Genomic DNA, 69,524 nt, shown 5'->3' with positions numbered 1-69,524 from the left:
TCGTTTCGTCTTCGGTCTTCGGAAGCTTCGTGAGAAAATAGGCCTCCGGGCTTTTATTTCGTCCAATTCCGAGAATATTTCTTTACTAGGATTTCTGAAACCAAAAACAGCGAGAAAACAACAACCGGCACTTCGGCATCTTGTTAATAGGTTAGTTCCGAAAAATGCACGAATATGACATAAAGTGTGCATAAAACATGTAGATAACATCAATAATGTGGCATGGAACACAAGAAATTATCGATACGTCGGAGACGTATCAGCATCCCCAAGCTTAGTTCTGCTCGTCCCGAGCGAGTAAAACGATAACACGGATAATTTCTGGAGTGACATGCCATCATAATCTTGATCATACTATTTGTAAAGCATATGTAGTGAATGCAGCGATCAAAACAATGTGTATGACATGAGTAAACAAGTGAATCATAAAGCAAAGACTTTTCATGAATAGCACAATAGTTGATGGCGTCTCCAGAAAACATGGTTATCGCACAACAAGCACCTTAATAAGAAATAAAGTGCATAAGTACATATTCAATACCACAATAGTTTTTAAGCTATTTGTCCCATGAGCTATATATTGCAAAGGTGAATGATGGAATTTTAAAGGTAGCACTCAAGCAATTTACTTTGGAATGGCGGATAAATACCATGTAGTAGGTAGGTATGGTGGACACAAATGGCATAGTGGTTGGCTCAAGGATTTTGGATGCATGAGAAGTATTCCCTCCGGATACAAGGTTTAGGCTAGCAAGGTTATTTGAAACAAACACAAGGATGAACGGTGCAGCAAAAACTCACATAAAAGACATATTGTAAACATTATAAGACTCTACACCGTCTTCCTTGTTGATCAAAACTCAATACTAGATATTATCTAGACTCTAGAGAAACCAAATATGCAAACCAAATTAGCAAGCTCTAAGTGTTTCTTCATTAATGGGTGCAAAGTATATGATACAAGAGCTTAAACATGAGCACAACAATTGCCAAGTATCAAATTATCCAAGACATTTTAGAATTACTACATGTAGCATTTTCCAATTCCAACCATATAACAATTTAACGAAGAAGAAACTTCGCCATGAATATTATGAGTAGAGCCTAAGGACATACTTGTCCATATGCTACAGCGGAGCGTGTCTCTCTCCCACAAAGTGAATGCTAGGATCCATTTTATTCAAACAAAACAAAAACAAAAACAAACCGACGCTCCAAGCAAAGTGCATAAGATGTGACGGAATAAAAATATAGTTTCGGGGAGGAACCCGATAATGTTATCGATGAAGAAGGGGATGCCTTGGGCATCCCCAAGCTTAGACGCTTGAGTCTTCTTAGAATATGCAGGGGTGAACCACCGGGGCATCCCCAAGCTTAGAGCTTTCACTCTCCTTGATCATATCGTATCATACTCCTCTCTTGATCCTTGAAAACTTCCTCCACACCAAACTCGAAACAACTCATTAGAGGGTTAGTGCACAATAAAAATTAACATGTTCAGAGGTGACACAATCATTCTTAACACTTCTGGACATTGCATAAAGCTACTGGACATTAATGGATCAAAGAAATTCATCCAACATAGCAAAAGAGGCAATGCGAAATAAAAGGCAGAATCTGTCAAAACAGAACAGTCCGTAAAGATGGATTTTATTAGGGCACCAGACTTGCTCAAATGAAAATTCCCAAATTTAATGAAAGTTGCGTACATATCTGAGGATCACTCACATAAATTGGCTTAATTTTCTGAGTTTCCTACAGAGAATTAGACCCAGATTTCGTGACAGCAAAGAAATCTGTTTCTGCGCAGTAATCCAAATCTAGTATTTACTTTACTATCAAAGACTTTACTTGGCACAACAAAACATGAAACTAAGATAAGGAGAGGTTGCTACAGTAGTAAACAACTTCCAAGACTCAAATATAAAACAAAAATACTGTAGTAAAAACATGGGTTGTCTGCCATAAGCGCTTTTCTTTAACGCCTTTCAGCTAGGCACACAAAGTGTATATAAAGTATTATCAAAGGGTGGTGCATCTACAGCGGGGTTTGGAGTTTTCTCAACCATGCATAGTATATTGGATACATAAGTTTCAGCGTCTCCCTTTTCATTAGTCTTGGGCTTGCTACTCTCATCGAACAAATTTTCAGGAACAAGCCAAGCATTGTTATTTTCTAGTGCATCATTCATAGCTAGGAGTTTACATGGTATTGGTGCTTTGATCTCCCCACCATCATTAGCATTATCAGTATATTTTATTCTGTACATATCCATTTTTTCAAGTGTTCTTTTAAAGTCGGTATAAAAGCCAAGCCTCTTATGCTTAATAAAAACTTTTCTAGCTTCTATAGCTATATCTTCAAATTCTCGCACTAAGACTTTTAGAAAAAAATCTCTCTTCTCTCCCCGCTCCATATCAGAAAGTGTAAGAAACATGTGTTGTATCATGGGGTTGAGACTAATAAATCTAGCTTCCATCATGCGTACCAAACAAACAGAGGCATCTTCATAAGTAGGGACAGCTTTTGCAAGTGGTATATCTTTAAGATCTTCATGCATACTAACATGGGTGAAAAATTCTTCTGTATTATCTCTTCCAATTATAGACCCTTGTCCCACAGGTATATCTTTTACAGTAAAATTAAGAGGAAACATGTTGAAATAAGTAAAGCAAATGCAAGTAATTAAATTTTTTGTGTTTTTGATATAGCAAACAAGATAGTAAATAAAGTAAAGCTAGCAACTAATTTTTTTGTGTTTTGATATAATGCAGCAAACAAAGTAGTAAATAAAATAAAGCAAGACAAAAACAAAGTAAAGAGATTGGGAAGTGGAGACTCCCCTTGCAGCGTGTCTTGATCTCCCCGGCAACGGCGCCGGAAATTTGCTTGATGCGTGTAATTGACACGTCCGTTGGGAACCCCAAGAGGAAGGTGTGATGCGCACAGCGGCAAGTTTCCCTCGGCTAGAAACCAAGGTTTAATCGAACCAGTAGGAGTCAAGAAGCACGTTGAAGGTTGATGGCGGCGGGATGTAGTGCGGCGCAACACCGGAGATTCCGGCGCCAACGTGGAACCTGCACAACACAACCAAAGTACTTTGCCCCAACGAAACAGCTGAGGTTGTCAATCTCACCGGCTTGTCTGTAACAAAGGGTTAACCGTATTGTGTGGAAGATGATTGTTAGCAAGAAAACAAGTAAAGAACAAGTATTGCAGCAGATTTGTATTTCAAGTATAAAAGAATGGACCGGGGTCCACAGCTCACTAGAGGTGTCTCTCCCATAAGATAAAAGCATGTTGGGTGAACAAATTACAGTCGGGCAATTGACAAATAGAGAGAGCATAACAATGCACATACATGTCATGATAAGTATAGTGAGATTTAATTGGGCATTACGACAAAGTACATAGACCGCCATCCAACTGCATCTATGCCTAAAAAGTCCACCTTCAGGTTATCATCCGAACCCCTTCCGGTATTAAGTTGTAAAACAACAGACAATTGCATTAAGTATGGTGCGTAATGTAATCAACAACTACATCCTTAGACATAGCATCAATGTTTTATCCCTAGTGGCAACAAGCAATCCACAACCTTAGAACTTTCCGTCACTCGTCCCGGATATCAATGGAGGCATGAACCCACTATCGAGCATAAATACTCCATCTTGGAGTTAAGAGCAAAAACTTGGCCGCAGCCTCTACTAATAACGGAGAGCATGCAAGATCATAAACAACACATAGGTAATAACTTGATAATTAACATAACATGGTATTCTCTATCCATCGGATCCCGACAAACACAACATATAGTATTACGGATAGATGATCTTGATCATGTTAGGCAGCTCACAAGATCCAACAATGAAGCACAATGAGGAGAAGACAACCATCTAGCTACTGCTATGGACCCATAGTCCAGGGGTGAACTACTCACTCATCACTCCGGAGGCGACCATGGCGGTGAAGAGTCCTCCGGGAGATGAATCCCCTCTCCGGCAGGGTGCCGGAGGAAATCTCCAGAATCCCCCGAGATGGGATTGGCGGCGGCGTCTCTGGAAGGTTTTCCATATCGTGGTTCTCGGTACTGGGGGTTTCGCGACGGAGGCTTTAAGTAGGCGGAAGGGCAACGTGGGGGCCACACGAGGGCCCCACACCATAGGTCGGCGCGGCCAGGGCCTAGGCCGCGCCGCCCTATGGTGGCGGCCCCTCGTGGCCCCACTTCGACTCCTCTTCGGTCTTCCGGAAGCTTCGTGGCAAAATAGGACCCTGGGCGTTGATTTCGTCCAATTCCGAGAATATTTCGTTACTAGGATTTCTGAAACCAAAAACAGCAGAAAACAGACAATCGGCTCTTCGGCATCTTGTTAATAGGTTAGTTCCAGAAAATGCACGAATATGACATAAAGTGTGCATAAAACATGTAGATATCATCAATAATGTGGCATGGAACATAAGAAATTATCGATACGTCGGAGACGTATCACCAGCATATTCCTTCGTGTACATCTTTCAGGATGATCCGTCCTTCTTCGGGTGTGACACATCTCTGTAGCACGCCCGAGATACTTCGCTTATACAATTCCCCTTTTACCACAGTAAAAGCTTTAGATCGCCTAATGATTCGCCTTGCTTCGACTGGATCGTCGGGTATTGTTTTCCTTAGGATGTATGATATGTATGCCTGCATCCATGGAATTTGTACCATCATGACTAGCTCCTGTTCCTCTTCTTCTTCTTCCAGTGATTTTTTGGTGACATCCGAAGGTTTCTCTTCCTTTTCCTTCTTCTTTGTTTTTATTGGCTTTGTTGATCTCTCACTTATTTCTTCCCAAAACACGCCTGAAGGGATCGCGAGACATTGTGACCCGATGTTTGCAAGGACATCGGCTTCATCATTGCTCAATCTGCTGATATGGTTGACCTCGCATCCATCAAACAATTTTTCCAGCTCATTATACATCTCCTTGTATGCTATCATACTCTCGTTGACTGCATCACATTGGTTCATAACTTGCTGTGCTACCAACTGTGAGTCGCTGAAAATTTTCAGTCGGGTTGCACCGCAAGCCTTTGCCATCTTCATCCTGTGTATGAGAGCTTCATATTCTGCTTCATTGTTAGACGCGTTTGGGAACGTCATCCGCAAGACATACTTCAGCTTGTCGCCTTCGTGTGATACCAATATCACGCCTGCTCCAGCGCCTTCTAGCCTTTTGGACCCGTCGAAGTTCATAGTCCAGGTTCTCGATAAATCTGGAGGTCCCGTGTTTTGTAGCTCCATCCACTCTGCGATAAAATCCGGTAGGACCTGCGATTTTATTGCCTTTCTTTTTTCATATGTGATGTCCCGAGGGGAAAGTTCTATTCCCCAAAGGGAGACACGACCCGTAGCTTCTGGGTTGTTCAATATATTTGACAGAAGAGCTTCATTGACCACTATTATCGGGTGCACCGAAAAATAGTGTCGCAATTTTCTTGCTGTCGTAAATACTCCATACGCCAGTTTCTGGTACTGAGGGTACCGCTGTTTTGAAGGCGACAGTACTTCACTGATGAAATATACTGGCCTCTGAACTCCATGGAGTTTTCCTTCTTCCTCTCTCTCGACTACCAAAATCGTGCTGACCACTTGGGGTGTGGCTGCGATGTACAGTAGGAGAGGTTCTTTCTCTTTAGGCGCTACCAAAATTGGTGGTGTCGAAATTGTGCGCTTGAGGTTCTCGAAGGCCCTATCTGCTTCCTCGTTCCATTGAAATTTCTCCCCTTGTTTGATCAATGCGTAGAATGGCAGGCGCCTTTTCTCCTAGCTCCGGCGACGAATCTGCTTAAAGCTGCGACTCGCCCCGTCAGCTGTTGTATTTCTTTCAACTTTGTTGGCTTCCTCATAGTTACGATGGCCTGTATTTTTTCGGGATTAGCTTCGATCCCTCTTGCAGATACTAAGAATCCAAGAAGTTCTCCCGCAGGAACGCCAAAGGAGCACTTTGTCGGGTTCAACTTGAGGCAAAACTTGTCAAGGTTGTCGAAGGTTTCCTTCAAATCTTCGATCAGTGTTGACCCCTTCTTTGATGTTATCACGACATCGTCGATGTAGACTTGTACATTTTTCCCAATCTGTGTTGCAAGGCACTTCTGCATCATCCGCTGATATGTTGCTCCCGCGTTTTTCAAACCAAAGGGCATTGTTTTGTAACAGAACACGCCGTAAGGTGTTATGAACGCTGTTTTGGCCTCACCATCTTCTTTTAGTCTGATCTGGTTATAACCAGAGTATGCGTCCAAGAAGGAAAGACGTTCACATCCTGCCGTGGAGTCGATGATTTGATCGATCCTTGGGAGGGGAAAGTGATCCTTAGGACAATGTTTATTGAGACACGTAAAGTCGACACACATGCGAAGGACTTTCGTGTGTTTCTTTGGCACCATCACTGGGTTAGCTACCCATGTGGCTTCTGTAGATATCTCTTTGATAAAACCAGCATCCTTAAGTCGATCTATTTCTGATAGCATAGCTTTGCGGTTTGGTTCCGAAAAACGCCGCAAGGGTTGTTTGATTGGTCTCGCGAGAGGATCCAAGTTGAGGTGGTGCTCGGCAAGTTCCCCGGGTACTCCTGGCATGTCAGCTGGACACCATGCGAAGATTTTCCAGAGTGCTCACGGAGGAACTTGACGAGCGCGCTTTCCTATGCGAGGTCCATATTTGTTGCAATGGACGTCGTTTTCTTCGGGTCCGTCGGGTGGATTTGCACTTCTTTTGAGTCCTTCGCTGTGTTAAAGGTTGGTTCCCTGAGCGGCCTCCCTGTGTCTGGCAAAACATCATAATCAGTTTGCCTTGGCGCCATATATTCTGCTTGCATCCCGAAGGTTTCTGACAGTTGATGAAAATCTCTGTCGCATTTGTCAGCTAACGCAAAGCTTCCTTTGACTGTGATTGGTCCTTTGGGTCCAGGCAACCTCCACAGTAAATACGTATAATGAGGTACCGCCATAAACCTAGCATACGCTGGTCGTCCCAACAAAGCATGATATTGCGACGGGAAATCCACAACTTCAAACTCCAATTTCTCTATCCTGTAATTTTCTCGGGTCCCAAACTGAACGTCGAGATTAATCTTGCCCAACGGATAACTTGGTTTTTCTGGCGTGATCCCATGAAAACGTGTGTCAGTTGGTGCTAGATTTGCTAGGGATATGTTCATCTTCCTTAGTGTATCTGCGTACATAAGGTTTAAGCTGCTGCCGCCATCTATGAAAACTCTCGACACGTCGAAGCCAGCAATTACTGCGGGTAAAATAAGTGCGGATTGCCCAGGTCGAGGAACCTGCTGCGGATGATCTGCAATTGTGAAGCCGATATCCTGTCCCGACCAATTTAGGTACTCGACTGTTGGTGGAGGCATCTTTTCTGCCATGAATACTTGCCGTGAAATTACTTTCTGCGCCCTGTTGGATGGCCTTGCTTTCTGGATCATCAAGACTGCGCCATTAGAATTAGGATCAACATACGGAGGTTGTTGTGGTGCTGCCGCTATTCTGAGCTGGTGCCTATTCTCGTCTGTAATCGCGGGAGGCGGTGGGAGATGTATCTCGCTCCTTGGTCCCTGGTGATTTCTATTCATTGCTTGGGCATTTGCAATTCCTGCGGCTCGCTGATACGTCTCCGACGTATCGATAATTTCTTATGTTCTATGCCATATTATTGATGATACCTACATGTTTTATGCACACTTTATGTCATATTCGTGCATTTTTCTGGAACTAACCTATTAACAAGATGCCGAAGTGCCAGTTCCTGTTTTCTGCTGTTTTTGGTTTCAGAAATCCTAGTAACGAAATATTCTCGGAATTGGACGAAACAAAGACCCGGGGGCCTATTTTGCCACGAACCTTCCAGAAGACCGAAGAGCATACGAAGTGGGGCCACGAGGTGGCGACACCACATGGCGGCGCGGCCAAGGGGGGCCCGCGCCGCCCGTGGTGTGGGCCCCTCGTTAGCCCCCCGACTCGCCCTTCCGCCTACTTAAAGCCTCCGTGCGAAACCCCCGAGGCGAAAAACCACGATACGGAAAACCTTGCCGAGACGCCGCCGCCGCCGATCCCATCTCGGGGGATTCGGGAGATCTCCTCCGGCACCCTGCCGGAGAGGGGATTCATCTCCCGGAGGACTCTACACCGCCATGGTCGCCTCCGGAGTGATGAGTGAGTAGTTCACCCCTGGACTATGGGTCCATAGCAGTAGCTAGATGGTTGTCTTCTCCTCATTGTGCTTCATTGTTGGATCTTGTGAGATGCCTAACATGATCAAGATCATCTATCTGTTATACTCTATGTTGTGTTTGTCGGGATCCGATGGATAGAGAATACCATGTTATGTTAATTATCAAGTTATTACATATGTGTTGTTTATGATCTTGCATGCTCTCCGTTACTAGTAGAGGCTCTGGCCAAGTTTTTGCTTTTAACTCCAAGAGGGAGTATTTATGCTCGATAGTGGGTTCATGCCTGCATTGACACACGGGACGATGACAGAAAGTTCTAAGGTTGTGTTGTGCTTGTTGCCACTAGGGATAAAACATTGGCGCTATGTCCGAGGATGTAGTTGTTGATTACATTACGCACCATACTTAATGCAATTGTCTCGTTGCTTTGCAACTTAATACTGGAAGGGGTTCGGACGATAACTCTGAAGGTGGACTTTTTAGGCATAGATGCGGTTGGATGGCGGTCTATGTACTTTGTCGTAATGCCCAATTAAATCTCACTATACTTATCATGCCATGTATGTGCATTGTTATGCCCTCTCTATTTGTCAATTGCCCGACTGTAATTTGTTCACCCAACATGCTTTTATCTTATGGGAGAGACACCTCTAGTGAACTCGTGGACCCCGGTCCATTCTTTTATACTCGAAATACAAATCTGTTGCAATACTTGTTCTTTACTTGTTTTCTTGCAAACAATCATCTTCCACACAATACGGTTAACCCTTTGTTACAGCAAGCCGGTGAGATTGACAACCTCACTCGTTTCGTTGGGGCAAAGTACTTTGGTTGTGTTGTGCAGGTTCCACGTTGGCGCCGGAATCTCCGGTGTTGCGCCGCACTACATCCCGCCGCCATCAACCTTCAACGTGCTTCTTGACTCCTCATCGGTTCGATTAAACCTTGGTTTCTAACTGAGGGAAACTTGCCGCTGTGCGCATCACACCTTCCTCTTGGGGTTCCCAACGGACGTGTCAATTACACGCATCACTCGCAACATTGCCTGAAAGTTGCGGCAGTCTTTTTGGAGATGTCCTGACTGTCTCTTTCCGTTGCTATCGAGAAAAAAGTGCATCTGACACGGTCCGTTCATCATCTCCTCGGGGGACACATAGGGTCTTTGAAACCTTGGTCCACTATTTTGCCTGAGACCGCGAGAATCACTTCTATTGTCGCCTTGTTGTTCATTACTTCTTTGGTAGTTATCTCGACTATTTCCTCCAGGATTTCCTCGGAAGCCAGCTGATATGTGGCCGGGAGCGTCGTTGTTGTAGAACTGGCGGGAAAATCGCCTTCTATTTTGAAAATTTCGACCGCGGTCCTCTTCTGGCGACCTGTGTCGCTTGTTATATATTGCGTCTTCTCCATCTGCCCACTTGTTGGCTATCTCCATCAGTGCTGATATTGTCTTGGGGTTGGTTCTCCCTAAGTCCTCGACGAAATCTCCCCGTCGGATTCCTGCCACGAACGCGTCTATTGCTCTCTCGTCAGATATATCTTCTGCCGAGTTTTTAATAATGTTCCACCTCTGTATATATTTTCTCATCGACTCGTCGTGTTTCTGTCGGCACGCCCTCAACTCTTCCAATGACGCAGGTTTCTTGCAGGTGGATCGGAAGTTTCTCACGAAATATCTTCAAAACTATCCCAGCTGTCGATGGAACCTGGGGGAAGTTTCTTTATCCAAGATCTTGCGGCACCACTCAGGTGGACTTGGATACTTTGCATGGCTGTTGCTCTGGTTCCTCCTACCAGCTTCACCATCTCGAGATAATCAACGAGCCAATCCTCGGGATCCTGCAGACCGTCGAATTTTTTGAAATTCTCGGGTAACTTAAACCCTTTTGGTACTCGGGTTTTTCGGACTCGTCTCGTAAAGCACGGAAGCCCGCACGAGTCTTCATCGGCAACTTCTGGTGAATGCCGATGTTCTCTTCTTTCTTGCCGCGCTCTGTCTACCCTTGCTTGAGCCGCCGTATCTCTTGCCCCACTTGTTCTTGGTGGATCTTGAACTGCAGCAGTAGGTCTTGGACTATTTTGCCTTGCAGTTCCTTCGGGAGGTGTAGCTGTGAATGCTGTTCCCATGACTCCAACTCCAGCCATTGCCATATTGAACAATGCTTCTCTCGGGTCTCCGGGGGGTGGTCTGGACGCGAGGATGTAAGCTTGCGTTGCCATGTATCCTGCTTCTGGCGTTTTCGGGATGATATTTCCCCTTGTATCAATCGACATGAAAGACATGTCGAGATTTTGAATTATGTTGCCTCTCTCTGCTTCAGGTATATTTTGCAGCCGAGATATTGCCCTCCTCCGAGCTTCTCTGTGACTATCTCCCGAAGTTCCTGATTGTTGACTGAGCTCTGCTCGACGCCTGCTTGACGCGGATGCTGCCTCTTTCCTTCTATTCAAGGATGCTGTTTCTTTTTCCAACTCCCTACTCACACGAGCAAGTCTATATTGATAGGCTTGTAATTCCTGGGCGATAGCGGTTGTGGTCATTGGTTCTGAACCGTCTATGGCTCTTGCAGCCCTATCCCACGCTGCTTGCGGGAGTTGGACTCTTTCGCGAGGTGAGGTCCCGACATATTTGGTGCCTAAGCCTCTTCTGAGATCAGCGGGATCGATGTATGGGTTTCCCAAATCATCGAAAGCCTCTGACGTCTCTGGTTCTGCTCGGCTTGCCTCTTCAATTGCGTACACTTGATGATATTTTGAGTATTGATTTTTGTCGGGATTGGTGACACCATCATAAAGATTGGTGAAGACCTTTCCGATGGCAGCAGATTTGTCGATGAAGTTGAAGCTGTTGATGCTGTCGGAATCGCTGCTTATAACGGAGTCCGCAGACGACTCGAAAGATGTGTTGCTGATGATCTTGGTGAGCTTTCCGCTTGCCTTGGTGTCGATGAAGCGTGTCGATGAAAACTCCTCGTTACTCGACGAAAAGTCAGAATCGTCCGCTGAAAATTCCGACGAGATCGGAACTTAGAGACGGTAGGATCCTTCCTTATTGACGCCAAATTGGAATTCTCCAAACATCATGACGATGGGCTCCTCCAGATAGGCACATGCATCCATACGGGAGGGCGGGTGAGGAATAAAATCGACTAGATCAGTTTTTTCCTGTTTACCTCGATCCATCGTATTGCTAGCCACCGACGAAGTCGACGATTCTGGGACGTGCCATCGAGATCAGCTCCTTGCAACCTCTAGATCCCACAGACGGCGCCAATTGACAAGGGATTAACTTGTCAATGCCTACGGATTGTAGACTAGGGTTTTGTTAGATGTAGAGGGCAAGTAGATCTCGAAGGTTTCAGCCGAAAAGTACTCGACGATGTAAAAACTAGGGTTTGAGAGACAATGATTCGATCCTTTCCGCGTCCCTCGACTCCCCCTTATATAGGAGGCGGAGCCAAGGGTTTCGTATTGTACAAGTTACAGAGTCCGGGCAAGTTTCTAAATCTTCCCGCAAGATTACAAATAATGTTTCCTATTACAACTCTAGCTTTCCTTAACAATATCTTGGGCTTCCGAACCTTCTTATTCTTCGGGTAGTGGGCCTTCAGTAAACCCCGGGTACCATCGTCGGCAGGCCCATTGGGGATGCCTATGTCACCTACCAGCCGGTGGCAGCCGGGCCTCTAGGGAATCTACTGGAAATTAAGGTGCTCCTTTTAATAGAGCGCCGGAGCAAAGCATTAACACTCCGTGAACACATGTGATCCTCATATCACTGCCTTCCCCTTCGGTTGTCCCAATTTCTGTCACTTTGGGGCCTCGGGTTCCGGACAACAATACGTGTATACAACTTGCGGGTAAGATCATAAAGCAATGAATATCATCATGAATTGATAACATGTTCAGATCTGAGATCATGGCACTCGGGCCCTAGTGACAAGCATTAAGCATAACAAGTTGCAACAATATCATAAAAGTACCAATTACGGACACTAGGTACTATGCCCTAACAATCTTACGCTATTACATGACCAATCTCATCCAATCCCTACCATCCCCTTCAGCCTACAGCGGGGGAATTACTCACACATGGATGGGGGAAACATGGCTGGTCGATGGAGAGGCGTCGGTGGTGATGATGGCGATGATCTCCTCCAATTCCCCGTCCCGGCGGAGTGCCAGAACGGAGTTTCTGGTCCCGAGACGAAGTTTCGCGACGGTGGCGGCGTACTGGATGGTATCTGGCGATTTCTTCTTACTCCCCGTGCATTTTAAGGTCGAAGGCGTTAAGTAGTCCAGAGGAGGGCGTCGGAGGCCGGCCGAGGGGGCCACACGCTAGGGTCACGCGCCCCCTCCTGGGCCGCGCCGGCCTAGTGTGTGGGGCCCTCGGGCCTCCACCTGGCTTGCCCTTCTGGCTCCGTCAATCTTCTGGAAAAATAAGACCCTTCGCATAAATTCCGAGGATTTTCCTGAAAGTTGGATTTCTGCACAAAAACGAGACACCAGAACAGTTCTGCTGAAAACAGCGTTAGTCCGTGTTAGTTGTATCCAAAATACACAAATTAGAGGCAAAACAATAGAAAAAGTGTTCGGGAAAGTAGATACATTTTGGACGTATCACAGGTCACGATTCATTACACTCTGCAGAGGTGTGTTGCTTTACCCATAAGAGATCTTAACCTTGGTGCCAACCGGGCAGCTTTCTCGTCCACACTTCCTTTGGCGTGAGGCCCGGTATAAGGTCTAGCCAATCATGTTCCTCCGCTACCTCAAACACCCACCCTTTGTTGCAATTCCGACCTTGGGTCCTCGCCGGTCAGCGTATCCAAGGATACCATCCGACCTCGACTAATACCAGGCACGACGGCCTGATACCTTCGCCGGTCGTTGAAACCCCTCATAGACCGCAATACCGTGGGGACTTAGGACTCCCCAGCCTCACCGCTTGCTCCTTCGGGCGACAAGTGTACTACGGACAATGCCGTGGGGACTTAGGACTCCCCAGCCTCACCGCTTGCCCCCTTGGATTACAAGTGTACTACGGTAAAGCGCGTTCGTTGATGAACGAGAGGTGGAAACACTTTTGACTACTCCGTCCCACTCTGGATCTTATGGTTAACACGGGTATTACGGCACAAGAATCATCGGACGACATTTGTTGTTTAATCCTAGATGGATATAAACCCTTGCAATGGAACCTCCACCATATCAACACAATCCATGGTTCCATTGCCCACCACTTAGTCATATTCATAGTTATGAAAATAGTGGTTTTGCTTTTCATGCGATAGTGATAAACATAGTACTTTGCAAGTAATTTGGTAAAAATACTCAAATGACATGAGCAAGTGATGAACTTGCCTGAACACTGCAAAGTGTTGCAGTTGGATGGTGTGGACTGACCCTTGTCCTCTGTTTCTGAAAAAATAGCATCATTGTCCGATAAGGGCAATGGTTAAAGAAGCATTTATGCATGATTCCAGTTTTAGGGTTTGTTCCCCCTTTTCCGATGTCTTATTATTTCATGTGAGAGGTTGATACTAAGAATAATTTAGGGATACTCTATTTAGGGTAAAATACAACCTTGAAATGTTGTCAAGGTGTTTTTAAAGTCCAAAAGAATTTATGGACTTATTTTCATTATTGTTTTATCTTGCTTAAGCATCAGCTAATGCTTGCAATGATCCATTGGATCATCTGCGAGGCTCTGGTGCATCTATTGCTTGTGTATTTCATTTATCTGTGTTGACTTGCTTGGCTGAATGGATAAATGATGTGAACTGCTTGCAGTTATGATCATCTTTTTAATTGTGACAGGCTAGATGGATGCCAACCCTTGGTTGTGTACCCTAGTCCATCATTTGAACCCTTCTGGTGATGATAACTGTGCAAGGCTTGTGATTTGGGGCTGTTTCAGTGGTTGAGGTGGCCTCAACAGCAATCTTGCTGTTCAGGAAGCTCCCACCCCTGTTGGCTAGCTGTGGCTTGATGAATGCATCACTGGACAATCCCTTGTTGGATTTCCAGTGAGCTTTACTGTTGACAAACAAAAATAGGCACAGGTTGCCTATCTGTCTGATGGTATTACTAGCTGTAGGTGCTAGGTGATTTGGCTAGGCTAGCTGTGAATCCATCCTTTGCTGGATTTCCTTAGTTGTGCCACTGATTTGACATAACTAGTGTCCCCCTTGGATGATTTCCTATTGGCCTCTCCCATTTTTGCTTGCACCAAATGGTTTAGTAACCAGATGATGATACAAACAGGGTTTCTACCCTCTTTTGCTTCTGTGACATATGCACATGCTTAGTTATGAGCAAAACCATGGTTTGCTCATGTTTATCTGGTATACCTCACTTCAGCTCCTAGAAATTTGGTATTGGTGTAGAGGTTTGCTTCTGATTGATGACTTAAGCTTGCCCTGCTCCTCCTGGCTAGCTTGAGCTTGCTCTACTCCATCTTGTGCTAGTTCACAGTTGACAGTTCTTGGTGAAACTGTCCCTGGATGATTTCTGGTGGTTTGCTGTTCTTCCTGTTCTAAGTGTTCTTGTGTTCTTGATGCACTTACCCAGCTGCTTGTGTCGATGGACTGGTTAGGGTTTACTGTGGAGGCTTTTATCTGTCTGGCCCCTTTCTTCTCGCGGTCGACAAGACCTTGCTCGGCAATACTTGGTGACTCACTGGCTGTGCGAGTTGCTGTTGTGCATGCACACAAGCTGTGTGAGTAGCTAGTGTGTGTGTGTACCTGGTGCTTGGGACTTGGGCTGTGAGAGGATCAGCTCGGCAGCTTGTGGTCATATCCTCTCCAATAACCATTTTCTTGCTAACCTGCCAAGTGGCAATGCCACTTGGCATAACTTGTGTTTTGCTTTGTTTGTGTGCAGGGAACTTGGAGATGATCAAGATGAAGTGCAAGATCATCTTGATCCAAGATTTTATGAAGAGCAACTTGTAGTTTAGGATAGATTATTTCATTGTAATTTTCTTTCTTTTTCTTTTTCCATTTTGTCAATTCTTGTAATGTGTTGTAATCTTTTATATTCCAAATCTGAATATAGTAAAGACAATGTATCTTGTGTGATTATCAATAAAGCTCAAAGTTTCTCTAATGAGCTTTTATTTATATATTGTATAATTTAATATCCTTGATTATTCATATTTTAATGAATTACTCAATTTGAATTATGAAATAATCATATAGTGTTTGAATTTGAAATTCAAACACAAGTGGTTTGAATTCAATCATGCAACTTAAAGTTGTAATGTACTTCTCTCCTCTCTTCTCAAAACCCTAACTTAATTGAATGAGAAGCAAGTTTGTCGCACTCTCGAAACCCTAACCCTGTAAGGTGTCGAGAGAGAAATTTGTCCCCCTTCGATGCAGTTTTGTTTTAAAAGCGCGAAATTTTCCCAGAATTTACGATGCAATGCACATCCCTTTCTAAAATCTACCCCTCGATCGTCTCTAAACCTGAGACATTACACCCCCCCCCCCCCCAATATTTCCTCATGATGTACATATAGACCGGTTGTGTAGCCATTTTCGGGTAACGAAATAACAAGCGGTGGGGATCCCCCCCCCCCTCATCCTCAAAAAAAAAAAACTGTGTGGTGTATTGGACCGACAGGAGAGAACCTTTGGAACTGTTTCTAGACCGTAGTGTGAATGGTCTAATCGGTACGCGGTTTTTAGGCGATCTAGATGTACGAAAGTTTCATGCAACTAGGAATTACCAAAACTTTTTCCCCCAAAGTTACTCAATGTCTGAATTGCATGTTATGAGAGAACTTCAAAGAATTGCTAGTTCAAATCTTTGGTGGCTGAGAAAATCAAATTAGGAGATGCCTCTGCATGGTTGGTCAAACAAACATTACACAATCTCACTGCAAAAAAAAATACAACAAAAAAAAAACAAATGCAAACTCCGTAATCAAGCGGTGAACAAAAGAAGAAAAAAAAAACCTCCATAGTAAACCAAGGGCCCGAGAAAAAGCACAGTCGACAGTAAAAAAACAAAAACTACAGCAACAACCACGCAGAGTCTCTTAATTAACAGGCTGATTAGCCTCCGTAGCCTGAGTTGCAGGCTCGGTCTTGCTAGGCACAGTCTCATCCGGGAGAGCTTTATCCTCCGCCTTCGGTGGATCGTTGGGTTTGTGCTCCATCAAGGCGAAGCCCTTGGCCGCCTGGACGATGGCCACCGGCAGGCCTAGGCACTTGCCGACGATCTGCTCCTTCATCTGTTCCAGCTCCTTGTAAATCTCGTCTTCCTCTTTCTTCTCCTCCTTCCCGTCCTTGTCTTTCTCTTTCTCTTCCTTCTCCTTCTTGCTCTTTTTCTTGGCCTCTTTGTACTCCCGCTCGAAAAGCTTCCATCCCTCGGCGACGCCGAGGCCTGGTGGGCGGAACACGCGGCCGGTGCGCACCATGGTCCTGGCATCGTCCTCACTGCGACAGGTGACGAGCACCGCGCTCTTCCTCGCCTTGGGCAGGCCGTAGGCGAGCCGCTCGTACCACTCGCCCTTCTTAGGTGGCTGTAGCGTCAGGTTGCTGTACCAGCCGTTGCTGCCATCGTACGCCCTGATGTCGTCGAACACGATGAGGTACCCCGTCTTGTACAGCGTCACGTACAGGATGAAGAGCAGCACACCGATCTTGGATTTGTCCTTGTCTTCAGCAGCTGCCTTGACGACGTCGGCATTGTCGACGATGGCCTCGACCTTGGCGGTGTCGAGGCCGAGGTTGTCAAGCATCCGATAGAGGAGGTTGAACCTGTCCTCGTGGTCCGGCGGGCCGACGCAGACCCAGAGCCTGAGAGGGAAGGCGTCCTTGATCCTGTCGTGGACGAATACCTTCTGCGCCAGCGCCGTCTTGCCGCTGCCGTGGATCCCCGTGATGCCCGCCGCCCTGAACAGCAATTGATCCTCTTTGCCCTCCTCTTGGAGGCCGACGAGGGCGTCGACCACCTTGTCCGCCTCGTCGGCCCAGCCGTATATGCGGTCCTCGTCCACGTAGCTCGTCGTCCACTCGTAGAGCACCGTGTCTTCACCAGCTGCATCATGATCAGCAGCAGGAGCAGAGGTAGAAGGAGCGTCACCGAGGATGGTGATGGTCTGCTGCAGCAATGGCTCGACGGAGAAGTCCGGCGATCGGGACTTGAAAGGGTTGCAGTCGCTCACCGACGGCAGCGTCATCTTCTTGCTCTTGGCGTTGTCAGACTGCTGCGGCTGCTTGGACCGTGCCTTGCATTGCTGCAGCGCTTCGTCGATCTTGCGCAGTAGCTCGGGCAGCTCCTCCTTCTTCTCCACGTCCGGTGGCCGCGAGGTGATCTTGTCCTTGTTCGCCCTGAGGATGCGGAAGATGTGGTCGAGTTCCGTCCTGTGAAGCAGATCCCGGTCGTCCTCGTCGTCGAACGCCTGGAGCAGCTTCTCCAATTGAGGTTTCAGATCGTTCCCACTTTGCTGCGCCATGATTACCTCAGTGTATCTACCTGATAATCTCAGGCCTCAAATTATAGCTTCGATCGCCTTTAGCAGATCGACGGAGCCTGTTTTATAGCTGAATATTGAGATGCTTGCTCCCGTGGTAAGCAAAGCTAGATGCCACAAATGATTTTGATCCCCACGCTTTAGGATTGGAGAAGCTAGCTACAGATTTGCAAACTTTGGAATTTCTATCGAATAACTTTGTGAAGGTGTAACGAATAGGTGCAGTAGCACCCAAGCAATGAATCATGTTGTTCCCATACGCCTCGCCGATGAACGGCTTCACTCTATTCTCTTCTTCTCGTCAATCAAACATACTCCCTCCGTTCTAATTTAGTCTACATTCTAGAAAAAATGAGACAAATTAGTAGTGCATTTATTAGTACTACTTAGATATTTGAACAATCAATCCAAACTACATTAAAAATAACAACATCCAATAAAGAGAGTAAAATCACCTCGTTTTCAGTGTTGTTGTTGACTAAAAGCTAGAATGTTGAGTATTTCAGAACAAATTTTGGGGCTAAAATGTAGACTATTTCAGAACGGAGGGAGTACTGTTTACAGTGCCATTTATAGGCTCACGCACGGCCGTGAGCCACTCACCCACTAACTCCACGCACTCCATGCACTACAACGGCCACAAACATATAACCATGTCAGAGGCTCAGAGCATCTCCAGTTGGGTCTCCCAAACCGTCCCCCAAAGGGATTTGGGGCACGCCGGCCAAAAAGATGTTCCCAGCCGCGCGTCCCAGAGGCCTTTTTTGTCCGACGCGGCTCAATACGGTGTCCTACACAAGAGACGCTCCGGGCACGCCGGACACAACGAAATGAGAGGCGAGGAGGGGCGGGCTCGACGCGTCAACGGCTCGGATGCTCAACCGCCGCCTACGTAGCGACGGTGCAGTTGCCGGGAAGCAGAACCGTCGCATTGGCAATCGCGTCGACCGACGCGCCAACCGCCGGAATGGAGCGCGGACTCCTCGGAAGAGCAACCGCCTCTCTCGTCGACTTCTGCGTCGCCGTTCATCCGCGCTCAATAAGACCCGTACGTTGGCGCTTTTGGATCTTCAACCGGCCGCCATTCATCTAAGCTCCCATCCGACACCTCCAGCGACGATGAGCTACATCTCGGAGCTTCCATCCGACACCTCCAGCGAGGGCAAGCCTGCTGGATGGTGCCATTGGTGGGACAGTACCCGGACGCCCAGCAGCGGCGACGATTCCCCGCCGCCAGTTGACAGCGCGGAGGAATGACTGGGCGTGGAGGAGGACGCGGAGGAGGAAGGGTCAGAGGAGGCGGCGGCGGCGGCCCGTGCGAAGGCGGAGGCGAACGCGAAAGCGAAGGCCAAGGCCAAGGCGCAGTCGGCGAACACCGGCGACGACGAGGAGGACACTAGTTCCTCCGACGCGTCGGCCGACACCGCCTTTTCGGAAGAGGTGACGAGCAGGAAGCGCCACCATGATGACGACGACGAGGCGGGGCCATCATCGAAGAAGAAGTAGTTTACAATAATTTATATGTAATTTAATTATGTTTTTTCGAAGTTTTATATGTAATTTGTTTATGTTGAACCGAATTTGAATATTAGTAAAGAGTTTTCTTCTATCTATTTAAATTATTTTTAATGTTTGGGGCGATGTTTGGGGCACGCGATTGGGGGCGACGTCCCCCAATCACGGCACGAATAAAACACGTCCCCCAAACGCTCGATCCGGCGCCCGGTTTGAGGAACGATTTAGGAGATGCTCTCAACTCAAGGGCATGCACGTGCTAGCTAACAAACTCCATTAAATTAAACTAGCTAACAACTTGGTCCTGGTCTCACGCACGAACAGAGCTTCCCTGCACCGACCCAGGCCATGCCGCCGTTTCTCCAACCACGACCACACGCCCCGGCAACGGCGAGCTAGCACACTGATCGGACGCACGGACGTCCATTGCCCCTAACTACGTGAAGAGTAAAACCAAAACTAAATGCAAATACATGAATCTAGATTAAGAGGATAACATACTCTATTTACCGAAAATGGTGTCATTTATACTCAGATCTTTTTTTTTCTGCGGAATAAAATGTGGGGATGGCAATGGGCTACTTTCCCCGCAAATCCATGGGAAATTCATCTATAAAGAGACGGGTATGTGAAATTTTGATCACCGCTATCTAAAATGGGAATGAAGATTAAAATGTCTCTCCATCCCGTTCCCCGCAATGCCCGTTATACTTGTATATACATATAATCGATACATTTTTATATGGAGTATGCTATAATATTGTGTGTAGTGTAGTATATTTTAATAATATTTAGTATATGTTACTAATTAGTTCTCATTTACCAGGTACATATTATAAAGTTGGTTGTTTTTATGTGTAAATCAAGTAAGATGATAAAACTGTGAGAAGATCATTTGAATTTTGCTTCTTAATGGAGAACTCAATCCCCGCCCCGAATCCAATGAAGATGGAGATGGGAAAAGGTCTCCTCGATTATTAAATGGGGATGGGGATGTGGAGGCACTTCCCAGACCCATTGCCATCCTTAATAAAATGTTCGGGTTGCACCAATGGACCCCTCACCTCGTGTGATTGACACATGTCCAATCTAGCCCTATCCCGCAAATGCTTCATTGAAGTAAAAAAAGCCCTCCCGCATTTCCTTCATTGTAGCAAAAATGGTTAGATAATTTTTTTTTGAAAAATACCTATCCTTGCCCCAAATCCCGCAAATATTTTTCTAAAGGAAAAAACTCTCCGGCATTTGCTTCATTGCAGCAAAATAAATTTCGAATAAAAAAAAGTCGGACCAAAAAATAGTCCGACGAAACCTCATAGGAGACCTCGTAGAAAAAAATTGTGCTATTATAAATTTGTTACAACAATGAGCAAAGTTTTGAAGCAAAGGTCCAAAATCGTTGTAACACGTCGCTTGTGCGTGTTCGCAACAAAACACATACGACTTTGTAGTATTAAAGAACACATATGTAGCATCAAACAAATTGCGAAAATTTGCCTAGGGACTACAGGCAAAAACGTTTGTCGCACTTAGCCCGCCCGCTGGGCCCAAATTGGACCCAAACTAGGCCCATGCCGCCGTCTCCCGAGTGCCGCTACACTTTCACGCCGGCATACACCGTCGCATCAACAACCGCGTCGAGCCAACGTGTGTACTGGTCATAACCTACTGGCCAAGGTCGGGCCAAAGGCGGGCCCGCGTCGCCTGCACACCTTGGAAGTAGCACGCTGGAAAGCCGTCAAGGGCCGCCATCTCGTCTGCTCCACCAATGCTCAGCGTCGCCACCTCACCTTCCACCTCATCTCCTCCCCGCAATCATCCTCGCGCACTTGCCTGACGTTGTGCCGTTCCGAGTCGCAGTAGATGCTCACCACCGGCGGCAAGAACGACTAGGGCAATCATGATGGATGAGGTCTTACCTAATGTTACATGGGGGTGGCTTCCGGAGTCCCTCGAGCGTGAGAGACCCGAGAACTTTTTGTGGATTTGTGTGGCCTGTGAGCTTTTAATGATGGATGTTAGTGTGAATCCTTGATTGTCGCAAGTGTTAACATGTCTACTAATATGGATGTTAACTGTATAAGTGCATTGGTATGTGTATTTTCTAAGTGGTATATATGGTGTTATTTAGCATTGTGGTGGTAAGATCACCATATTTGAAGTAGGTAACTGATGTCTACGGGAGCTTCTATTCTTGTAGACAGTGTTGGGCCTCCAAGAGCAGAGGTTTGTAGAACAGCAGCAAGTTTCCCTTAAGTGGATCATCCAAGGTTTATCGATCTCAGGGAGGAAGAGGTCAAAGATATCCCTCTCAAGCAACCCTGCAACCACAAAGCAAGAAGTCTCTTGTGTCCCCAACACACCTAATACACTTGTCAGATGTATAGGTGCACTAGTTCGGCGAAGAGATAGTGAAATACAAGTAGTATGGATGTATATGAGTGGTAATAGCAATCTGAATAAAATATGGCAGCGAGTAAACATGCAACGAACAGTAAATAAACGGAGATTCGATGTTTGGAAACAAGGCCTAGGGATCATACTTTCACTAGTGGACACTCTCAACATTGATCGCATAATAAATAACTCTTTCTCTTATGTGCTACATACACTCTTTTGTTGGATGATGAACACATTGCGTAGGATTACACGAACCCTCAATGCCGGAGTTAACAAGCTCCACAATTCAATGTTCATATTTAAATAACCTTAGAGCATAATAGATCATTGCAAAATAAACCAAGAACTAGCATAGTGCACACACTGTCCACATTACACTATGAAGGAGGAATAGATCACATCAATACTATCATAATGATAATTAACTCCACAATCTACAAGAGATCATGGTCATAGCCTACGACAAGAACCACACGGTGCACACACTAGTCACCTTTACACCAAGCAGGAGTAATAGACTACTTTAATAACATCACATGAGTAGCCCATAAACTAGTAGCGATACAAAGCTCATCATATGGATCTCAATCATGCAAAGCAATTCACGAGATCATTGTATTGGAGTACGAGAGAGAGATTGACCACATAGCTACGGTAGAGCCCTCAGCCCTGGGGTGAATTACTCCCTCCTCATCATGGAGACAGCGATGGCGGTGAAGATGGCGGTGGAGACGGCGGTGGAGATGGCTCCGGGGCAATTCCCGCCCCGGCAGGGTGCCGGAACAGAGAGTTCTGTCCCCTGAATTGGACTTTCGCGATGGCGGCGGCTCTGGATGGTTTTCTCTGTTTCCGTCTTTTCTGTCGATGTTTTTAGGTCAGGGACGATTATATAGCCCGAGAATTGGAGTCGGAGGGTCCACGGGGTGGTGCCACCATAGGGGGGCGCGCCCCCCCCTTGGGCCGCGCCGCCCTGTGGTGTGGGGCCCCCCTGGCACCCCTCTGACTTTTCTCCGGTGTTTCGGAAACTTCCGGGAATTATAAGGCCTTCGGTCTTGATTTCGTCCGATTCCGAAAATATTTCTTTACTAGGATTTCTGAAACCAAAAACAGCAGAAAAACAGCAATCGGCCTTTCGGCATCTCGTCAATAGGTTAGTTCCGAAAAACGCATAAAAATGATATAAAGTGTGAACAAAACATGTTGGTATTGTCATAAAACAAGCATGGAACATCAGAAATTATAGATACGTTGGAGACGCATCAGCATCCCCAAGCTTAGTTCCTACTCGTCCTCGAGTAGGTAAACGATAAAAGATAATTTCTGAGGTGACATGCTACCAACATAATCTTAATCATACTATTGTAAAGCATATGAGATGAATGCAGCGATTCAAAACAATATTAATGCAATGAGTAGACAATTGAATCATATAGCAAAGACTTTTCATGAATAGTACTTTCAAGACAAGTATCAATAAGTCTTGCATAAGAGTTACTCATAAAGCAATAAATTCCAAGTAAAGACATTGAAGCAACACAATGGAAGATTAAGTTTCAGCAGTTGCTTTCAACTTGTAACATGTATATCTCATGGATAATCGTCAATGCAAAGCGATATAACAAGTATAATATGCAAGTATGTAAGAATCAATGCACAGCTAATCACAAGTGTTTGCTTCTAAGATAGAGAAATGGGTAAACTGACTCAACATAAAAGTAAAAGAATGGCCCTTCGTAGAGGGAAGCATTGATTGCTATATTTGTGCTAGAGCTTTGGTTTTGAAAGCAAGAAAACAATTTTGTCAACGGTAGTAATAAAGCATATGAGTTATGTAAATTATATCTTACAAGTTGCAAGCCTCATGCATAGTATACTAATAGTGCCCGCACCTTGTCCTAATTAGCTTGGACTACCGGATCATCGCAATACACATGTTTTAACCAAGTGTCATAATGGGGTACCTTCATGCCGCCTGTACAAAGGTCTAAGGAGAAAGCTCGCATTTTGGATTTCTCGCTTTTGATTATTCTCAACTTAGACATCCATACCGGGACAACAGATAATGGACTCCTCTTTAATGCATAAGCATGTGGCAACAATTATTATTCTCATATGAGATTGAGGATATATGTCCAAAACTGAAACTTCCACCATGAATCATGGCTTTAGTTAGCGGCCCAATGTTCTTCTCTAACAATATGCATGCTCCAACCATTAAGGTGGTAGATCTCTCTTACTTCGGACAAGACGGACATGCATAGCAACTCACATGATATTCAACAAAGAATAGTTGATGGCGTCCCCTGAAACATGGTTATCGCACAACAAGCAACTTAATAAGAGATAAAGTGCATAAGTACATATTCAATACCACAATAGTTTTTAAGCTATTTGTCCCATGAGCTATATATTGCAAAGGTGAATGATGGAATTTTAAAGGTAGCACTCAAGCAATTTACTTTGGAATGGCGGATAAATACCATGTAGTAGGTAGGTATGGTGGACACAAATGGCATAGTGGTTGGCTCAAGGATTTTGGATGCATGAGAAGTACTCCCTCTCGATACAAGGCTTAGGCTAGCAAGGTTGTTTGAAGCAAACACAAGCATAAACTAGTACATCAAAACTTACATAAAAGACATATTACAAGCATTATAAGACTATACATTGTCTTCCCTGTTGTTCAAACACCTCACTAGAAAATATCTAGACTCTAGAGAAACCACTCATGCAAACCAAATTTTAACAAGCTCTATGTATTTCTTCACTAATAGGTGCAAATTATATGATGCGAGAGCTTAAACATGAGCACAACAGTTGCCAAGTATCAAGTTATTCAAGACATCATACCAGTTACTACATGTAGCATTTCCCGTTTCCAACCATATAACAATTAACGAAGCAGTTTCATCCTTCGCCATGAAAATTAAAAGCTAAGAACACATGTGTCCATACGAACCAGCGGAGCGTGTCTCTCTCCCACTCAAGCATTTATTCAAACAAAAACAAAAACAAGAAACATACAGACGCTCCAAGTAAAGTACATAAGATGTGACCGAATAAAAATATAGTTTCAAGAGAAGAAACCTGATAATTTGTCGATGAAGAAGGGGATGCCTTGGGCATCCCCAAGCTTAGATGCTTGAGTCTTCTTGAAATATGCAGGGATGAACCACCGGGGCATCCCGAAGCTTAGAGCTTTCACACTCCTTGATCATAGTATATCATCCTCCTCTCTTGACCCTTGAAAACTTCCTCCACACCAAACTCGAAACAAACTCATTAGAGGGTTAGTGCATAATTAAAAATTCACATGTTCAGAGGTGACACAATCATTCTTAACACTTCTGGACATTGCTCAAAGCTACTGGAAGGTAATGGAACAAAGAAATCCACCCAACACAACGAAAGAAGCAATGCGAAATAAAAGGCAGAATCTGTCAAAACAGAACAGTCCGTAAAGACGAATTTTAAAAGGGCACCAGACTTGCTCAAATGAAAATGCTCAAATTGAATGAAAGTTGCGTACATATCTGAGGATCACTCACGTAAATTGGCTTAATTTTCTGAGTTACCTACAGAGAATTAGACCCAGATTCGTGACAAAGAAAGAAATCTGTTTCTGCGCAGTAATCCAAATCTAGTATTCACTTTACTATCAAAGACTTTACTTGGCACAACAAAACACAAAACTAAGATAAGGAGAGGTTGCTACAGTAGTAAACAACTTCCAAGACACAAATATAAAACAAAGTACTGTAGCAAAATAACACATGGGTTATCTCCCAAGAAGTTCTTTCTTTATAGCCATTAAGATGGGCTCAGCAGTTTTAATGTTGCGCTCGCAGGAAATAGTATTTGGAGCAAAAGAGAGCATCAAGAAGCAAATCCAAAACACATTTAAGTCTAACATGCTTCCTATGAAGAGGAGTCTTGTACACAAATGAATTCATGAAGAACAAAGTGACAAGCATAAGAGGATAAAATACGAGTAACTTCAAGATTCTCGACATAAAGAGGGGAAACTTAATATTATTGAAACGCATATAACCATATTTCCCTCTCTTATAATAACTTTCAGTAGCATCATTGATGAAATCCACAATATACCCATCACTTAAAACATTCTTATCATGATTCATATGCATAGAAGTATCATTAAATTTGGCATAAGAAGAGTTATTCTCATTAATAGTAATTGGAGTAAGATTATTATCAAGAATTTGAACATGGTAAACAAATTGCATATTAAGGGAATTGTTTTTGGTAATCCAATCATGACTATGACAAGTTTCATAAGGATAGTTAGAACCTATATCATAGCATTCTTTATAATAATCATCGTAGATCTGGGGCACGAGTGTCATCATAGGAAATAGAATAGTTATCTTTCACAAGTCGGTTTATCCGTGTCCACACCATCATTGTTATTAGAAGGAGATGTATCAAGAACATAATGACCAGTAGCTAAAGGATTTTCAAACACCTCTTCCCCAAGCTTAGAGCTTTCTATATCATTATGGGAGGAAGCATGGATAGCACCGACACTATGGCAATTATTATCATCATTTTCAGAATTAGTTTCCCGGAGATTTGTAATATCAAAAGTAGTGTGCTCATTCAAATCATGATCGCTAATGTATGTAAAGGGCATAGGAAGATCATCGTATTCAGATTCATTATCATAATAATCATTAGGAGCAACATACTTACTGTTACCTAGCGTTATCTCATTCACGCTGGGATACGCCGTTACCTCTTTCTTTTTATTCTCCTTCTTCTTCTTCTTCTTCTTCTTCTTCGTTCCCTTCTTCTTGTTCCCTTCTTTAGGAGGAAGAGGCTTGAAGGGTGGCTTGTCCGCATAACCTGATTTACTTTCGGAAACAATAGAAGAAACTTGGGAGGATCCCTCCTTTTCATTAATTAGTTGAAAACACACAGCGGTCCTATCATATTTTGGCAAGGTGTCATCTTCTAAAATATTTTGGATGTAAGTATTTGTATGGCTATTATCAATGCAATAAGAAAAACACCCATGCAGGACATCATCAATATCAAGATCACTCATATGCAACAAAGAGATTTTTCTTGACAGTTCCTCACACCCCAAAAATAAAGTAAGTTCATCATGCCGATTAGGAGTAATTTCATCATCACAATACAAATTTGCAGCACTCATTGGGTTCAATTTATCATTGGAGGAGCATTGAAAATTAAAATGACCCACTTCATGGCAAACTTCACAAATAAAAGGATAGAGGGCACAAACTTTTTTACCAAGATCTTCTAGAGCCCTAAACCACTTTCTAGTTTTTTCATTAGCATGATGGATACAATATTCATCTTCGATTTGATTAATTCCACAAGGTCTATGTATTCCACAAAAATTAACATGCTTATAGGAAATAGCATTCTTAGGAGTTTGAGCATGCTTATTACAATAATTAACAACAATTTCATTCTTCATGCAAGCCTCTTTAAAAGGTTCATGATACTTATCAAAATTCTTTTTAGGCAATTCAAAATGAGAAGCAAAGACTTTATAAAGATCTCGCAGCAACTTGAGAGTCAAGACCATAAGTAGCACTCATATTTCGAAATTTATCGGTATCCATAAAAGTTTCAATGCATTCATAATCATAATTTATACCCGACTCTTTACCTTTGTCGTTCTCCCAATCTTCAGCGTTCTCCTTAATCCGATCAAGAAGGTCCCTTTTAAACTCTTCTTTGTTGCGCGTGAATGATCCCGAACAAGTAGCATCCAGCAAGGTCTTATCTTGAAAAGAAAGTCTTGCATAGAAATTATCAATGATGATATTACCTGGAAGCTCATGATTGGGGCATTTGAGCATTAAAGACTTCAATCTCTCCCATGCTTGGGCAATACTCTCTCCATCATGAGGCCATAAATTATATATTCGGTTTCGGTCTTTGTGAATTTCACTTGGAGGATAGAATTTAGAATAAAATAGAGGCACAATATCCTTCCAATCAAGAGAATGCTCATCTTTCAGCAGTTTATGCCAATGCGCCGCTTTACCAGATAACGACATAGAGAATAATTTCTTCTTCACTTCATCCATAGAGATACCTGCACACTTGAATAACCCGCATAATTCATGCAAAAACTGTAAATGATCTCCAGGATGGACACTTCCATCCCCTTCATAGCGGTTATCCATAACACGTTCAATAATTTTCATAGGTATTTTATATGGAATACTTTCAGTAGGTGCATTTAAAATATCACAAGCATCATTAGAGTTATCGCATATGGGAGATAAAGTATTATCGTAGCAAATTTTCTCCCCTAAAGATGGGAAGCTAAAAAGATCACAAAAACTAGCTTCCCCAAGCTTAGACTTCTCCATAGCATTAGCAGTAATTGCATTCATACTAACATCGCTACTAGCATGCGAATAAGGTTCCATTGGTTTTTTAATGTTCGCACCAAACAATTCTAAATCAGGAAAAAGATTAAAAAGCTCACCAAATTTTTTGTTGTTTTCCATTATGCCTAACTAGTGAAAATAAAAACAAGAAACAAAAAGATGCAATTGCAGGATCTAAAGGAAATAGCTTCGAGCACTCACACACCGGCAACGGTGCTAGGAAATAGCTTAGTAGTCGGAGGATGTGAATACCTTTTACCTTACCTCCCCGGCAACGGCGCTGTAAAAGTGCTTGATGTCTACGGGAGCTTCTATTCTTGTAGACAGTGTTGGGCCTCCAAGAGCAGAGGTTTGTAGAACAGCAGCAAGTTTCCCTTAAGTGGATCACCCAAGGTTTATCGATCTCAGGGAGGAAGAGGTCAAAGATATCCCTAACAACAACAAAGCAAGAAGTCTCTTGTGTCCCCAACACACCTAATACACTTGTCAGATGTATAGGTGCACTAGTTCGGCGAAGAGATAGTGAAATACAAGTAGTATGGATGTATATGAGTGGTAATAGCAATCTGAATAAAATATGGCAGCGAGTAAACATGCAACAGAACAGTAAATAAACGGAGATTTGATGTTTGGAAACAAGGCATAGGGATCATACTTTCACTAGTGGACACTCTCAACATTGATCGCATAATAAATAACTCTTTCTCTTATGTGCTACATACACTCTTTTGTTGGATGATGAACACATTGCGTAGGATTACACGAACCCTCAATGCCGGAGTTAACAAGCTCCACAATTCAATGTTCATATTTAAATAACCTTAGAGCATAATAGATCATTGCAAAATAAACCAAGAACTAGCATAGTGCACACACTGTCCACATTACACTATGAAGGAGGAATAGATCACATCAATACTATCATAATGATAATTAACTCCACAATCTACAAGAGATCATGATCATAGCCTACGACAAGAACCACACGGTGCACACACTAGTCACCTTTACACCAAGCAGGAGTAATAGACTACTTTAATAACATCACATGAGTAGCACATAAACTAGTAGCGATACAAAGCTCATCATATGGATCTCAATCATGCAAAGCAATTCACGAGATCATTGTATTGGAGTACAGAGAGAGAGATTGACCACATAGCTACGGTAGAGCCCTCAGCCCCAGGGGTGAATTACTCCCTCCTCATCATGGAGACAGCGATGGCGGTGAAGATGGCGGTGGAGACGGCGGTGGAGATGGCTCCGGGGGCAATTCCCCGCCCCGGCAGGTGCCGGAACAGAGAGTTCTGTCCCCCGAATTGGACTTTCGCGATGGCGGCGGCTCTGGATGGTTTTCTCTGTTTCCGTCTTTTCTGTTGATGTTTTTAGGTCAGGGACGATTATATAGCCCGAGAATTGGAGTCGGAGGGGCCACGGGGTGGTGCCACCATAGGGGGGCGCGCCCCCCCTTGGACCGCGCCGCCCTGTGGTGTGGGGCCCCCCTGGCACCCCTCTGACTTTTCTCCGGTGTTCCGGAAACTTCCGGGAATTATAAGGCCTTCGGTCTTGATTTCGTCCGATTCCGAAAATATTTCTTTACTAGGATTTCTGAAACCAAAAACAGCAGAAAACAGCAACTTGCCTTTCGGCATCTCGTCAATAGGTTAGTTCCGAAAAACGCATAAAAATGATATAAAGTGTGAACAAAACATGTTGGTATTGTCATAAAACAAGCATGGAACATCAGAAATTATAGATACGTTGGAGACGTATCAGTAACAAGAACATAGTATTACACATAACTAAACACCTCTATTTTGCATTTGCATTTAGGTAAACAACATATGCGGACAAAGAAATATCAGACAGAAAATACACCAAGACTTAACCAAACGATGTGCATATAAGATGGCCCAAGTCTGTTTCCCACTCTCGTTCAAAAAAAAAAGTCTGTTTCCCACGAACGCGGAAAAACGGGGAAACATACTGGGAGAAAATCAAGCATGTCCTTGGTAGTCATAAGCCTGGGAGGCTGGGAAGATGTAACCGCCATGTCTCCTACGGAAAAAAAGAAGATATAAGTATATAACCCACATGTCAGAGAAAAAACCCCGACTATACCTTTTAGTTTGTTTTTGACGGATAATATCTTTTAGTTGTATCCGAGTAGATCTCATGTCCTGAGGTCGGCCACCGCGATCGTTGGATCCTTTATATGTGTGCGTGACTTTGTCCATGGCAAGAGGGGGATCGTCCTTGTTGGTAGATAAGAAGAGGGAGGCATCGATCGACTTCTTGATCTTCGAACAGAACAGCAGGACCCCCACCGAAGTATGGAGAATCAAGATACGTAAGTGATCCTTGCTGGTCGTTCGCCATCCTTAATTTTCCTTCTTTTTGGATGCCTTCTCGTGTTGCACTTTACTTCCGTCGCATATCAAAAGCTCGTTGCCAGGATTTGGAGCCGTATTCGAGATATATTCATAGTAATTTCCCTGTCCCATACAAATTGGCTTAGACTTATCTAAATTTAGATATATCTAGATACTAAGTAGTTTATATATAAATTGATTTTTTTGCAAATTTAAAATAACTTTCATATGACGGAAGGAGTATATGTGTTCGATTAAGGTTTACCGTGTTTCCTCTCTTGGGTTCATGGCATGGCATATCCTAGAGAAGTTATATTTCTCTCATGTGTTCTTATTATTTCAAAAAAAATCATCAAAGGGGTTTCCCTTATACGTATTTTTTCCAAAAAAGAAAAGTTTATATAGAAGAGATGTCGAAGAGGATAGACAGTGCCAATGACAACTCATAAGATTTAAAGCAAATACTCGCTTAACTAGAATGTTATCATCCGCTCTAATTTTCCTATCATATTTTTCAACTTCTTTATTCTTCTACCTTTTTTTATAGCTGCGTGAACCCTAGTTGTGCGAGACCTGGTATGAACTTTGTCTTCTATCGTCTTGATTCAAACTGTGAGTTTAGTAAAAGCCCGCTTTGCCGGGAAAAAGCTAATCGTAGGTACCTTTAGTTTGACACAAATCAAACCATGGAATCTCCCTAAAATTAAAGGGGAAGAATATCCAAAAGTAGTGCCGGTGGCCATTTGACGACCGCATTTGTGCATATTAAACCTCGTATTTAACTACTCCCTCCGTTCCATTTTATAGTGCCTATAGTTTTTTGGCACGGAAATTAGCGTAAGAGTATTTTTTACACAAGACCCCCTGGCTGAATGATTTGAGATCGGAGTAAAATTAGGGAATCGATAACTTCCTAACTTACCGTAACAAATCCCACAAATCTCTCTAGTTGACTCAGCATATATGTGCAACCATGTTTAATTAAGGAAAGAAAAAACATTGCTTCCTAAATCTAAGCAATCATTGGGTCTTGCCTTAAAATCTCAATTAATTGTTTCCTATTTTGTATGGATTTTTTTAATGCATGTCGTGTGGGAGTTGACCGGTGGAGGGGGTAATTGAAAAAAAGCCAAGCTACAACCTTATATTCTGAAACATATGCGAAAAATCTATAGACACTATAGAAAGGAACGGGGGAGTATAATCAACCCGCACACCAACCTTGGTCAGATTCCATCTCCCGCACATACCCCGCACTACATATGTGCGAATGCATTAGGAGCGCGGGTTAATTTGGTCTAAAATCAAGGGTATGTGAATGTTTCGGCGAACAAATCGTGCACCGTTCATTTCCTGCCCAACGATTTGGATCCCGCAGGGCTGGGAGCACAATATAATATACTAGACCGCGACCGCGACCGCTTGATCCTCTGAAGGAATCCCCTCCCTACCATTTTCGTTTCTTGGCCTCCGAAGGAATCACCAAACCCTAATAATGGTGGCCCGCGACAAGAAGAAGAGGGAGGAGTCCCGCCGCCGCGATTTGCTGATGAAAATGGAGTAGGACCACCGCCATCTCCCCCTCTCGCTTTATAATTCGCTTTCTGTTTTCTCATCTAATCTAGTAGGAAGGGCGTGGATCGAATTGCTTACCGATGGGGATTGATTGCTGGGAGGCTCGTATAGATCGGGGTGTATTTCAGTGGGATTGGCCTTTGTTTTAGTCGGATTCATGCCGCAAGTTAGATTTTTTTTTTCCCTTTTCTTTCATGGTCTCTGTCAAGTTGGAAATGGTATATTGTTTTTTCCCATCTGTAAACATAAGGTTAAAAATTCTTCTTTTATTCATCTGTGCCTGCTTGTTCCCCTTCAGGAGGTTGACAAAACTTGATTTACCAACTGCTTCTACGTTAACCATGGACGCCCCTCTGCCGTACCCGTAAGACTACTACCTCTCAATTTGTCGTTAGGTTCATTTATTTATTTATTTATTTTTGGTCAAGTCGAAAAGGGCAAGGCTCGAGTTGTTTGCGGTTGGGATTGACTTGTCGGGTCTGCATTTTAGTCAGATTTCTGGCATCTATTAACTAGTATCCACAAAGAAATTATCAATGTCGCTATATGTTGCATGCTCATTTTTTTCTTCGAATCTCTTAAGATTATTGTTCTACTCATCGAGCCTGTATATTCCTTTAGGCGTGAGGCGGAGAAGAAGCATGTGGCTGGTTCTGCATCTGGAAAAATGGATCTCTCTCTCTTGGAGGAGCCTCTCGAAGCTACAACATCGGAGTTGACACCGCCCATTTTGGCTGTGAATTGCAATGACTGGGGTATTTCATTTTACATCAGGACTGATGGTGGGGGCTATTTACACACATATCCTGACGTGGGTGGGCCATTCAAGACCCTACAGGATGCTCGAGAGGCTATTGATACCTTTCTTCGTCGGCGCCAGGACCCAACAATGTAAAGCTCTCCACTTGCGCTCTTGATTTCTTCTTTTGTGCATACTTGCATTTGATTACTCCTAGCAGACATTCTACATAGCCAACATGCTTTTCTATCATGTACGCCACACAAAGAAAAAAAATGATCCCAGTATTTTCAGCAGTAATCAAGAAAATCAATGCCACTAAGGTTTTACTAGAAAAGGCTGTCAAGTTTACAGGCAAAAATACATCCCACGAGTCCTTGTTTTGGTTCACTTGAACCTAGATGAATAGTTGAGTTTTTGAAACAGTAAGCATGGTGGTAAAGTAGCTGAAAATAACAAGTATATATATTCAAGTCCGCATGAATTTCAAAATTCTTGTTTTGGTCCACTTAAACTTAGGTGGACGGTTGAGTTGTTGAAATAGTGCATAGTGGTAAGCATAGCTGAAAATAACAAAGTATACATATTGATGCTATGGTACCATTCTATATATGGGGTTATCTCTCTGCCATGAACATGCACAGCTCAGTTTCTTCCACGTACTAAATAATGCCAAGGCGAGACCAGCAAGTTCAGTTAACTGGTGAAAACAACATTAAGAACAGACTGAGTTTTGGGTATCTGAAAATGAATGTATCTACACACTAAGTAATGTCTAGATTTGCATGTATCTACAGTTCTACACATTGAAACGCGTCTAGATACACAGGCAAGTAATTTGGAACGGAGGGAGTACCTTTTTCCTTCTTTTTACTATGCATTGAGAAGTGACACCTTATGGACATGTACACGTTTTATTCCATTTTTGTCAACTACAGCCCATTAGCTATATGTTAAGAGGTAATAACTTGCGAGCTGTTTTGATTCCTAATCTACAAACCTTCGACAGAATTGACCCCAATCCTCTGTCAGCCTGATAACATTTACTGAGTGCTTTGTACCAGATTTTATTCCACCTTTGAGAAATTAAAATCTGCTAATCATATGAAACGCTCTGATCTAAACTAGGTTCATGGATGGGCTTTCTTATGCGGAGAGGAGTGTAAAGTGGACTCTTTACTGGCCTGATGGCACTAGGAAGACGCCTTCAAAATCTCAACAAGTGGATTTAACCCGGAATTGGACGTACCAGTTGGCTCATGCTTTGATGGATGGGTATAATGAGAAGCACAGTCTTACGGAGGTTTGCTCTCTGTACCTCCTATCTGCCCCCACACTCTGTCGTGCTAACACTATGTTGTACTGTCTTACTCATCCATCTCACAATATTACTTATTGATCGGATCCATGCTTTGTTAATTTAGGATCGTGCACATCAAGTCAAAGAAGTTGTGTGCATCGAAGCAATTTTTGAGGGTGATGTGTTTAAGTGGTACAATCATATCAATTTCACTACAAGGGCTAAAGGAGACCATGGCATCACCACCAATCTATTTTTTGCCGAAGTCATATCTACAAAAGGAGAACTTGAGGAATTGGCTCCCAGCTGTTTACGAATGCTTGAACCTTCTGATAATGGTTTGTACATGCTCTTGCCTTGAAATTAATTTTATTCTAGTTTGTGTATCGCTCTAACATGAACCTATGTGTCAAACAGTTTTGTAGATGTGTTTTCTGGCTCTGCAATTGTAGCATCTCATATTGGTTCATGCATACCTGTTTTATTACTTCAATTAATAGTTATTACTATTATGCATCTGTGCTTCTTATTCTGTTTTGTTTCTATTGCAAGGTATGTGCCATGGTTGTCAAAATAATGGAAGTGGTGAGCATATGAAGCACCCCAAGGATGCTTCTGCATACACGGGTGGTCACATGAGGGACACAGTTTTTTTCAAAGGACCTGGATTGCCTCCCATGGAATACCCTGTAGATGAGGACGAAGTATGTATGATGGTTTATTTCCTATCGATGTAGTGTTTAACATTTATGTTCCATGTTCGTTGCTAACTGCATGCCATCTACAGCTGCATCGCGCTGAGGAGGCTAGGTTAAGAGCCAAGCTCACGGTAAGGGTGTGGCACACCTCGTGCTGTAAATGTACCCTTATGCATGCTACTTGATTGATTAATTCTTTCCTCGTCTGTAGGCCTATGAGGATGCAAGCGTTTTTGAAAAGTTCAAGGGCCCACAGCCTGGCCCCTTTCTGGTCAGAAAACCTCTTGTTGAAACCGAAGAAATGCGGCAGTTCTGGTCGTCTATATATGGCTCCTGAAGTGAAAGATGACACCCCTTCACTTCCTTTTGACCAAATAACGCCATCAAGCAGAACCTTTACACTAGTTATTAATGCTGTCGCGTTGTGCACTAGTTAAACTGTTATAAGAACGTAATCTCTGACGAGTGATGTTTTCATAAGTTTGCTTGTAACATGACTTGTGCGTTCTTGCGTCTTGTCCCTGTGATTGAGCAGTAAGTACTGACGCTTGACAAATAACATCTACCCCCAGAGCGCTCGAAGCCGCCATATGCATCTGTCAAGCTCTGCACGCATGGGATGGATCTCCATTCTGTCCACATATTTCTCTATGATTTAAGAGCATCTCCACCGGTAGCACCCAAATAGGCGCCGGTAGGGGCACCGACACCTCGTTTGGGACGCTGGCGTAGCATCCTCTATTTGGGGGAGCTGCTCCTATACCGGCGCCCCAAAAACCAATAGAAAATTTGAATTTAAAAACTGAAATACAAGCATAGAATTTACGAATATGAAGTTTAGGCCAACACACCCACCAAATTCGAATAGGTTTTGGAATAAGAGGTTTGGACCAACACACGGCCAGCAGATCGCCGTCTCCGGTGCAAAAAAAAAAAAGGCTTCCAAGCCAGATGATCACATGATGGAGGTCACTGACGGCTCAACCTCGACGACTTCCTCATCGGCGGCCGGTAGCAACTCCGTCGCTGGAACAGGATCCACGATCGGTGCCGGGGTAGACATGAACGCGGACGGTGTCGGGGTAGACATAAACGCGGACGGTGCCGGGGTAGATATGAACGCGGACGGTGCCGGGGGAGACGCCAACGCAGCTCGCGCCGCCATCACCTCTTGGCCGATGCGCTCGCGGTACATCTCGTGCCACGCCCGCGCCAACGGGTTCATCTTGTCCATGTCGGCCATCAAGATCTTCGATTCTTGAGGCATTTTGGCCAACGCTAGTTGCGTCGCTTCGTTGGTGGCCTTCATGGCAGCGGCGTGGGCTGCCAGCTTCGCCGCCTCCACCTTCTCACTCTCCAACGCGATCTTCATGTCTTGCTTGTCGATGATTGCCTTCCACACGACGGCAGCCCTATTCGACGCTTCCTTGTTCTCAACCGAGAATGAGTTGATCATCTTCTCGAGGGAGGCGTCCACGGCTGCCAATCTCCTTCTCCCAAGCCTCCTGCGACATGGTCGCCGGCTTCTCCTTCGGCGCGACGGTGCGCGTCTTCAGCGGCGCCTTCATCGGCAGCTTTGCTGGCTTTCTCTTCGGTGTCATGGCGCGGCGGCGGGGGTTTTTCGAGTTGGAGGCTGGATGGGAGATGGAGCGGCTGGCGGGAGAAATGAGCGGCGGAGGGGACAGGGTTTTGGGGGAGAAGATGTATATTTCCTCGGCGTGTGGCTGACAGGCGGCTCCCACGCCCAAAAATTTCAGCCTCGCGAGGCGCCGGCGCGCCCGATTCGTGCCCTTGGCGAAGGGGCCGGCACGGGTTGCCGGCGCTTCTATTGGGCTCGAAAAAACGTCGGTGCCGTTTGGGACGCACCGGTTCGAGTCATTTTCGCTCCTGGTCCCTAAATTGCTATCATAGTCGCTATCGGGGGCGCCGGTGAAGATGCTCTAATGCATGTATTCCTTTGTAATGTCATAGCTGTTTGTGAAAAGAATCTCAGGTGCTTGTTCAAAGAATCAGTGGTTGCTGCGATGTAATTGTGTGCTTACAAAAACTGTTTTTGAGAATCGCTACTTGCTTGCTTTTCTCTTCAAGAGTCCTCAATGGGATAGCTACGCGCCCCTCCTTTTTTTTTTTTTTTTTTTGCTTGCCATTGATTCTCTACAACAAATCCTTGAGCTTGCGACCCAACAAGAGCTCCTTCGCAAGTTTAGAGGGAGGGGCACCATCCTTTGTACCTCTCTACCCGGATGATGTGGCGGTTTTTGTGGCTCCTCAAAGATGATATTTAAAACCTCTCCATGGTGGTGCCAATTTGGTGTAATGAGATTGACCTTGATGATGCGTTTGTCGGTTGACTGGTGATCAGAGTGCCTTCCTTTTGAAATATTTTCCAAAGTTCGTTCCTTGGTACTTAGAGTATCTCTAGTTGCGTTCCCCAAGTGACCGTGGATAAGAAATGGAGAAAAAAACTATCTAGTCGCGTCCCCTAAATGATCACAAATGATGTTTGGGGAACCGTGGACAAGAAACGGAGAAAAAAAACTGTCTAGTCGCGTTCCCCAAAGCTAAACAACGACTTATTTTGTGTTTGACATCTCCGGTAGAGACTCTGTGCATAGTCTCTACCGGAGACGCCGGACAGAAAAACAACGTCCACATGCATGCATGCAACCCTTAGTCCCCACATGCCATTCTCTTTTCCTACACTTTCTCTCACCTACTTTTTCCACATGGGTGGTCCCCTTTATTAAAATGCATGCATCCGGATGCTGTTTGAGGGACACGGCTGTTAAGGGCCTTTTTTTGTATAGATTTTTAGTCTCTTTTTGTCCGGCGCCGTCTCCAAATGTGCTCCATATCGTCGTGCTGGACGTTTTTTGAGGGACGCGACTGGAGATGCTCTTACACTCTGCTTTATCTCTCTCTCTCTCTCTCTCTCCCCATCCTCCTTTTTTAAGGATACATCATGGAAAGATGTATCGCAGTCAAATAAGAAAGGCCAGAAGGCCTGAAGTACAACACGCTCGGGGAAGAGCGCCCGCGCAACTCCCCCTACCCCTAGGAGGTAGCACATTGCCGGACTACTCGCGGCACCTCCACTTATCTACTGACGCGAGGGATCCTCTAAAGATCCCGGCCACTCTCCACAGCTCCGCCTCATTGGCAATCGATGAAAGCACCACGGACTTGGAAGGTGCGACCCTTTCAAACACAATGTCATTTCGGTGTCGCCAGAGACACGAACAAACGAGGGTCACACCTGTCCAGAGATCGCGGTCTCCCCCAGCCCTCCACGCTTATCCTGCAGCCAACCAACGAAGCCTGTATGTACCTGCGGCATCCAGTGCAGCTGACCCCACCAACACAGACAAGCCGCCAAAACCTCTCGAGACAACACACATCCCATGACCAGGTGGTCTAAAGTCTCCTCGCTCTAATCGCAGAAAAGGCATGCGGGCGGATGCGGAAGGCCACGCCTGCTCAGCTTGTCTGCAGTCCAACATTTGTTCCTGACAGCTAGCCAAAGGAAGCAGTTTGGTGGGCCCCTCGAGCGCCAAATCTGAAGAGCCCCTAGCATATCCACCATAGCTCCAAACATCGCGCGGTAGCCCGATCGCGCAGAGTAGGCAAAGTCTTTCTCCCAGTCCCATCTGAAGCTATCTTCTACACCCTCGAGTAGGGCTACATCCTCCAACCTGTCTGCCACATAGAAGAGCTCCCGGATCGCTGGTGCATCAAGATCAGGTGGGACATCATCCAACCAAGCGACGGCCAGGCCTTCTCGCACTTTGCGCATTCGCATCAAGCGCTTTGGTACCGCCTTCAGCAGGTTTGGTGCTATGTCCGTTAGCCGACCTTTGGGTAGCCTTTTTCCAGAAGAAGGTGGACGCCCCGTCACCTAGCATCGAGAAAGTAGCACCCTCGAAGAGCTGTCTCATCACTTGCGGGACCTGAATGTTTAGCTCCTTCCACGGCTTCGAGTCATCGACTCGTTGAAGCCACAACCATCTAGCCCTCAAGGCGATGTTCATGTACCAGAGATTGGGGATGCCAAGCTCCCCACCCTTTTGGGGCACATACTTTGTCCCACGCCGCTAAGCAGTTGCCACCTTTAACGTCCTTTCGACCCTTCCACAGGAAACCTCTTATAATATTTTCAATGGTCGTAAGCGTCTTTGCTGGGATATCAAGAGACATCATAGAGAAAATGGGGACCACCAAGAGTGTCGCTTGGACGAGCTCCAGGCGTCCACCCCTATTCAGAAGGGAGGCCCTCCAGCCTGGCAGTTTGTTGGCCACCTTATCCACTAAGTACTGAAGCTGTGTTGCTGTCGGTTTCCTCAGTGTCAGGGGAAGCCTGAGGTAACGAAGAGGAAAGGGAACCACCGGGCAACGGAGCTCACGGACAAAGGCCTCCTCATCGGCATCGGAACATCTAATGAGATTTGTCGAGTAATTATCCATGTTGGTGGCAAGACCCGAGGCATCTCCAAAGTCCTTGAGATCAAGCACCAGGGGACACAGGAAAGTAACCACGTCATTAGCATAGATGGAGGTGCGGTGGCGCAGTCCGGATGCAACTAGTGGGGCGAGCAGACCCACAACCGAGGCCTTCTTGATCATCAGGTGAAGGATCTCCATAATCATAATGAAGAGCTATGGAGATGGCGGATCTCCCTGTCTTAATCCACGCCTATTGGCAATCCTAGAGCCAGGGAAACCATTGAGAAGCACACGAGTCGATGCCGTGGATAAAAGAGCGCAAATGCAGGTTAGGATCCTCTCCCCGAACCCAAGCCTCCTCAGGATCTCAATAAGAAAGGGCCACTCCACCGTGTCAAAGGCCTTTGTTATGTCCAGCTTCAGCACCACCACAGAAGTCGAGTTTCTATGAAGCTTGCGAGCTGTTCCTTGGACCATTATGAAATTATCATGAAGACACCTTCCACGCACGAATGCACTCTGATGCATACCAACCATCTGAGGCAAGACAGGAGCTAACCGGTTAGCCAACACCTTGGCTACCAGCTTAGCGAAGCCATGTAAAAGGCTGATGGGCCTGAAGTCCTAGACCTTCTCAGCTCCCTCTTTCTTAGGGATTAGAGTGATGAGTGCTCCATTGACCGCCCCAAATCCACGACAGTCCATGCGGGACATAGAGTTGAAAGCTGTCATAATATCCCCCTTTATGATGTCCCAACATGCCGTGAAGAAGTGAGCAGAGAAGCCATCCGGACCAGGGAATTTGTCCCTGGGCATGCTTTTGAGAGGTGTCCACACCTCCTCCTCAGTGAATACACCATCAATATGCTGGAGGTCCAAGGTCAGGAGTCCGAGGTACTCCAAGTCAAGGGAGAAACTTCTGTCCGTCGCCGATCCATTCAGGCTGTCGAAGAAGGAATCCACTGCCCCAGCCTTGTCCACATGCTCTGTAACTCGCACGCCATCCACGATCAGGTGACCAATGAAATTCTTCCACCTCCTATGGCTCGCATGTAGATGGAAAAAACGGGTGCAGGCGTCTCCCTCACAAAGCCAGAGGATACGGGAACGCTACCTCACAATTGTCCTTTCCCGGGAAGCCAGGCCGAGTAGTTTCTTCTTGAGCAAGCGACGAAGAGCTATTTCATCAGGTGACAGCTAATGGGATTCCATAGCAACATCGAAGCGAAGGATCAGTTCCGAAGCCAGCATAATCCGCGTCTTGATGTTTCCAATGAACTTCGCGCTCCAGCTCGACAGCCGCTTGGCAGTGGCCCGAAGCTTGTTATCCACAACCTTGAAGGGGTTGGGATCCGGAGCCTGAGCAGTCCACACTTCCTGGACCACGTCTAGGAAGCCATCCATCTTCGGCCAGACAGATTGAAACTGGAATCTATGGCCTCGATGAAGTTCGGGGGCTAAGCTCAAAACCAGCAGGCAGTGATCTGACGGACTACTAGACATGGCTGACAGAAAGACGTCGGGGAAGAGATCTTCCCAATCCACAGTCGAAAACACCCTCTCCAACTTCTCCAACGTTGGCTGCGCCCGTTCATTCGACCACGTGAATCTTCGTCCATTCAGGTAGACTTCCTTGAGCTCGAGGTTGGAAAGGGATCTCTGGAATCTACCCATCATGTGCCGATGCAAGATGCCCTGATTCTTGTCTTCAGGTGACAAGGTATCGACTTGTCAATGCCTACGGATTGTAGACTAGGGTTTAGTTGGAAGTAGAGGGCAAGTAGATCTCGAGAGTTCAGCTGAAAAAGTACTCGACTGCTAGAAAACTAGGGTTGTGTTGACAATGAAATCGATCCCCTCTTTGTCCCTCGACTCCCCCTTATATAGGAGGCGGAGCCGAGGGTTTCGTGATGTACAAGTTTACAACGTCCGGGAGACTCTCTGAGTTCGTCCCGTAATAATTACAAGTCGAGTATTCCTAATACAACTATATTTCCAAACTATTTCTTAATTGGGCTTCCAGGCTTCATAAACTTCGGGTCGTGGGCCTTCAGTAAACCCCGGGTACCACCTCCGGCAGGCCCATTGGGGATGCCTATGTCAGTAGCCCCGGAGATTTTGCTTGAATCGAAGAATCAAGGAAAATCTCCATCTTTACAATTATCATATGATTTCTTCGAGTCAACAAATAACTCTCATAAATCGATCGTATATTCTACAGGGATAACGGTAATTGGGGCTGGTTCATCTGACGGATCAGGTACCAGTTAACTGCTCTTGTGGCAATCCCGCAAAAACCTACTTCAAGATCACGTCCCTGGACATGATCTCGGGATACTGGCGTAATTCGACATGTGCCGCTTAAGGTCTTACCAGATGCCGAATTCCAGTTATGTTTTATCGGGTACCTAACGCGTCCGTTAGGATTTTTCTTCGCGTCAGTTGATACGGAAAAAGTAGCAACTCGCATTCAGAGGCGGTGCCACGCCGCACAGGATCCCGGGGTCTTACCTTCGCAAAGTTCTGCGGCATTCAGAGAATAAATCGCGACTGAGGCGCTCTGAGAATATATTGTCGAGTGTCTTTTTTGGCTGATCTGAGTCAACGGATGACTTGTATTGTTTATCTTGTCCTCTCGATGGGAGTATATGAAGAGTTATATCGTAACTCGAAATATGCTCCTCATAAATTTATCAATTTCATCGGGTACGCGACCAGCGTTCCCGATGGGAGTAGCCCCCGAGGCTACAACCAAGTACTTGTACTTGGTTGTAGGCTCACCTCTTTAGTAGCTCTATCGCTATATTGTTAATCTTTTTTCAGCAATGTCATCTTTATCGGGTGCGCGACTAGCGCTCCCGATGGGAGTAGCCCCCGAGGCTACAGTCGAGTATTTATACTTGGCTATAGGCTCAATTATCTTGTCTTTTTTGAATCATCTCTTTATCAAACTCCTTATAAAAGTAGCCCCCTGAGCAAAAACTTGTATTTGATCAAAGGCTCTCAAAGTTATTTATGTTCCTCCTCTGCCGCCAATCTTTAAAACACCGTAGTCGAAGTTTTTCCTTAAAGTGACATCAGTGCTGACGATGGCCACGATGGCTGTATCGGGAAAACGCAAGTCCTGTCCTGTCACTGACCCGTGGGGCCGAAAGTCTGCGATTTTTTACACATTACGCAAGTGGGGGACACACGTCCTCTGCTTTTTCTGGCACGCGCACTGTGGCGCCTGTTTAGTTACCTCCAAGTAAAAATACCTTTGTACCCATGGGCACACATGTAATTCATCCAACCAATTCTCTCACCATCCAACGGCGCGGTGTTTCACTGGCGTGGCATAAATAGTCTTCTTATTTCTCAGAAACCCCCTTCGATGCGTTGCGTTCATATCCCCTCTCTGTCAAAAACCTCCATTCCAACCACAAAAGCTCCTGCGCTCATCCACATCCTCAATCTCCAACGCCATTGTTGATGCCACCGCGGACGAGACTCACAAGGCAGAGCACCCCCGAAGCAAGCATGGCGGCGCAAGATCTGGGCGTTTCTGAGTGGGAGAGATCTAAGATCTCCAATCAAGACGCGAACCTGATGAAGAAACTCGGGCTGATGAAGAAGGAGGCGCTGATCTTCCCCTGCAAGGAGAGTTGTCCGACGCCTCCCATCCAATATCGGGTTAGCTTCGTTGACCACCTCATCCGCGGTCTCTCCTCTCGTATCCATGATTTTCTTCGTGGATTACTCTTTGTGTATGGGTTGCAGCTGTACCAGCTGACTCCCAATTCCATCCTCCATATTTCTATCTTTATTACCCTCTGCGAGTGCTTTCTCGGGACCCAACCGAATTGGGCCCTGTGGAAATGCATTTTCTGCCTTCACCACAACGGCTCCCACAACATTGCCTACAACATAGGTGGTGTTGTTATCTGTGACCGCCCTGACGTCGAGTATTTCGACGTCAAATTCCCTGACTCCGTCCAAGGGTGGCGCAGAAGATGGCTATACGTCCGCGAGGAGTGCTCCGACTCGCTGGAATACAACATCACCCCCTTTGACGGTAGTGCAAAAATCCTTCGCCGCCGATCCTGGGATGCAGAGGCCACCGAAGAAGATAAAATGGCGACAGAGGCGCTAATGAAGCGTATCCATGAGCTGCAGAATACCTGAGGCAAAGAATTGTCGGGTATCCAAATCACCGCATATTTCCTTAGGATTAGGGTGCAGCTCTACAGGCTCGCAAAAACCCTATGTGGCTATATGCTGGCGAGAAAGATGTCAACCGCCTATCTAAAGATCTCTCTGTGAAGGATTTGGAGAAGCTTGTTCGGCGTGTTTAGTCGTTGAGCAAAAAGGATTCAGTGCCAAGCTCATGTCGCGTGGAACCATAAAGTGGCACCCATGCGCTCCCCCAAGTAAGTAACCTGCCTCTCGAGTTTTTTTATTCCCATATTGCTTACCGTGCTTTCTCGACTTTGATTCAAACTTCGACTGCTATCTTGTTATTTTGCTGTTGGCTTCCGTCCTCAACTGTCTCTTGTTATTGTTTTTCCTTTTGCAGAACCATCAAGTCACCTCTTCTTTGCCTCCCTTACCTGAAGGTGGGGAGGTCGATGATTGAGCCGTCGTTGCCGACGATGCACAGGGTACTTCTCGCCCTGAGAGTGAAATCGCTGGATCTCATAAATCCGCGGGTTCCTCTGAAAGAGAAACTGAATCAGAGGCTTCCGAGTCAGCGCATTCTCTCCCTTCCGATGTTTCCCCCGGAGCAAGAGGAAGAGGGGTGATGTCGAAGACTCCGGCACCTCCAAAGTCGGCGGATCACCTGCCGAAGAACCTGCTCCTGAGGAGGAGGAGGAAACCTTCAATCCTTACGAGGAGGCCCTCGTTAGCTCGTAAGCTACCCTACCTTCTTTTTCTTTTTTGCATACTACTTGTGTATTTTCTCGTACTATCTTTTGTTGACAGTGACGAAGAAGAAGAAGAAGAAGAAGAAGAAGAAGAAGAAGAGCCTATTGCCAATGTGACTTCTCCCACGAGCACGTCGCAAACTTCGGTTCTTTCGGACACTCGCCGCGCAGCTACCAGCCCCTCAACAAAATTTGGAAATGTCAACTCCTGCTACCAGCCCCCGAGCGCCCTCGCCGAAGAGAGCGAGGGTTGAGCTTGGCAAAGAGCAAGGCCTCCTGGTCGGGAGCTCAACTACGCCTTCTTTGGATGACGTAAGTACCCTTGCAACTATTTTGTATTCTGTCGAGTTTTTCCCGTTTTTATTTGTTTTTTGAACTTTCTCTTTTTTGTTCTCCGACAGCCTCTTATGAAGTAGTTCATCAGCCTCGGTACTCAATTTATTGGGTACCGAGATACTATCGAAGGTTTGAAAGGCATGCCTTTTTATTTTCTTTATTTTTCACGCAATGATCTATCTTTCTGTGTATCGTAACACTTCTACCATGTTCCCTTCGCCAGAAGCTCTCGCCAAAGCTAACAAACGAGCCGATGACTTCGCCAGCAAGCTTGAAAAGAGTGAAAAAGCTCGCGAGAAGGCCGAACAAGATGCTGCCTCTGTTGGAGATCATCGGAAGAGACTCCATCAAGCTGAAATTGCCTTGAGCGAGAATATATCTCAACATTCTGCTCGCGAGGAAGATGTCATTGGCCGCCTGGAGTCACAGAATCGGCACTTTTTCAGTAAGTTAACTAATCCCTTTCTTCGGATCCCTTCCAAGATTAGCTCTCCCTGTATTTGTTGATCACCCAAAATTCGTTTCAGCAGGAAAGATGGTTTAAGACTTTGAACTTGAAAGGCCTGAAGGGGAGCGTCTTCTCGACGCCCTTTCTCTCCTTGAGATTCACGGGGACCTGGCGCGCCGCAGTATTGCTGATGCGCGAACTGCCTTCACGCGCCTTTTTCCCTATTTCTTCTCGAAGAAAAGCGCGCCGGAGCCCTTCTCTGAGCTTGCGAAGTGCTATACTCCCGTAGAAGATCTTGGGCTAGCTTTCCGGTAGGAAAACCTGAAGATTGGCGTCGAAGGCACCATAGCTTTGGTTGCCGAGAGCCAACAAAGCTTCGACTGGGCAAAGTCTGGCGAGACGAAGAAGATCGGCAAGGAGAGGTGGAAAACTTGGATCAAGGCTGCCAAGCCGCATTCGAAGAAGATCCTCTCCTTCCTTGGATACAAGCCAGCTACTCCTTCCAGTTTTGCCAAGCGGGAGGTCAATTAGACCATCATGTCTTTGTTTTTTTTCTTTTTCTGCTTCTTTTGATGTTGTCGCCTTAGCACTGTCTTGCGACAACTTGCCATTGGTTCAATAGGAACCATTTATCGTAACGAACATGTAAATATCCGAATGATTAATGGAATGCTATTTTGCAAAGTGACTGATGTCTGAATTTTTCTCTCCAGTTGGTTTTTGACAACTATACCGCGATACCTCGTTCCTCGGATGCTTTGCCCGCTTCCTCATACTCGAGGAAAACTTCCGTTGATGATTTCGTTGAAGATTCTTCGAATGCTGATCCAGTACAAGATTTGAACGAACTTCAACAACAACTCCAGTCGATGAAGAAACAAGCACTTGTGATAATGGAACAATCTCGAAAATCGTCTGAGAGGGAGCAAATTGCTCTTCGACAGGCCCAGGAAGCCTTAGCTTTAAAAGAGGTTGCGGTTACTGAAGCTGCGCAAGCAACTTCGCGAGAAGATTATATGCTTGAGTTGATGACTGACGCTAGCCTGGATATGGCGGGTATGCTTCATAAGTTTGAACTTCTCTACTTTATTTACTTGTTTTTCATCTCTCACTATGATACTTCCGTTGAGTAGGTTCTTTTCTGGATGCTGCTGCCGAAGACCAACGAGTTGATGCCAGGTCAAATATACTTATCAAACTTGCTCTGGACCATGGCTCTAACTTTTGGGCTACGCCTGATCGTACCCGACGAATCGTCACATTTCAAGACCGCGCAGGTCAAGTCCGTGATTTTCTTGATTTCTGCACAAGGACGCTGGCCTTCGTTTACAACACCATGTTTCCTCGAAACACCCAGCCAAAGATCCTTCCTGACTTGATGAATAAATTCAGAGATGCTCCTCGAATCCACGAGTTTGTGAAGGCCCAATTAACTGCTGGAGCTAGGTTTGCAATGATCATGTTGCAGATCTGCTACCCGAAGTTAGATATGACCAAAATCGTTGAAATTTGCCATGCCAAACTGAAGAGACGCGGGAGGAATATCAACAAAATCAACGATGTTGTAACCCTTGTAGCCAAGGAAATGATGGATGATTTACTTCGACTGGATGCTGAATCCTTCGTGAAGGGTAATTATGCTGAGCACATGGGTGCCACTGCTGACGATGAAAGAGTGAACATAGACGACCTGATAGGACATGACTGAAAGACTGCTTCTTCTGTTGAATTTTTTCTTGACAAAGGAAACCTGTGTATTGTAAGCACTATGTATATTGTAAAACAACTTATATGTTTTTTCTTTCCTCTAGCCCCTGAGCTTTTTCGGTAGCCAGTGTTTTTATCTTTATTGGTTTGCGAGGTGTTTTGAACCAAGGCAAATATCTTGTATACTGTATATTGCGAAGATTTATGTATATATATTGATTTTGCGGGTTGCAAGCCCCCGAGCATGTCGAAGAAAAAGATGTATATCACCAATATCTTTATTATATTGTAGCACCGCGAGCCCGCCTCATTAAAAACCTTCCAGCCGTACTCGGTGCCCTGAAAGGAAAAGAGTGCGTCTCAAAACTCGCGGGCTTTTCAGTACAATGTATGTTTACATGTATGTTTCTATGTTGACTTCTACGCGTAGAAAAGCCGAAGTTGCGCCACGTTCCATGGATTCTTCTCTGGGACTCCTGTCTTCTTGTCCTTTATCATGTATGCTCCTCCCGCAATTACTTCTGTGACGATGTACGATCCAACCCATGGTGACTTGAACTTTTCATGGTTGTCCTGGGAAAGCCGAAGAACTAAATCTCCCACTTGAAAATACCTTGGCCGGAAACATCGACTGTGGTAATTTTTCAAGTCTTGCTGGTATTTGGTGACTCTCGACAAAACCTCATCTCTAGCTTCATCAAGTGCATCGACATCGTCTTCTAGCGCCTTTCTTGAGGTTTCTTTATCATATTCCGCCAATCTCGATGAATTGTGTTCTATTTCTACCGGAAGAACTGCCTCGGCTCCATGGACCAGAAAAAATGGGGTTTCCTATGTTGCTGTATTGGGTGTTGTTCGTATGCTCCATAAGACACTTGAAAACTCTTCTGGCCAGGTATGTCGAGCTTTCTCCAGAGGCATTATCAATCGTTTCTTGATACAATTCCAGATGATACCGTTTGCTTTCTCGACTTGACCATTGGTTTGCGGATGCGCTACTGACGCAAAGTGTAGTTTGATGCCTACCTCTGTGCAGTATGCCTTGAACTCCTTGGAAGTGAAATTGCTGCCGTTGTCCGTGACAATACTATTGGGAACACCGAACCGAAAGACGATACCTTTGATGAAGCTAACCACCGATGCTGCGTCTGGCGAATTTATTGGTTTTGCCTCAATCCACTTGGTAAACTTGTCGACAACCACCAGCATATACTCGTAACCTACTGGCCACGCCTTATGTAGTTTTCCCACCATATCAAGGCCCCATTGAGCAAAAGGCCAAGACAACGGGATTGGCATCAGTTCTGCTGCCGGAGAATGAGGTTTTGCCGCAAATCTTTAACACGCGTCGCAAGTACGTACTACGTCCTTTGCATCTTCTATTGCCGTCAACCAGTAGAATCCTGCCCTGAAAACCTTAGCTTCTATAGCTCGACTGCTTGCATGATGTCCGCACACCCCCTCATGTACATCCTTCAGAATAAGCCTTCCTTCTTCGGGTGTGACACATCTCTGTAGTACTCCTGAAATACTTCGCTTGTAAAGTTCTCCTTTGATCACAGTAAAGGCTTTGGAGCGTCTGATAACTCGCCTTTCTTCAACTGGATCTTCGGGTAGTTCTTTTCTTAGGATATACGCTACGTAAGCCTACATCCAAGGAATTTGTATCATCATTATCACGTGTGGTTCCTCTTCATCTTCTGATGTGTTTGCCTCTGGTGCTGCTGGAGCCCCCGATGCTTTTTCAACCTCCTTCTTCTTCTTGTGCCGTTTCTTCGCCTTGGTTGATCTTTCAGTTATCTCTTCCCAGAATACACCAGGTGGTATTGCTAGACATTGCGATCCGATGTTTGCAAGAACATCAGCTTCATCATTGTTGAGCCTGCTGATATGATTTACTTCGCACCCGTCGAACAGCTTCTCGAGTTCATTATATACTTCCTTGTATGCTATCATAATGTCATTGACTGCGTCACATTGATTCATCACCTGTTGAGCCACCAATTGTGAATCACCAAAGATTTTTAATCGGGTTGCTCCGCAGGCTTTCGCCATCTTCATCCCGTGTATAAGTGCTTCGTACTCCACCTTGTTATTAGATGCGTTTGGAAACGTCATCCGTAGCACTATTTCAACTTGTCGCCTTGAGGTGACACTAGTATCATGCCTGCTCTAGCTCCTTCTAGTTTCTTGGACCCATCGAAGTTTATAGTCCAAGTTCTCGACAAATCTGGAGGTCCCGTATTTTGCAGCTCCATCCACTCTATGACGAAGTCTGGTAAATCTGCGACTTTATTGCTTTTCTCTTCTCATATGTTATGTCCCGAGGGGAAAGCTCTATTCCCCAAAAGGAGACACGACCCGTAGCTTCTGGGTTGTTTAATATATTGGATAAAGGCGCCTCATTGACCACTATTATTGGATGCGCCAAAAAATAGTGTCGCAGTTTTCTTGCGGTTGTGAATACTCCATATGCTAACTTCTGGTACTGCGGGTACCGTTGTTATGAAGGCGATAAAACTTCATTGATGAAGTATACCAGCCGCTGTACTCCGTGGAGTTTTCCTTCTTCTTCTCTTTCGACCACAAGTACTGTGCTAACCACTTGAGGCGTGGCTGCGATGTATAACAGGAGAGGTTTTTTTTCCTTAGGCGCCACCAAGATTGGTGGTGTCGAAATTGTGCGCTTGAGGTCCTCAAAAGCTTTGTCTGCTTCTTCATTCCACTCGAACTTTTCTCCTTGTTTGATCAAGGCGTAGAATGGCAACGCCTTTCTCCCAGCCTGGCGACGAATCTGTTTAAAGCTGCGACTCGCCCAGTCAGCTGTTGTATATCTTTTAACTTTGTTGGTTTCCGCATCGTCACGATGTCTTGAATTTTCTCCGGGTTGGCCTCGATTCCTCTTGCTGACACCAGAAAGCCGAGAAGTTCCCCTGCAGGAACGCCAAAGGAGCACTTCCGGGTTCAGCTTGAGGCAGAACTTGTCGAGGTTGTCAAAAGTTTCCTTCAGATCCTCGATCAAGGTTGACTCCTTCTTTGTTGTTATGACCACATCGTCGATATACACTTGGACGTTCTTGCCAATATGTGTGGCAAGACACTTCTGCATCATCCGCTGATATGTTGCTCCCGCGTTTTTTTAACCCGAAGGGCATTGTTCTATAGAAGAACACGCCATAAGGTGTGATAAAAGCTGTTTTGACCTCATCTTCCTCTTTTAATCGGATCTGGTTATAACCAGAATATGCGTCCAGGAAGGAAAGACGTTCACAACCTGCCGTGGAGTCGATAATTTGATCGATCCTTGGGAGGGGAAAGTGATCCTTTGGACAATGTTTATTGAGACACGTGAAGTCGACACACATGCGAAGGACCTCTGTGTTTTTCTTTGGGACTAGCACTAGGTTAGCTACCCACGTGGCCTCTGTATGTAACTCTTTGATAAAACCAGCTTCTCTGAGTCAATTGATTTTTGACAGCATAGCTTTGCGATTTGGTTCCGAAAAACGGTGCAAAGGTTGTTTGATTGGCCTCGCCATTGGATCCAAGTTGAGGTGGTGCTCGGCAAGTTCCCTGGGTACTCCTGGCATGTCAGTTGGACACCATGCGAAGATATTGTCTATTGAAGTCACGAACATACTGCATTATTGGTGCAACGTTCTATTGTAGTTCATCGAACTCCCTCTTCCTTAACTCCACCACGCTTTCCGGAACATGAGCATCCCGGAACTTCTTCTTAAACTCTTCCCAGGTGAATACCCTGTTTGGAGGATGTATTGCAACGACATTTTCCCACCATGATGCCGCCGGTCGTGACAATAGATAAGTGGCATACCTAATATTCTCCTCATCGTTGCATCTAACGGTTCTTAACTTCCTTTCTATATCCATCAGCCAATCTTCTGCATCCATTGGTTCTGGAGCCGATTCAAAAGGTAATGGCCTTGCATTCTGAAAATCCAATAGAGTCACGCCCCTTCCTTCGTTACCCTTGTAATTGATAACTTGAGCGAAGAAATCTTGCATGTTATTGTTTTGACTCTCCTGATACACCCTCCTATATTCTTCCATAGACCTCATGTAATGTTGAAAGTCTGGGTGTAACATCGGATGTGGTGGTGTTGGTGCATTTTCCATTATGGCTGCTGCATATACTTCTTCCTTTTCCTTTGCCTCCCGCTCTCTTCGAGCCTCTTCAGTCTGAACTAACGCCATATTCCTCTAGTCCTGTAACAAAGAGCGATACTCATAATTACACCATGCAAATGTTTTCTGAGCTCAACTCATTGCCCAGAACTAGGCACACAATAAAATCAATAAGCAAATCCAAAGCAAACATTTATTATGTATATACACCGTATATAACATAACATTACACACATATATTACATGTGGCGTATATAACCACTTATTTTGGCTCAAAGCCCAAGCTAACAGGAATTTAAAATATGTCTTAGTACAATACCATCTATACTACATTATTACTCTCTCGAGCACTACTCTTCATCTTCTTCGTTTGTCTCCGTGTACATGCCTGGAGTCCATCCGGTACAACGGTTGGTGTTCTGAACACCATCCGGAACATAAGTCCTTCCAGTTGGAATGTAGTATGAGTCGGACGAAGTGCCGAGATAGATATCTGTCATGCCGAAATAGCTGGACAGTGACTCATATGTATCCCCAATAGGATACACACCTCCCTCATTCGCCATCCATGAAGGGTTTCCATCAACTTGCCCCCTCATCTTCTTCTTTTCCTTCTTCTTCACTCCGGAACTCTCACCTACCTCATATTGAGATGTTTTTGATACCCCCATCTCCAAATCCAGAGAAATGGAGTTTATATCCTTCCCTTCCTGCATGTAGCATCGGTTAATATACTTGTTAAACTCTCCTCCTTCATCTTCCGTATCACACATGATAGGTTCTTCTTCAGCTCCAAAGGGTTCCCCGAAACGCCAACCAGTCGATTTTTTGATTGGTGACTCCGAGCAAGCTAGGTTTCCCGAAGCGTCTCCCCCATATCCTGCATCATATGACTCTGACACATGTGGATAATGTGGAACAAAGTTGGGTGTAAGAGGTTCTGATTTTGGCACCTGGTCACTCAAATCTATGAAGCTGTTTAGGTTGAAGTAAGGTGTTGTATGTTGAGGTTGTTCCCTAAGATCATGCATTCGAGCCTGGACTTTGTCAGGGTCCGTGAACTCAGAAAGCATGTGTGTAACTTCCTCCACCATCTTCATGTGAAGTAAATACATCGTAGTCAGCAAGGACTTGCAGCAGTCCATGTGTTGTGCTGCTACTTCAGGATGTTTATGTGCCATGAGTACATGATTCAGAGAAGGATCCTCATCTTCCTCGGCATGAGGCACATGAGAATACTCTGAACACAAGAATTCTACGGATTTGTGTTGCCTAAGTTCGAGAATTGTCTTAAAGATAGCCATGTGGTACGCCGTTGTGAGTGTTTTGGCTTCTCCATACGGCATAATACGACTCATGTCCAGTTGCTTAGGGAGTTGGACTGAAACTCTGCACTTGGCTACTATCTCGCCATCATAGTAGATGTACTTCAGAACATGAATCTTAGTTTCGCAACGAAGTTCCTTCAGCATCCCTCGCAGGAGATCTGTAAGACTTCCCTCATAATCGCCAAGCCAGTCTTCAACCTTCCTTAACGTCCTCTTTGGAAAAGTGTACACCATGTTGGCTGTATACATGAGTAAAATATTAGTAGTGATGATGCATCATAATAGTGTATAATAAAGAATTATCGCACTAAAAGATATGATTTTGGTATTCTCAAGTGAATAAACACCATATTTCTAGCGAATTCTTTACTATTCCTACTTGACTCCTACATGCTTTTCCCTTTACTAGGTTTTTCCAACCTAAGGTCGCAATATTTGCTCTGATACCAGCTGCGGTGACCCAGCATACAACTGCATGTTGTAGTATACAAGTCGTTGATATGATCTTCATGAAGGGACTTCTTCACAAATATCACATCCCTCGGAGTGGTACAACAGAAACATTGCAGGTCATAATACTCAAGATTATATTACAAGCATAGTCTTAACAAGTTGGTATTCTCACAGGTCCGATGAGAACACCCTAAGATACTACTGAAGTACTTTTACCACTTAACATACAGATCAAACTAAGCTCAGCAACTTATTTAGGTATGCTACTACGCTGCTCGAATCTAAGATATCTAGGGTAAAACACTACTCCCCCGCCTCATTGTTGTCAACTCCGTAGACTATTCCGTAGTCCACGCCTTCCACTCCTCCGGACATATCATGTTTCTCGTAGACCAGCTCGTAGTCTCCTTCTGGTGCCCCTTCGTTGGCCTCCACTTCATTGTCACTGTCTAGCAAGGGTGTCGAAACAAAGTGAGTACAGAGGTACTCAGCAAGTTCAAACGAGAAAAGGTGTTTGGTGCTCTAGCTACAACCATTGATCAGAAAATCTCAGGTCAATGCATGTTTCTAAAACATTTCTTCAAAAGGTTTATTTTATTCTGAAAACTATGCCCGCTAGTCTTCACAGGTTGACCAGAACTTCACGGAGTTCCTTTCCTGCCGCATTCGTAGTTCCCTTCCCAGAACAGGGAGTGATAGCCACAATTTGATACACTCTGCAGAGGTGCGTTATTTTTCCCATAAGAGAACTTATCCTTGATACCAACCGAGACGAGTTTCTCGTCCACACTTCCTTGGTGTGGGGCCAGGTGTAATATCTAAGCCAATCACTGCCTTCTCCGCGACCCTGCATACCCACCCTTTTGTCCATCCGTACATCCCTGGTAGACTTCTCCCGATCATACGGCTTTACCCCCAATGTACTATGGAAATCCCTCATAGAAGGTAGAGCACTCTCATTCACATGGATGTGGATTTAAAAGGATTTCCCAACCTACTGCGTTTTTATCTCAACATCCATCCAGGCTCTATCAAGTCCGTTGATATGCAGAAGGGAAAAGATAAAGCTGACTTCCCCAGAGCCATTATAGATCTCATGGTTAACGCGAAATGTACGGCGCTAGAATCACTAGACGGCATTGGTGATTAGTCCTATATTAGTAGAACCCTTGCAATGGAACCTCTACCATATGAACACATACCATGGTTACATTGCCCACCACATAGTCATATTCATAATTGGAAAAGTAACATTTGTTTTTCAATGCTGGAATGATAAGTATAGTACTTTTGCGGGTAAATTGATATAAAATAATCAAGATGACATGAGCAAGGGTGAACTTGCCTGGTGACTGCGAGATAATGCAGTTCGATGTGTTGGATGGAACCTGGACCTCGGGTTCTGTAAAGAAACATCATTGTCCGGTAAGGACAATGTGATAAAATCCAAGTGATGCATGCATGGGTGTATTATTTCATGTTGAATCCCTTACCCCGAAATATTGATTAGGATTTAGGTTTGAGTTAAGGAGTTATGCCTTTGGCAGTAATTTAGAAATCCTTGAAATCCTTTAACATGATTTTCTTTTCTAAAAAGAAAAGGATTTAAGAGTAACATAATTTTCCTTTGGAAAATATTTATTTCAAATAAAGAATTTGAAAGAATAGAGTTTTCCTCTTTTTGGGAATAAAAGAAATTTTGGAATATTAGAATATTTCCTTTTTTGAAAATTTTAAATCTAAAAAAAAGACTTGGAATAATAGAATTTCTTTTGAAAATATTTGAATAACAAATATTTGAGTTCATTGGAATTTTCCATGATTTTTATATAAAAGGAAAATTGCAAATTTAAAATTCCAAGTTTATAATTAAATTCAAAAATTTCAAAATTTGAACTTTTGATGTAAATTCCATTTCTTATTTTGATCTGGTTAAGAATTATTTTTAATTCACTAATCCAACTTTTCTTGAATTTTTAGAGGTATTTATAATTATTTGGAATTTTGTAAAATTCAAAGGTTATTTAAAAACTATGAAAAGACAAAATTTCCCCTGGCCCATTTGGCCAGTCCACTTGGTTAGCCCACCTGGGCCAGAATAAATCGGTCGACCCACCTCACTCGCTCGCCCCTCTCTCTCGCGCAAACCCTAACCCTACTCTGGTGATTCCCGTGGCGATGGCGTCGCCGCCACGGCCGCCGCCAAACTCCGGACGTCTCCGGCGGTTCTAGGGCTCGCCGTTGGTCGCTTTCGACGCAGCACGCGACGACGCTCCTTTCCATCCGCGTCAATATGGTCTTCCCTTCCTCTGCTGGACGTGCGTGTGCTCACCCGTGCCAGACGCCGATGAGTTCATCGACGAACTCCGTCGATCTGCACCCCCTGGACACGCCTGTGCGTTTGCCACCTCCTACGCTGGCGGTGCGTGGCTTGGCACCGGTCTGGCCGCGGTTTGGTGCCCCCATGGCTGGCCTTTGCCATCGTGCCGCCATGGATGCCACCATGGATACGCCAGGTACTATTCTTCCTCCTGCTACTCCTCTCTACTCCATCCTCTCCATCTGCTTGAGTTCTGCCTACTGGATTCTTCCTATGCGTATGCTGCTGCTGTTGTGCTTGCTGGATGCTCTGCCTAGGCCTACTGATGCTATGTTCTTGCCTATCCATGCCTACTGATGCTACGCTTATGCTTGTGTAATTATTACTGGTCCACTGTGCTAGGCCTACCCTATCTATTCATGTCCTTCTGCTGTTCATATGCTTACGGGTGCTTGTTTCATCCTATCCTATCCATTTATGCTTATGTGTTATGCAAATGCTTGCTAGTGGCCTTTCTATTGCCATAGGCTAGCATTGCTGGCACTTGTGGTGCCCTGTGTATGATCCATTTGATCCATTTGGATCACTGCAGGCTTGTGGTGCTTTGTTGTGCCTTGTGTTTGATCTAATTGATCCATTTGATCAACATATGCAAGTGGCTAGTTACTGAGTTAATTCTTGGCTAATTGAATTACTTGCTCTAGTTACTGCTGTGACTTATGCTTGCTCTAGTTGCTGTTCCAGTGTGTGTGCTGTTGTTGCTATCCATAACACATTGGACAAGAGCCAATGGCTAGGATGCAGTTGGTCAAGCTACTGGTTGCCTCTCGGTGATGCTATTGCTTATCCATTTGATGGATTATCTTATATACATGGTTTGGTGGATTATTTATGGATGAACTGCTTATGCAGTGTTGATTACATACATTGATTTGTATAAATTGATATATCCATGGTCAATTGGGAGATAATTAAATTCTGAATCCATTTTTGGATGATGATGACTTATAACTTTGGTTTAATGGATGGATTTGTGGTTGATGTGACCACAGTAGCCTTGCTACTGCTTGGTTGCTCTCACTGTTGGATTAATTCTTGTTGGCTACTCATCTTTAATTGCACAGTAGGGAATCATAATTAATATGAATGCCACTGTGTTTGCCTGTGAAGAAATAAATAGATATCCTGATGGTTTCTTGGCTAGGCACTTGCTAGGTTGTCTTTGTAGCTTCTAGCACCTATGTATCCTCTACTGGTTGCTATCTGTGCATCTATACTTGTCTATTTGCACATGAATAGTATCTGGATGATCTTAGGATATAGCTGCTCTATTTCTGTCAGTATTCCTTGGTCAAAACCAAGTGATGACAACCACCATGAGCATATGCTCATCTTATGCCTTGTGTCATGCTATAAAATGGATTGGATCCATTGGATCCACTCCAGGTATATGTTATACCTTGTTCCAGCTCCTAGATGGCTATGCTTAGTTGTTGTTGAGCTTCTGCTGGATGATTTTGATCACTTGACCTGCTCCTCCAAGCTCCTGGATGATCTTGTTTAAGTCCCCATATCTCTAGCTGGTTTTGGTTTGTTAGTTTTGGATGGATGAATGGTTTTTGTGGTTGTTCTTGATGTTCTTGAGAAAGAACAGAGATGAAGTAAGCACTGTTCATTGTTGTTTGATGGTGAATGCTTATTTGGTCGACTTGGTGAATTATTTCTGCTGGTTCTACCCTTTTATACCATCAGATGGTTCTCCCTGGCTGTGACACACATGCATGTGCACTATTTGGTGACTAAGCCATGGTTGGCTTGCTGTGGATCACTATTTGGTGACTAAGCCATGGTTAGTTGTGTGTGTGCTTGTGGTGAAACTTGAGCTCTTGATTGCTCAAATTTCTGGTCTGCTGGTGCTTATCTTGCTTTTGGCCAGATTTTGGACAATGACAAGTGTCCTTGACACTTGGATTAACCCCCTGGCTAGTTCACTTTCATTTTGCAGGTTTCCAATTCAATGTGATCCAAGGACAAAACCTTCCAAGACATTTAGTTTAGGATTTTGTAAAGAATCCAATTCTTGTAATTCTTATTTTCTTTTATTTATTATTATGTCCATTATTGTATAATGAATATTGTAGAGACAATGTAATGTATGTGTATGATCAATAAAGTTCAAGGTTTTGATTATGAGCTCTTATGTAATTTTATTATTCACTTATGAATTATTTGTGTTGGTGTGATGTGATTTGAATTATAAATTCATAATTCATTTATATATTGTTTACTTATTATATATTTTGTTTGAAATCAAATATGAATTGTAAATTCAAATAATCTCCCAAAATCAACATGTTTCAAAAGAGGTCATGTCGAAATTCTTAACACTCACATTGCTCTAACCCTAATAGAAACGAGAGAGAAACCTCGATCTCTCTTAGGTTTTTATGCAATAAGGCGCGAAATTCCCCTCGTTTTTCGATGAAATGCACATCCCATTTCTAAATCTACCCTTCGTTGTTCCTATGTTCTAGGATATTATGCCGACGACCCTGAACAGCCCCAGATCCTCTCGGTTCGCCATCGACGTGCCGATGCACTCCGACCAAGCATCGGAGCTGAGCACCACCTCTGCATTTGAACGGTTCCACGCATGCGTCGGCACACCCTGGAGCTCGAAGTGCACCCGATATATAGTGCACCTTGCACTGCATGACCCGAAGCTGACGGTTCCATGGAGAGAAGCGCAGGGAAAAATCTCGGCCACGGGCCGCGTCTGCCGCCATGATCTCATCTCTTAACCTTCTGCTGCTGCAGATGAACATGAAATCTGTCGGCCAAGAGCGGTGCACCGTGAAGTTGTCCGCCGCCCTCGGAACCCTCTCCACAAGCGCTGTGGTGGCCTCACTAAGCGTGACATATGCCCTTTTCCCTGAGAAGAAGGCGACGAGGGCGTAGAGGAGCGAACCCTCAGCCGCGTCAATCTCCTCCGATCGGGGGATGAAGACTCTGCCAACCACTGACCCTCTCGCTGGGCTCTCCTGCCTGGAGCTGGTGCCAACACCTCCGCCATGGTTGAGGCCGGTGGCCAACGGCCGATGACGTTCCGATGAACCAGGTCTACGCGTTTCACGTGCGGCGCGTGCGTCCCGTGAACCATTCTCCTCAGCGCCGGCACGACCTCTGGGACCAGCGCTCGACGATCTTCCACGTGATGGCTGACACGACGACGACGTGCGTGCAGCATCACGCACCAGATGGGGCGCCGCCAAGACATATCCACGCGCACCCTGTTGCGCAGCCAAACGGGAGCCAACGGATTCCACCGGCGGCGGCGACGGCACATGAGCTCGACGAGGCGGTGATGGTGTGCGAACCCGACGGGGTGGCGAGACCCCAAGACCTAGCCTTTTATGCGCCGGGATGCGGTACGTAGGACGCGCCTCCTCCACAGGCATCATCGGTGCCTTCCCGTGACCCCTGCCGTCCGGCGAGGGGTTCATCTCCACGGCCGCGGCTGGCGCCAGGTCTCTTGGGCCGAGGCGCTGGTGGGCAGGCAAACCACCTGGTGCCGCCGGCCCCGCGCCACGCTCTCCGCGACGAGCGCCACCAACTCGACGGTTCTGAGGGCATGCACGGGCGTGGTGCCCTTCTTCTCCACAGCGTAGACACAGTATCTCGTAGGTGCAGTCCGCTGAGATGTGACGTGTTCTGGTGCAGTTAAAGCACGCTCCGGCGAGGTTGGTGTGGAGGCCGGAGCGTATGGTCCACGCGGGCAACGTCGGCTGCTGGTTGCGTGCCCTCTTGCGTCCACGAACGTTCGTCCACGGCGCGGCGCCGCGTGCCGGCGCACTCGCCACCGGAGAGGGTGGCCTTCTCGGCTGCACCACCGCAGGTGCGAGGCGACACATGCCCTCGTCCACGGCCCAAGGTCTGGGCGCGGCGCACGCCGGCGGGACCACACCACTAGGGCTAGGCGACGACGGAGCCACGCCGCGAGGGCTAGACGAGAAAGGCCTAGTCGGTGGCGGTGGCGGAGCCCTCGAGCACGCGCCCACTGGTGGCGTTCCACTGTGAAGCACCTCGCAGTAGGATCTGGGGGAGGCTTCCTCCTCATCGTCGGTGTAGTCCGCCCATCTCCGCGACTGCGACGAGGACGAAGGGGACCCCATGGCGGCCTCTCTGCGGCGAGCGGCGACGGCAGTTCACCAGCGTGCTGGGGCTCTCATGGAACTTCCCTCCTTTTAACGACAGCCTATGATCTGATGAGATGTTGACGTTAGAAAGGTTTTCCTTCCGGCTTGCCTTGGGTAGGGTTATGTCCGCACGCCTTGGATGACTCTCCGACCGATGGTGATGTGGCTGGGGACACCTTATTAGGTGGACATTGTGTGCCTAGAGCGTGAGATGGTGTCGCCGCGCTATGCCATGTTCGCTAGTAGGAAGGAGTAGGGCCGCCTTTATTTCAAAATAAGTGTCACAAATTTATCTAGATTTAAATGTATCTAGATGCGTTTTAGTGTATAATTTGATACATATAAATCTAGAAAAATCTGCGACAGTTATTTTAAAAGGGAGGTAGCGGTGTGTTGAACGCTCTCCGCGACCTAGACGGATACGCTAGTCGTGTCACTCGATCGTGTGTGCACCTCCGCTGCACCGGTGTATGAATACACATGCACGTATGACGTACGTATCGTTCCTCCTTGATACGTGGATGTTCTGGAGGTATATACTGAGAGCTGGCTACATGCGCGCCTAAGAAATAAAAACAGATTCAAAAAAATATATATGTACCAAAACAAATAATCAAACCACTTACATAAACACAAAATTATAGGAAACAAAAATAAATATCAAAATCACTTTCACTTTTCAATACAAATATAAAACGTTGTTGCTATATGTACACACATACACTCTGGTTCAGTCGATAGTGCACAAAGTTGAGAAGCAACAGGTCACACATTCAAATTCTGATGAGCCTGCACCAATCTCGGTGTAGTCCATGGTTCCAACCCTGAAGAAATCTACTACTCCACTGTAGTAAGCGACGTTTGGTCGGCGCCGAGGTTACACCGCGAAAACGGCAGCGAAATAGCACCTACTCCACTGTGAAGCTTGGGTCTGGTCCGTTCTGGTGAAAACGGCAGCGAGCTGCTCGCCGTCAGCACCTTGACGTCGGCGGGCTGCACCTGCACGGCCACAGCGCCTCGATGTCAGCGGGCTGCACACCCGTAGTGCCACGGCATGGGACCTGTCGTTCATGGTGGTAAAGATGGAGAGGAGCTGCACGCCAGCAGCCCTCTACGACGTTGTCTTCAACCGGTCCGAGGAAGTGGAGGTAGCACCGGCCGACAGCGTGGGAGTGGAGTTGGCGCGGAGGCCGAGAAGCTCATCGGTAGCCTTCGGAACGTCTTGCGGACGTGGAGATCGTGCAGGGATGCCGCCCCCGGACGCGGTCGTCTTTGGCCCGGTTCACAGGGCGGCGAAGGTGAGGACGGGCTGCACCAACGCCGTCGGCTCCGACATCCTTGGCTTTGTCCGCGGCGCCGGGCTGTACAGCGACAGCCTCGATGCCGACACCGACGCCGTGTCGCCGTCCGCGACGGCAGAGCGCCAGGAAGTAGTCACCAATGAGCTGCTCGTCGTGTGCTACTGTCCGGTCGCCATCACCTCTGGTGCCACGGCCACCGGCTCCAGCAAGATGTAGGTGTGTGTAGATGGATGAGAGCTATGGCAGGGTGCACGTCTTGGCCTCCAAGGTGTGAGCGCTCACCTCGACCTGCTGAGTTCTAGAGTTGTGCGTAGGCAGTCGACGTGAGGGAGGAGATAACTACGTGCTCTGGAGGCATCACCAGGGCGCAGCCTTTCTTGCGGCGAAGCAACAAGCGCAGCGGGGGCCGGCGGCAGCGTCGACGTGAACAGGGGCAGCAGGCGCGGCGCACCATCCGTCACAGCGCACACCGGCTCGCCGACACGAGGGCGCCAGGGATCTGCAGAGCAGGGTGGACGATGGATGTGAGCAAGGCCACGCGGCCGGGGATCGTCGGAGCGCACCATGGGGAAGTAGGCGACCTCTCCCTGAACGACGATGTGCAACAAGGTGGGGCAGGCCGCGAGCCGAGGAACTCCTCCCCGGATGATGGCAGAGAATTAATGGCTTTCAGTGTACAATGAACAGGCTAAGGAATTGTGTAAAGCAACGAACGAACTTATTTAGTTTTACATGGAAAGTGTCCTATGACTTGTCTCAAAAGAAAGATAAGTAAAATGATGATGATGAGTAACAGTGAAACTGTCTCAGCACATTTGCCAATCAACATTCACAGTCCATGTTGTTCTGCAATATTAATCCTGAGGCATGCATATGGTTTGACTGTCAAGGCGGGTGCTTTGATTTGTTCTACTGCTGCTGTTTAAGGCGCAGCAAACACCTACACAGCAAGCATGGTTCTGAAAGGCACATTCCTCACATCTTTCTTCTTTTGTTGCTCAGCACAACAGCAAATGTGTTGCATGACAGAGATACCAAACTGATTTCAGAAATATCAACAAGAACACAGATTCCAAAATTTATTCAGACTAAATCAAGATGAACACATATGGATGGCACAACAGCAAATGTATTGCATGACAGAGATCCCAAACTGATTCACAAATATTAACATCAACGCATATTCCAAAATTTATTCAGACTAAATCAAAATTAGAGATAGATCAGGTTGTGTCCTCATCACACGGGACACACCAAAATATAACTTGAAACGAACACAACGCTACGAAATTAAATGTACGCTGAATTCGACGGAATGTTACTTCCTGACAGCACAAAACGAACTCTGCTACATCTCAAACTCAATTCAGGAGACCATCTCTGGGAAACCGGCAGGCACGTGCTCGTCGATTCGGTCGAGTCTGATGACCAAGGTCTGCAGCTACATCTCAAACTCAACTCGAGAGACCATCATGGAGCAATGCTCGGGGTGGGATGGATGAACCTGATGTTTCCTCCATCCCACGAGACGGGGTACCGCGGGTCGCGGCTCCTTCTCCAAGTGGCCGGGTTACCTCGGCGAATAGGGACATCTGGGGCTGAACCTCCTGGTATCTGCACGCTGTGAAGACAGAACTGGCCATCATTGTGCTGGTATACTTGGTCGAAGTACACTCTTCCAACTCCTCCCCCGCCAAAAACCTCTCCCCAGCTGTTCACAAACACAAGATATTCTCTTCCACCCCGCACACCAAAACCCACAAAGCAGACAAGATGGCTTGTGAAATCAGCCCATTTATTTGCAGGAATGCCTTCCCGTCGGACCTGGTAAATGTCATTCGGGCCAAGCTTGTACAAAGAAGATGTGACTGGAAACCCTCCCACCATCCCATGGTTTGAGTATATCATCTGAGCTGTTTGCTCAAAGGTGAGGTAGCCATAAGATCGGGACTGGGAGATCTGGATAGGACGTAGAGTGCCTGTTGCGGAAACACCCTGCTTCTTGAACACAGCCAGAGCCACCTTCACACGGTTAAAGCCGTGATCATTCACGCCTAGTTTACTGTTAGACTCAGCCTCATACTGTAGGATGAAGTTGTCGATGTTGAATTGCGGAAGGCCTTGTTTTTTCTTCAGATACCACGCAAGGAAAGCTATCTCCAGTTCAACTGCATAGCCGATGGCATGGAACACACAGCTTGGTCACCGTCCTTGGTCATGGACAGCCGGCACATCAAATCCTGATCTCTTTAAATCCTCGAGCAGATTGATTTCCCAATCCTGGTTCTTCGGGAGGTTCATGCTCTCGAACCATGACCCTTCATATCGTTTTTTTTTTTTTTTTTGCGAGACTAGCCATTCTGCTTCCTGCACAGATATTTCCATACAAGAATCAGATAAAAAAAAACTGATTTTTTTTCCAATATCTGTACAGCGCCACCGTTGCGGTGTCCGTCCCCCGTCGCTAAGGCTCGCTCGCACATAACGAGCGGCGGCTTCCGCTCCCAGGCGACGATAAAGCAATAAAAATCGATCCTTTTCCTCTTCGAAGTACCTCCGCCGCCGATCCATGTGCAACCCGCCGCCGATCCCTGCACACACCCACCGCCGCCCCTCGCTGGCTTCCACTTCACGACCCACCCCACCGGTGCATACAACGAAAAACAGAAGCTTTTCGCTTGATAGAACCCAGCGTCCCTCCCGACGATGTCAGGCTACCCACCCTTACCTTGCTATCTCCGACGCCGCGCGCAGGCTTCCTTGCTCCCCGTGCTCACTCCCGCCGCCACTCGCCCACAACAAAGGGTCTTTTCTTTTCCCGTGTTCCCCCGCCGCCTCCCCTCGAAGGGATGACACCACCGAAAGGCTCCGTTCATAAGATTCTAAATCCGGCATTTAGCCCCGCCGCCGTTTGCACCCACTCTCATCCCTTCCCCGTGCTCCCTCCCTCCCGCCATGGAAGCAAAATCGAAAGCAGAAGACAGAGAGAGAGGGAGGGAGAGAGAGAGAACAGGGATCACCTCAGTGTTCGGAGATGGCTGTCGTCGGCGCGCTCCCTCACGTCCTGACCTACCCTACCGCCGGAGCAGGAGCAGACTGAGCAGGGAGGAAAGCAATGGAGTGGCGACGGGGAGTGGCGTGGGTGTGGCTGTTTGCCCTCTTGTATTGCTACAAGTTGGTGGGCTTTTAGAGCCCAGCTTAGCCAGATAGCTTGACGAGTCATCATGGGCTCGATGTGACTCTTTTTTTTTTATATTGGATTAAGTATATATAATTGTTGCTCAAAAAATATTATACTATATAATTCATCCCCAAATGTTTCATGATTGGAGCTAAATCCTGAAGCTGTTTTTTTGTGCGATATTAACCCCAAAATGTCGTAAAGTTCCCCTAAGCTGGTTTTGTTTGCACACGTGGCGGATTGGAGGCACTTTTGACTTGTACATACGACATATACATTTTTTTTACCGCTATTTGGACGTTTGTCTCGACGTCATTCAGACCGATTTTTTTCTTCCTTTTCCTTCGTCTTCCTTGCCTCTGGTGCGGTGACACAGCGCCCTCTTGCTACGTTGTAGCCTCTAAGATGTCTCTTGAAGCTTTTGGCGTAACACCGAAGACCCACACATCCAAGTCTCAGGTGTCTTCATTTGAGCGGAGTATGATGACCTACAAGTAGGGATGAAAACAAAGTGGATACTACTGAATAGTTGTGAAACCATATTCATATCCATAATTTTTCCGGATTCAAAATAAGAGCGGATAGTGTGCGGATACGAATACGGAATCGGAGCCTATCGATTACGAATATAGATCGAACACGAGACAAATACGATTTGGTTGCTGATAAACATTTTATCGTGTCTCTCTTTGAAAATAAAAATAGAACCAACTAGTAGAGATTAGCTTGTAAAAATTCTTCTATAAATAGGGAATAGATGCTACTGGCACCTAGCGGCTAGGGCTACGACCTTAGAAGGAGTCGGTGGCCAAGGGTATGGTCTATGGGCAATTGAAGGAGGGTAGGGTTACGGAGTTATGGTATATATAAAGAGATTGCCAATTGTGGGCTAAGATGTAATTTTATATATTAGTGGGCCTAAGATTTGATGTATTAGTTGCTGGATATTGCTTAGATATAACCGTGAAATGCGGTATATCTATGGATACACATGTAAATTAGTAAAATCATATCCTTTTCCGTATCCGTGATTGTATCCGACCGAATCCATTTTTGCGTTCCGTAAGCTTCCGGTTGCTCGGTCGGTTGGAAATAATCCGTTCCGTTTTCACCCGTACCTGCAAGGGGTGGTCTGTGGTGAAGCTCTTTTCGACACGGGTCTTGCGCACCTCCTTTCTAGAGTTTGTCATTAGAGTCGGAGCTGCATGTCTCTATGTAAGGAACCATCTGTTTGACATAGGACGGCTGAAGCTTCATGGCGCCACTACCGTGAGGTCTTCTTTGATGGTCGTTCCCTCGGGGAAGTTGGAGTTCCTGCAGAGTGATAACGGTGAGGTAAGTGGGCAACCTCGACAAAAATCCTCACTTTGGTGGTATGTGTGCAGCTTCTGTGGGTAGCCAGGGTGATGGTGTGTGCCCTCGCGACGGTCATGTTCTATGAAGATCGGCGAGGGTGTGGTTATACCTGTTTTTGGGCTGGTTTTTTGCTAATAAACCGGTCACTCCATATTTCTTCTTTATCAATGAAAATGGAGTTCTTTTCCTCGTTTCAAAAGAAAAGAAAAAACAAGCCGGTCTCCCTGCGTCGTCCTACTCCGGTGGATGCTGCCGGCGACCGAGGCGTTGTCCCCATGCCACTCTGCGTCGTCGGACGGCTTTCAAGTTGCAGGGCGAGGTTGCCAGAGCAGTAGGCGAGCGCGGCGGGCGTCGCGCAAAGGCCTGCCGGGCTATGGGTTTGTCACTACTGATGCCACTTTGATTCTTCACGGTATTGTCAGCTAACAACCTGTAGGGGAGTGGCAAGTACATCGACATCAACGCTCCGTTCAGCGTGGCGTTCACCCCATCCGCATGGACTAGGCCAAGTGACCGTCTAGGCGCGCTCAAGGGGATGACCACCGTCGCGCAGGTTATGTACATCACCCACAGGCCACATCACGCGGGCAGAAATGGCACCTTCGTACCTCGCCGCCTTGTCGCCGTGGGGCACGTCGTGCGCGCCAGCCCACCATGCTCGCCGCAATGGCGTCATGGTACAACATCTCCGGCGAGACGATGAACAGCAACCGCAACAAGCGCGTCTCATGTGTCGTCTCGTCATTCTCCTTTCATCAGTTGCCACGACGACGTCGTTGTTCTGGGATGGTGCCGGCCGGCGTGGTTTGCCAAACGATTTTAGTTCTCGTGTGTGTTGCAATTGCAACTAGCTAATACTAGTTGATCGATTCCATCTAGCCTTGGCTTTGTAGATGAAAGCAGCAAGGCACTGCTTTCACGGGAAACACACCGAGCCATAGTTCAACTACGCATAGTTCTAACAGGACCACGCCACGCCACGCCACGTTAGCACTGCGTCTGCAACGCCCAAATGCCCAAAACCACCCGAAACCACCTAAATTCGTCCAAAAACAACTCAGGCCTCGTTCGGTGAGAGTGTTTTTGCTGGTGGCTGGGCCGGTTTTGGGGTGTAATTTTCGGGCTCAATTAAAACACGTCAAAACACTCGTGGGCTATTCGGTGGGCCGGTTTTGGCCGGGTACGAGCCCAGAAAACCCCCCAAGACCCGTCGGGTTGACGTGTAAACGAGACGCTCCACCCCCCTCGCGTTTTGGCTGGCGGCGCAGGGCTCGCGACGCTCGAAGCCTACACCGCAGCCGCCGCCCGTTCGAAGCCTCGCTGCCGCCGCCGCCCGTTCGAAGCCTCGCCGCCGCCGTCGAAGCTCGTCTCCGAATCCGTCCCGCAGCAAACCAGCGACGGTCCCTGTCGAGACCACATCTTCTCCGGCCCTGCGAGCGACCGACACGGAGCTCCTTCCGCCGCCGAGACGGAGCTCTTCTCGCTGCGCCTCTTCTCCGGCCAAGCTGGATACCTCTGTAAGTAGTATCCACCTACCTCCTCCTCTCCTCGTGTACTTGCCGTGATATCTAGGTATTGATGTGAGGTTTAGGGTTCTTGATGTCAGATCTGGTTCTGCTTGTTGTTCTTGATGTGAGATACGTTTCTTGGTTCTTGATGTACCATGCCTCTGCTGCCAGAAAAGCTAAGCTGGCTAGCTTCAAACTGTTAGGCTTGACCGATGGATAGTAGCAGCAGGGGATGGCACAAACTAGCAATACACCAAACCTGAAACCAAGTTATAAGCTCATGGATAGTTACCGTTCTGAACTGCAATTAGTCGACTGTTCTTTTCTATATCTCTTTATATTGCGCCAAAATTTGAAACCTATGCTGACTGAAACAACTGCTTATGATGTTCAGTAGTAATATTCTGGTATTCAATGTTGCCTGTCTCTCTGCACCTTTGATTGAGCAGAATTCTGCTGTGACCCAATGTTGGATCCCTTTGTTTTTTTATGTACTACTTCAGTTGATCACTTCCGTGTCTCTGTGTGCGCTAGTTCATTCACCATAATGCTTGAGAGCTTTGGTTAGTGATATGTTGATTCGATTGGTGTTTGCAAGATCAACCTCTGTTGATATATTAGCATTCTCATTATCTGTAGGATTTTTGGAATCCGCGGGCATACACATTCACTTCTTCATGATAAGTAAAACATTTCCTTTTTTACAATGTGCAGGTCCTGCAACCGGTGGAGTGAATGGATGGCCCGCTTCAAGTCTGGAGTTTATGGAGTGTCATTTGTGGGGTGAACAATAACAATAACAAGCTTGTACTATGTTATTATAACCTGAGTTAGTTTCAGTGCCAATGTATAATTCAATCTCTCTTTGTCTAGTTGAAAATGGTTGCATTTATGAATTCTACAAGTTCTTGATTGTTATGTTATCTGCAAATTAAAGTAGTAAGTGGTAGAATGTTGTAGGACATAACCTTTTGATGGAACTGAAGTGGAAATCTAAAAACAAAGTAATTCGGAATAAATATAAAAATATTGGATTTTTACTTGTGATATGTCAAAAAAGATCGAATTTTTATCCATTTGTGTTGAATACACTTGAATACACTGGTTTGTAAAACAAGTGTGCCAAACAAGTGTTTTGACAAGTGTTTTGGATGATAGGGATTTTGTAGTGTTTTGGGTGGTTGCTGTTTTCACCCAAAACACCCCTCAAAACCCCCCTCAAAACTCACAAAAACACTGGCACCAAACAAGGCCTCAGGGTTACAATTATACCCAAAAAAGTTCAGGGGAATTTTGTTCCAATCACCAACATTTGGGGTTGAAATATATACTTAATCTATACCATGATATATTTATTGTAGGGAATGATACGTGGTAAAGACACATAAGCACTCTTCAGCAGAAAATCCACTTTTGATCTTGGCACATATGCTCATGTCACCAGAAATATATTTTAAATATCAAAAAAATTCCGAACAACAATTCCGCGTGTACGTCTCAACATTTTATGTGTGCACCCTAAGTTTGGTGGAAAACCGATAATTTTTGCGCCATGTGTAAAAAACTATCCTTTTTACACATGACACAAAAAATATCGGATTTTGTAAACTAACTTTGTGAGCACATAGAACATCGAGATATACACACCATCTATTTTCTGGAATTTTTTGAAATTTCAAAATGTGTTTGAAACTCATTTGAAAAACAAGAGCATATATATGCTCCAAGGTGCCAAAACGTAACGTCCGTACTTTTCCGAAGGTAAACACACAAAAAAGACATATATACTAAACCACGGACGTGTAAATACCAAAGGGGATCTTAAATAATTTTGATTATTAGCCGCAATGCCAAGGCTACATGCGCAACACAACCATTCAGCAAGTGTTCCACCACCAGTATTCCAGGGAAGATAAACCAACACTCTGGTTGATGCCACTAGGAAGCTGAGAGTACGAATCACCACTATCGGTGACGTAGCAACCGGTACAAATATTGCGAGAACAGACCACCTTGAAACAACCATCAAAAACCATCTAAAATCGTTCCGGCGAAGTAATATCTGGAAGACCGTACATAGAGAAATTTAATCTTCCAACAACACTATTTTATTGAAAAGCTCCAAGAAAATAATTTTATTGAAAAACTCCACCCATAGTCAGATTCCCCACCCCTCCTATTGCCGGCAAGGCCAGACGAAGGGAGGGGATCGATGGATGGGGGAGGAGATGCAATGGCCAGGGTTTCTGGAAGGAGACGGCGGTTGTTCTTTTTTTTTGAAACCACATATTTCATTAATCGAAAACCAAGTTACATAAAGCAACATATGTGGAAACTAAAAGACAAACCGGGATAAAATGATTATCCTGAATTTGCAGAGAAAATCCTAAAAGATCGAGAAATACAAAACGATCCTTAGAGTTTCCTCGCAACCACCATAGCCGGCGGCCGCCGTCTAAATCCACCGCCGCCAGACGAACGCAAGAAGAGACGCCGAGCCTCCATCATTGCAAGATCCAAAAAAGCACCATCGCCAAAGAGGCTTTGTGAGTCGATGAACAGGCTCTGCTGTCAAGCAGCGAGGCACATGTCGGCCGTGGCACGTCGACCCGAGAACGTCCCCGTGCTTGTCTTGGACCAAGATACGCCGCCTCCCATCGACGGAAGTCGGAGAAGAACGGCATATCCACCACCTCCGGACCAACATCTTCGCTCCGAGAAGAACCACCTCGCCCGCTGCCCCGGCGATCATCGTGGACAACGACAAACGCCGGCGACACGTCGGAAACGGATCTCGCCGGATCCGGAGAACGGTGAGAAGACCAAGCTGCCGACCTGAAAGATCGACAAGCACACTTTGCCAACAACTCCGAGACGTCGCCGTGAAGGTCGCCGCCGGTGTAGGAGTGGAGTTGAGGCAGATTTATTTGCCCGGACGCCGCTCCCACCACCCCAACGACGCACCACAGCAGACAAGCCCTAACTACAAAACGGAGGAGAAACGAGGTTTGACAAGGTATTAACTTGTCAATGCCTATGGATTGTAGGCTAGGGTTTAGTTGGAAGTAGAGGGCAAGTAGATCTCGAAGGTTTCAGCCGAAAAGTACTCGACGATTATGAAAACTAGGATTTGTAACAATGATTCGATGCTTTCTTTGTCCCTCGACTCCCCCTTATATAGGAGGCGGAGCCG

The 69,524-nt window shown here is 45.8% G+C and overlaps 2 protein-coding genes across 2 annotated transcripts; one reads left to right on the top strand and one right to left on the bottom strand.

Moving 5' to 3' along the window:
• Positions 1–16,273: 16,273 nt before the first annotated feature.
• LOC124672281 (probable disease resistance protein At5g45490) lies at positions 16,274–17,695 on the bottom strand. The gene has a single exon (XM_047208538.1). The coding sequence runs from the start codon at positions 17,693–17,695 to the stop codon at positions 16,274–16,276; it is 1,422 nt and encodes a 473-aa protein (XP_047064494.1).
• Positions 17,696–31,836: 14,141 nt separating this feature from the next.
• On the top strand, positions 31,837–35,216 carry LOC124674153. The gene is made up of 8 exons (XM_047210189.1): positions 31,837–31,955; positions 32,269–32,334; positions 32,592–32,861; positions 33,838–34,012; positions 34,134–34,347; positions 34,562–34,713; positions 34,797–34,838; positions 34,919–35,216. Exons 1-8 carry the CDS (start codon positions 31,891–31,893, stop codon positions 35,042–35,044), a joined length of 1,110 nt encoding a protein of 369 aa, XP_047066145.1. The 5' UTR covers positions 31,837–31,890; the 3' UTR covers positions 35,045–35,216.
• The last annotated feature ends 34,308 nt before the right edge of the window (positions 35,217–69,524 follow it).

The sequence above is a fragment of the Lolium rigidum genome, chromosome 7 (assembly GCF_022539505.1).
Source record: "Lolium rigidum isolate FL_2022 chromosome 7, APGP_CSIRO_Lrig_0.1, whole genome shotgun sequence".
NCBI classification, from domain to species: domain Eukaryota; kingdom Viridiplantae; phylum Streptophyta; class Magnoliopsida; order Poales; family Poaceae; genus Lolium; species Lolium rigidum.
This window is presented reverse-complemented; position numbering and strand designations above follow the sequence as displayed.

Coding starts and splice junctions, on each gene's coding strand:
- LOC124672281 (XM_047208538.1), bottom strand. CDS start 17,695: ATGGCGCAGCAAAGTGGGAACGATCTGAAACCTCAATTGGAGAAGCTG.
- LOC124674153 (XM_047210189.1), top strand. CDS start 31,891: ATGGTGGCCCGCGACAAGAAGAAGAGGGAGGAGTCCCGCCGCCGCGAT. Junction 31,956..32,268: donor GATTTGCTGATGAAAATGGA/GTAGGACCACCG, acceptor GTTCCCCTTCAG/GAGGTTGACAAAACTTGATT. Junction 32,862..33,837: donor CGGCGCCAGGACCCAACAAT/GTAAAGCTCTCC, acceptor GATCTAAACTAG/GTTCATGGATGGGCTTTCTT.